This window comes from Elgaria multicarinata, chromosome 9, assembly GCF_023053635.1.
Source record: "Elgaria multicarinata webbii isolate HBS135686 ecotype San Diego chromosome 9, rElgMul1.1.pri, whole genome shotgun sequence".
NCBI classification, from domain to species: domain Eukaryota; kingdom Metazoa; phylum Chordata; class Lepidosauria; order Squamata; family Anguidae; genus Elgaria; species Elgaria multicarinata.
This window is the reverse complement of record NC_086179.1, coordinates 55,030,405-55,102,493: the sequence shown is the minus strand read 5'-3', so window position 1 is coordinate 55,102,493 and position 72,089 is coordinate 55,030,405. Positions and strand designations below refer to the sequence as shown.

At 42.3% G+C, this 72,089-nt stretch overlaps 2 protein-coding genes across 2 annotated transcripts; both read right to left on the bottom strand.

Annotated features, from left to right (window-relative positions):
* Positions 1-4,248: 4,248 nt before the first annotated feature.
* IL22 (interleukin 22) lies at positions 4,249-8,365 on the bottom strand. Its single transcript, XM_063134996.1, has 5 exons — positions 8,171-8,365; positions 7,459-7,524; positions 7,207-7,347; positions 6,858-6,923; positions 4,249-4,374 (listed from the first exon to the last, which is right to left on the bottom strand). Exons 1-5 carry the CDS (start codon positions 8,363-8,365, stop codon positions 4,249-4,251), a joined length of 594 nt encoding a protein of 197 aa, XP_062991066.1.
* A 9,803-nt stretch (positions 8,366-18,168) lies between these two features.
* MDM1 (Mdm1 nuclear protein) lies at positions 18,169-45,422 on the bottom strand. Its single transcript, XM_063133909.1, has 15 exons — positions 45,347-45,422; positions 38,322-38,436; positions 36,785-37,140; positions 35,935-36,069; positions 34,905-35,081; positions 33,396-33,517; positions 32,145-32,244; positions 30,077-30,115; positions 29,546-29,721; positions 26,788-27,069; positions 25,777-25,904; positions 25,534-25,667; positions 24,497-24,749; positions 23,184-23,252; positions 18,169-19,660 (listed from the first exon to the last, which is right to left on the bottom strand). Exons 1-15 carry the CDS (start codon positions 45,362-45,364, stop codon positions 19,545-19,547), a joined length of 2,220 nt encoding a protein of 739 aa, XP_062989979.1. The 5' UTR covers positions 45,365-45,422; the 3' UTR covers positions 18,169-19,544.
* Between the last annotated feature and the right edge of the window lie 26,667 nt (positions 45,423-72,089).

The window sequence follows — 72,089 nt, the reverse complement described above, 5'->3', positions numbered from 1 at the left end:
TATGTTCTTATAGATAAATTCATGGAAAATAAAGCTGGCTATTAGTAGAACGGCAGTACGTTACATCTTGTGAATAGCCCAGAGAGCTTTGTCTATTGGGCGGTATAAAAATGCAATAAATAAATAAATAAATAAAATCAGTGGTAATATGACTCTTTATACCAGTTGCTAAGGAATGTGAGTGGGAGAGTGCCCTACTTATTTATTTATTTATTTAGAATATTTATATACCACTCCCCATTGAAAATTTAGTTCAGATAGCTGGTTGGCCACTGTGTGAACAGAATGCTGGACAAGGTAGGCCTTTGGTCTGATCCAGTACAATTCTTCCTATGTTCTTTAAAAATTGTCAGGCTAATTGGCACCCATGGGGTGCCAGTTTGTTTGTTTTTCTAAATCTCATAACCACATAAGATGGAGCAATTTTTGGGGGGATCACGGCTGGGGAGGGAAGGGATGATTTAAACCACCTCCACGCATGACTGGCATTTAACTTTTTAAATTAAAGTATATGTTTGGCCTTGAACTACTTGCTACAACTCTAACATGGAGGAAAACAAAAGCAATAAATTCCATCTATAAAATCAGGAAGGGGTTCACTTTGCGCACTGGTTTTTTCTACACTAGTTTGTGTTCTGGAGAAGCGGATGGACATAGGACACAACATCATGTCTTACATTTTCACTGGTGCTAATTAAAGCCCCAAGCAAGCACCCAGGGCATAGAATCGTACCTTAAATCTTCTAAATACATAAATCAACCCTAAATATTCTCAAAACATCTAGCAGCTGAAGCAGAATTAGAACTGTCAGAGCTTGGAGGGATTCTGGGTCCCTTGATAGCCTCACAAATGTCACAATGAAGAAATCCTGTTTCCATCATGTCTAAACATATGCTGCCACCTACTCAGCAGGATGTGGGATTCCTGTTCTACACATTGGTCTTTACTGCCTGTGCAACATGAAGTTCAGTCATTTCAAAATTATCCACCATAGATGCCTTTTAGAAAGAAGAGTGATGTTTCCTCTCCTTGTTGAGTACGAAGGGGAGGTGAAGGCTCAGTAGGAAGGAAGACCTGCTGAAAACATGTCATTCCCATCATAGAGCATATTCTGCCCCCACCCCCACCCCACCAAAGAATTAGAATTGAAGTTGCTTGTTTGTTAAACTGTGGGTTAGCCTATTTTTCTTGAAGAAGCCACCTTGTGAACCCATGGTCTGTTGTTCGATTGTTCAGGATGGTTAACAAGCCACCCTATGGAAGATGTCCTGGATTCAGACAACACACTAAGCCATGGTTCAATAAACAAACTATGGTTCAACAACAACCCATACCCAGACAGTTAGCATGTTGTGTGAACAGCCCCAAATGCTCATCTGTTAGCCTCAGTGTTCCTCAACTGTAAAATATGTGTATTAATTGGTTCCTTTTCGTTATGCTTTTATGCAGCCCACCTGGCCACTTTGATTTTTGTTGTTGTTTTGTTAGAAACCCTACAGTAATTCAGATATAGTTTTGCATTTGAGTATACAATATACAGTTCATGGGATGCAGTAAGTGATTGAGTCAATTGCTCCCCTCAGTATTTTGCATGTGCCTCTGATTAGTGGACCATTCAGTGACCCTACTGAACAACAAAATAGCTCCCACAAGCCTGAAGACTGCCTAGCCCTAGTCTAAAGTGATCCCACAGCCCATTCAGGCGGGAAATCGTGTTATGAGAATCAACACACCTTGGGAAAGACCCATGTGAATGGACCCTGGATCAGATAGGATCGGAACTCAATAAACCCACAATATTCTCAGCATGTCATTAGTTTTCTACATTTTACCAGGGAGTCTTGGGGAGCTTCCTTTCCTTCTACAGAACAGATTTTGTCACTGTCAGATGTGTTCACAAGCTTCTAGCTAGGATATTGACATGGGCAATGGAGTAACAGTATAAGGAAGTAGGAAAGATGGCATGCATCCTATTACACCATTACATACAAGTCTTGTGTTGAAGCTGACTAAACAAATAGCTTTGAGCATATGTATTTTCTTAAGCAACTGTTGGGATACCAACACCTACATATCTCCAAAGCTGTCGATGAAACTATCTATACCCCACCACATACCTCTCTATTCCCCACTCTATTCCGCTATACGAACACTTTTTTCAGAATAAGCAGAATAACAACCTGAAACATTTTCAAAGTCCCATATTAAGTGTTGCAATAGTGCAGGGGTTGACTCCCAAGCCCTCCCGTGAATCAAAATGTGCATTGTTTGGTAATAAACTGATTTTGTCAACAGCAAAAAGCTCACTTTCGCATGTCTAGTAGGCATATGGAAGCATTGTGAGATAAGGCAGGATAGCAGGCAGGCGATTCCATTAGCTGTGGGATTTTATAGACTACGGCAACATTTGATCAGCACATCATACTAACATATCATATTATCCCATAATGAATTTACATGTCATGAAATCAGGATAAGAAAAATCTCCATAGTAAAAGTATTGGTGTCTTGTCTATGCAATTATCAGAGGCTAAACGAATCTATTGTTGAGCAGGGCTTTATTTATTTATTTATTTATTTAATGAATATCTAGTTGTGTGAAACATTTTTTTAAAAAAATGATACATATTTCTTATAATAAATAGAACAGAGACACAGTTTCAACTAAGACAATGCATAATTACTGGAGAAAAACAACCACTAAAGTTAAATCATACACACATCCTAGAACGCTGTTATAAATAAACATTTGCTAATATAAATTATGTTCTTTTGTAAAAATATAACTTTAAATAAATTATCATTAAATAGTATCTGCTAAAAAAAAAATTAAAATAACATGATGTAGCTGTTCTCTGGAGAGAAGTAAACAGAAGAGGCAAAGCTTCCTCTGAAGATTTTACAAAATGCTTGGAGACTACAAATGGCTATGTTGGTTGAGAATGATGGGATTTGTAATTCAACATATCTGAAAGGTGCCAGATTGGGGAAGGCTGCTCTGTTCTTTTAAAAAAATAACATGTTAACTTTTGGTGACAGAATCCATGCTCGGCACCTATTCCCTAAACTCATTTACTTGGAATTGAGTTCCACTGAAACCTTAGGGCTAGCTCAGCAGTAGCCCCTCACAGATATGGAGGCCCAGGATGAACAGAGGCCTCCGTATGGATTGGGGAGCCTGTGATGCTCTAGATGTCCTTGGACAACAACTTCCATCCCCCCCAATCATTGCCTGTGCTATCTGGGGTTGATGGAAGTTGGGGTCCAACAACATCTGCAGGCTTGTACATCCCTATCCTGGTCTGTATATTAACTCCTAATTCCCATGATGGTGATCACGACTCAGTAAGTGCTTCTGCTATGGACCCAGGAATTAGGGTGTAGCAATGAGACCAGTTGCATGGAGTCACCCATCCACATAAAATGGTATCTCTGTGCAAGCCCAACAGAGCCCCATTTTAAAGACCTCCTTAATCCCCCCCACCTCACATTTCTCCCAATCTTAATCAATACTAAATCCCTCCTTTGCATAGCATAGCTCGTCCCTTTGATGTGTGGCATATTTGCCACATCTCTGTACTGGCTGTTATTTTCTGTACTGAAGGGTTGCCACATCTTTGTACTGGCCTTTACATTCAAGTAAATTTGTTTTGCATCAGTGTGGTCAGCCAGTCTTCAACTCACTTTCTTCAAAGAGGATCCGTGAAGATAAACCTTCATTCATATAAATTATGTCCATCATGTAAAAAAGAACACTTTAGTGGTACAATCCTATGCATGTTTAGACAGACGAAAGTCGTATAACTCCCAGCATTCCCCAGCCTGCATGCATAAGATTGTGACCTAAATAAATTATCATGAAAAAAGTAACATCTCCTAAAATGTTTACTGAAAAATCTAATTCAGTTGGTCTCTGAAGAGAAGTAAACCATTTCAGAGATGCAGCCTAAAACCTTTACAAATGTGTAGCATCAAAGCAAATTGATAAACTTTTTGTATTTGTGCTTTTAACCTGTTGGTTGTTTTATTATGGTTTTAATTTTTGTGAACCGCCCAGAGAGCTTCGGCTATTGGGCGGTATAAAAATGTAATAAATAAATAAATAAAAATAATAAACTCTTTGTTGAGTTCCTTCGAGTCAAGAAAGGCATGTGCATACTGCCTTTCAAGCTGACCCATTATGTTTGTCATTGTCCCACAGCAGCCACATTCAAACCACGCTCCAGCAATCCTTGCAGTCCCCCCATTCAGAGCTTCTTGTTGCCCCTCTGGCTGCCACGCATTTTCTTGGGTGCTTTGGTGCATGCATTTTCCAGGTAGTCAAAGAGCAAATCCAGCTCACCCACCGCTTTGTTCTTTCCATTCTCCCCCAGCTGTAGAATCAAAGCAAAAACAAGTTCTTGAGTTCAATGAAAAAGTCAGATTACAAGGGAGAAGTCAAGTTTGCTTTTTGAGGCCAAAAATAAAATGATGGTCAGGCAAGAACATGGTTCCTTTAAAATTAGATCACAAAGCCTGGAGATGGTTGTTGTTGTTTTCTATATAAGTCCCATTGAACTGACTGGGAACAAGTGTGAGCACAGTCCAATGTGGGCTGCACAAGAGGCAGAGGCTCTCATTCATTTTAATGGCGCTTGAACAGAAGAAATTCCCCAGGCGGTTGTGCCCATAATTTACTGTGGGGAAAGGCTACTGGTTAACTTTTAACATGCTATAGGTCTTTTTGTCTTTCGTGCAGCCAGATCTGCCCTGTGGTCCAGTGAATAGAAGGCAAGGTATGGCTACCATAACTGTCCTGATCAAGCTGGTAAAAATTGGAATAACTCGGACATCTCACACATGTGTCCTGAGATAAAAGAAGACCAAGAAGTCCAATGCAAGAATGCTAACTTATATTAAACGACCTGAATACATCAGCTCCACAGTAGCGTGGAGCTCATTTTGCTTTTCCAGATGGCTCTGTTAGTTTCTAATAAGGATGCATCTACATTTTGCACAATTACTAATTAAAAGGATCAGGCAGTTGATGGGAATGAACCCTTACTGCCAAGAACCTGAAGAGCCACTACCAGTCAGAGAGTAGATAAATGCCAAGCCAGATGAACAAATAACCTAGTTTAAGGCAGCTTCTTAGGTTTCCATTTCCAGATTCCAGCAAGCCTGGAGAAGCATAAAATCAATTCCAGCTAAGCAATGACATTGCTATAATGTTACACATTGACTTACCCATGTTTAATGTAGTTGAAAACATAACACATTGTTCAACCAGTGAATTAGAATGATCATTTATTTTAAAATAACTGTAATAATAAAGATTGAACTGGCTTTTTCTGGGTGACATGGATTTTGTGGACTTGTGGACCAGCTATTTACTTTGCGGTGGGTGGGTGTGGGTATTTACACAAATTCCTATTTGCACTAATGTGCATTACCACAAGTGTGTGTTAACACAAGTGTGCACTTGTGCTAATATGCATTAATGCTAATTTGCCTATGTGCTGAACAAGTGGAACGAAATTCATGTACTTCCCTAAAAGCATCCAATTCCATCAGTGAGTGGATGACAGGACAAAAAATACCAGAAAATGCACAAAGCGCATATAGAACAGACTTAACAAAATCTGCAATCCCTAACTGGTAAATCCTGATTTACTTTCTGTTCTCCCGCTGGGGTACATTGAGCTTTGCAAAAATCGCATAAACAACAGAGAGGAGTCAAAGGGTGGTGATGGTGGTTGGGAAAGTGGGAGAAGGTGGAGTCCAGGGAAGGTAACAACATCTTTTTATTTTTTTTTATTGCTTTTTTTTTTAATCTACTGGTTTTAATTTGAAAACAATTTAATACATTTTTAGCTGTGTATATTATTTATGTTTACATTGTTCTGATTTTACCTGAGATCCCAGTGATATAGGGTGGGATACAAATGTTTTAATAAATAAATAAATAGGAATAAATGCAAATAAAGCAAATGTAGCTACACATGGACATATGCTATGCTTCTAGGGTGGCCATTTACACATTGACCAAAAAAAAAAGAGGAATGGCATCACCAAAAAAGAGGGCAAAGGCTTGCATAAAATTTGTACATGCTAACTTATTTGTATAGATGTACCTTTAGCAATAATTGCTATAATTTAAAGAAAAAGGGGAACCATAGTGGGACTGTGACCAGGTGATCTGTGTGCTTGCTCAGTCTGCTGTCCAAATACTAAGAATAGATGGGCAACTTCAAGGCTCCTGTGCTGTTCTGTCTCTCATATATATATATATATATATATATATATATATATATATATATCCCTTCAAATAAAGAACTCCTTCAAACAGAGGATTGTCTGCTGTCAAGTATGACATCTAGGTACCCTATATGCTTCTCCCTGTAGCACCACATTTGTTGAATGTGAATTGTATTCACACATTATTCCCCTGCATATATCTGAGGACATACAGCCCATGATGGCTCTACAAACATGTCTTTTCTAAACAATGAACTGGTTTGCATGACATGACAGCCTACCATGACTTAATTTAGCTGCAGGGCCTATTGTTTCATGCCGAGTGCTGAAGGGCACCATTTTTGCATGGAGTCTGTGGGCGTCTGGCTTGCCTTGGCTTGTAATTTCATGGCACCCCAGGTGGCAGGGGGCTATGTGAGGGTTAGACAACCCTCAAATAACCCATAGCAATGGTACCTGCAAGGCCTCACCACAATGTTACAATCCCCATGAGTAAATTAAGGCATGATGAGCTGACAGGCTGGTCACTGAATCCAAACTCAGTTGTGAGGAAAGAAAGTTGGGTTACTTTACAGTTCTCATCAATGTAGTTTTTTTTAAAAAAAAAAAATCAGCTTACCTGGTCCAATTTGTCTTTCATTTGTTTCAGGTTGTTTTCAATGTGTTCTTTATCTCCCAATGGTTTCTGAAAAGGACAGAAGAATATGTGACACAAGTGGCTTTCATTTCTCGCCTTTCTCTTGACTTGCACTTCATTTCAGAAAGCTTCAATGCTTTGATTTGAGGTTTCCTCCTTTTGTATCAGCACCAGTGATTTGACATTTGGCTTTTCCTAGATATATATCGCCAAGTGCCAACCCATCTTTACAAATTGGAAGCCCTCCCGGAGGAAAAACAAACAAAATAAGAGGTAAGAGTTAAAGAAAGCTGGGGACGAAAGACGGGAAACAGCTATATATAATGCTTACGCAGTGACTGAGTTCCACATTCAAATGGGCCAAGAAATCTGCTACTTCCTGGAGAGTGGAAGATTGATTCTTTAGCTCAGAGAGGGCATTTGTCATCACGATATCTGTTACTCTCTTCATTAAGTAGCAGTGATTGTTCTCCTGCAAAACAAGATAAATGAAACTGTTTCACCTGAACAACAAGAGAACAGGACCTTACACAGAGAGAATTTAAAAATGTAAGTATGATGATATGGAAAGTGGGAATCTTACCTTAATGTTTATGTACAGCTGCTGCCCGACAAATCTGTTGTCTGTGTCTTTATCAAAAAGCCTTGCCTAAAAAGAGAGTCAGGATGAGCGTGGGGCAGAAAGATGAGTCTCTATTTTTTAAACAAGTTCTACATTGTGGCAGATCAACTCCCTGTGACTCTACAGCTCTCCAACTCCACAACAGAGTTGAGAGAAACTACTGAAGAATTGTGTGGGGATATAGAAAAAGGGGGACAGGGAAAGGTATAAATTAAGTGTTGAGATGGTAAGCTCAGAGGTCACCAAGGTGTAAAAAAGTCCAAGTAGTTTCCTAGTGGATTTGATGTGAAAAACTCAACTAATAGTGAACATCAAACAAAATGTCAAATTTGAAATTCCACACTTGCAAGATCTATAGGAAGAAGATAACACTGAGTGGCTTATGTGGTCGATAAGGTGTTAAATGTGGGGTTATGTGATTGAAGCACTACAGGCTTACCCTACATAGATCACTGGATACATTCTAGCGGGTTGTGGTTTCCTAAAACTTCATATATACTTGAAGTACAAATAAACATACTGCCCCTATACTATAGAGTCTATAGTAAAAAATAATAATAGCACAGGTTAGTCTCATTACAGAAAGAAAGAATGGTAAGGAAAAGGCAGAATATGGAGATAAAACTGTCATGCAGATAAAACTGTAGGGTAGTGCACAGGCAAATGGGTTTACCTGTTTGGCCAAGGTGTATGTACGGTTCTTGATGTAGGTTCTCTGGAAGTAGTTTTTGCTGAGTGTGCAGGAATGATTAGTCGGAGTATGTGCTCCCTTCAGAGGCACAGGGCTTGCAAAGCAGAGGAGAGACAGGCAACAAGAGCAGAACATCCAAACTAGAAATCCCCTCATCCAATTTTGCAGTGGATTCATTGCTCCAAAACAAAAGGCAAAAAGTCCAACCAAGTTGCAGCCGCTGCCTTTGAACCTTCAAGGAAAAGAGAAGAGAATTACCCAATGAAGATACACAAAAATATAATACAGTTAGGGCGCAATCCTATGCATTTTTAGACAGAAAGTCCTACAATGCTGGCTGGGGGGTGCTCGGAGTTGTAAGACTTTTTTTGTTGTTGTCTTAGCATGCATAGGATTGCACCCCTATAATATAAAACAGATTTTATATATCTAGCATATAATTACTTACTTCTGATTTTTGGCTGTGTCACAAAGGAAGGATCTCTTTTATATATGCCCATTGCCCCATTGTTCAGGAGATAGTTAGTGATGTTAAAATGACATCATTAAGTCTCTTACTTTCCACCATCACTTCTGAGAATTTACTAACCACTGCAATTTAAAAAAAAAAAAAACAGCCACAAGAGATAGCCTTGCAGGCGTTCCACTGGTTAATTTCTTACCGGTCCCGTTGATAATGCTGGGGGCGTGGGAGGGGCAATGTTTGTAATTTTTTTTCTTTCCTTTAACAGTTTCATCTTAGGGTCAAACTAAGAGTGACATTATTCATGCACTAGCAATTGCATTTAGTGGGGTTTTAAGATTAAAGAGCAGGTGGGGGTAATCTGGAAAAGGAACACAGCAGAGGGCAAAGGACTAAAGCCACCTCCCTAGCCCACCATGGTTCGGTCCCAGGCTTCAGTCCCCCAAGGTATTTTAGTTATTTATTCATTTACTTGATTTCTACCCTGCCATTCTACCAAAAATGGCACTCAAGGCAGTTAGAGACACAATTAAAATGGATTAAAACAATAAAACAATTCATTAAAATACAATAAATCACAACAAATACAGATTATTATTATTATTTAAAAAAAAAAAAAAAACACGACCAGCATCCAACCCAACAATCCCACTTACAAGCCAAAGGCCTTCTCGAATGGCAGAAGGACAGCAAAGAAGGAGACAACCTAGGCTCCCTTCAGAGGAAGTTCCACCTGGGAGCAGCCACCAAAAAGGCCCTTGGTGGGCTCGCCACCAAACGCACGTCTGAAGGTGGCAATCTTGAAAGAAGGGCCTTCCTAGAAGATCTGAAGAACCTGGCAGCCTCTTATGAGAGAAGGCAGTCTTTCAGGTAGCCTGGTCTGAAGCCATTCTGGGCTTTATAGGTAGTACCCAGCCCTTTGAATTCTGCCTTGGTAGCCAGTGAAGCTGCTATAACAAGGGAGTCACATACTCCCTGTAACCAGCCCGGGTCAACAGTCTCCCCACAGTATTCTGGACCACCTGACATTTCTAAACAATTCTTAAAGGCAGCCCCACATAGAGCACATTACAGTAGTCCAAACAGGATGTAACTAAGGCAAGTATGACCATGGCCAGATCAGAGATCTTTAGGAACAGACACAGTTGGTGTACTCAGAAGTACATGTTATCTTAAATTACGTACCGGGTTCTTGGAAAATAACACACGGTCAACATAAATGGATTTTTCACACGCTTCTGACCACCAAAAGACTGATTCTACAACACTGGAAAGATAAAAGCACACTACCTATAATGCAATGGATTGAAGACTTAACAAAATTAGCAACATTTGAAAGAATTTGTACAGGCATCATTTATGAATGGACTTATACTCAGACATTTGGTCTGCCTTCATGGACGTTTATGTGTAATTTATGAAACTTTCCTTTTTTTTCATTTAGAATGTTGTGATATTTGAAACTGAGGCTTCTGAAGTATGTAGCATGTGTTCATTTATTATTATTATTATTATTATTATTATTATTATTATTAATCTATTTTTAATTTTATTTTATGGTTATTTTGATTTTAAAAATCACAATAAAAACTGATTAAAACAAAACAATTGGCATACTAGCATCAGCTGTACAAATACACTTTTGGTCACCACCAAAACCTGGGTATCTAAGTTCAGGGCCAAGTCCAAAAGAACACCCAAAGTGTGAGCCTGAGTCTTCAGGGGGAGTGTCATCCCATCTAGCACAGGTTGAATCCCTCTTCCCTGATCAGACTTTCAACTGACCAGAAGCACCTCTATCTTGTCTGGATTAAGCTTCAATTTGTTTGCCCTCATCCAGTCTATTACTGACATCAGGCATCGATTTAGAACCAGAACAGCTTCCTTGAGTTTAGATAAAAAGGAAAGATAGAATTGAGTGTCAGAGGGTGTGTATGGGTATAGAGGGAGGGAGGGGGAGGATCTCCCAATATGCTGATCGCGAGATCCTCTCCCTGGATTCACACACAGTATGCGATGTCTGGGGAGGAAGCAGATGTTGCAGCTGCCATTTTGTGGTGGGTGGGAAGCAGCAGGGCCGGTCACACAAGTGCTATGCCCCGCTCCAACCAAAAAGTAAGAAAAAAATCTCCCCCCCCCCAAATTGCCCCCAACTCCCTCCTTGCCATCCCAGGGATGGCAAAATTGCTGCCACCCCCTCCCCTGAAGGGCACGGAGCTGTGCCACACGGCTCCGTGACCGTTTCTGGTGCCATGCTTAATTGTGAATAAGTGGACACCAGACGGGATGGGCGCCCACACCTCCCGTGGTCTCAGGATGGTCCCGGGACTGCAGGCAAAATCAGGATAACTGGGCAACCAGTTATCCCGCAAAAATGAAGATGTCATCCCTGGTTGCCCCCAGGATCCCCATTTGGGGATAATTCAACTGGGACAATTCAGGGACGATTAAGGGAAAAGGGGAAAAGGCATGGTGTAAACATGCCCATAGCAATCAAATTTATTTTTTCATTGTGATGGGATGCCCCGGGAGGCACATCCCAGGTTATGATCCAGTCCTTAGCACTTTTTCTATACAGACATATCCATTTTATTTCAATGAATTTACATATATGTCTGTGTGTTTATGATTAAGGTCTATTTCTAAGTGTGATAACCAAATAAGGGCTTTTCTGTTCAATCTAATTTAGTATCTCTGCACATCTTAAGCTGAATCTATAATAATGTACGTTTATTGATGGAGAATTATAAAAATAACATTGAGTTCCACTTGCTTCAATCTGTTGAAAGAAAGAAAGAAAGAAAGAAAGAAAGAAAGAAAGAAAGAAAGAAAATAGCCGAATAAAAAAATTGCTCAAGAGGCAACCTCCCCTCAACCCCATTTAGGGCTTTGTCTTCTTTCTTTCCAGTAATGTCTCAGAAATTAGTTTTTCCCCACTCGTAGATGCTGGGGCAACATCGCACGCCACAATTACATTTTGAGTTTCCTTCTCTGACTAGTAAGTCTTAGTGGTTTGATATTTTCAACAATTGACCCATATAAAATAGAGAGGATTCAAATTAGAGGAATAGCAGGCTCATCAGAAGCCACAAAACACTTCCTCCTTGATTTCAACGTTGCAGACTAACCATATAGTTTTCAGTTTATTTCTCCAAGAACCTGCATAGACTTATTTGTACTTAAAGGTTAACATTGATTTGTGTTATTATTTGGTAAATTGCTTTAGTAGCATGGATCTGACATATTTCAGATTCTTTGAAGAGATTTTCCAAATACGGATATAAAAATATAGGCATCATGGTAGTATTTCCAGGGGCATTGACTATTTTTTGAGCACACCTGTTCAATGTGCTGCAGGTGGCACACTCTCCTGCTGTGATAGCTATTGTTACTAACTAGAACTGCAATCTTGAGTCAATTCCAGTTCTATTCATTGAGTCAAATCATGAATTCCAGAAGCAAAATTGTTTTGGTTTCTTTCTTTTTTATTTCAAAGATGTTTTAAAATGTAAAAATATGCTTTGTTTTTTTAATCAGCTCTATATGCTAAGTAGACTAGCCACTAACATTTTCAAACTTTGAGATTTGGTTGAATTATATTCTGTAATGCAAAAAATGAGTATCTTTGGAAAGTTCTGCTACATTTACATCCTGGATGAGCAGTATGTACTATTGTATTACCTACCTTCCTGTAATATTAACCATTTTTTCAAAGATAAATAAACTATTCTAGAACATAGAACATCCTGTAAAGCCATGTAAAGCTGTCAATATTACGATAAGGGTGATGATGTCAGGAAATATCTAATACCCAACCTTTTCAGGTCAGTGGACAAATTTAGAATGTTAATGGTGTGTTCTGAGCACTCTCACAAAATGGCTGCCATGGAGGCTTGCCCATTTACAAAATGGATGCAATAGTGGGCATGGCCGATCACAAATCACGCATTTTCCAGAAGGCAAATGTGAGTCAAAAGGGAAAAAATAGCTTGTCCAAGAACCTAAGTACAAGGCAGAGATGGAGTCTGAGCTACAAAATACAAATCCGCTCTTTTGTACCTAGATAATGGGGTGCTTGAGAGCAACCCTTTACTTTGCAGTATGCCAATCTTCCAGTTAAAAAAAAAAACTTTAAAAAATAAGCTAACAATCAGGAGAGGCAGGAAGCCTTCAGGAACCAAGAGAGGTGTTCACAGGCACATTGGTGCTCAGGAGCACCATGTTGGAGATCCCCAGCAATATGACATTCTTAACGGGGGCCTCCTTGAGGCAAAGTTATATGAAACATTTGTGATGGAAAGTATCACAACTTTTGTAAACCGCCCAGAGAGCTTCAGCTACGGGGCAGTATATCAATGTAACAAATAAATAAATAAAACAAATATCAGGACAACTGGTCCCCAATGGGGGGGAAAACCACTCCATGCAGCTTTTAAAAATATTTCACCAAATAGAAGACAATACTTGGGCAAAATTATTGAGCTTTGAGACGAGAGAAATCTTTTATTTAGATTCAGCATTGTAATGAGACCAGCCGCATATTGACCTCAAAGAGGCACTTGTGAAGTATGACAAATTAAATGTCAGCCACTGGGATTAACAGATATTTTTTTCTGGCAGCAAGAGAGGGTATATTTCCTCACGTTCTCAAGCCCAGCTACATTGTGCTGTGTTCTCACGCTTGTGCTCTTTTCCTACTTACTCTCACAGCCCTCCCTAATCAACACAACAGCTCACTCAATCATTCTTGGTAGACACATCAAAAGCTACCAAATACAGCCTACCATGATGGAAAGCTATTCTATACCTGACATCTGCAGTCAGTTCCTTATGGCCTATCAGAAGCAGAAAGAGACAAGTGAAATCAGCAGTGAACACTGGCTGCATGTTTAAGGTACTACTATTTTCTTCTCTTTGTAGTAGCAAGACATGGATTTTGCTAAACCTATTCTGGGTTTTGTAGGTTATCTGGCGTCTTTCGTTCCATTGTCCATGCATTGACAGAATTGTGCGTGTGTGTTTTAAAAGTACATTGTTTTAAAGTTACATTGAGCTCCATTAGACGAGTGTTTTATTGCACGCTCGTTACTGGGAACTCATGGATTTTCACGGGTCCCTCTCATGACATCATAGAATCATAGAATAGCAGAGTTGGAAGGGACCTACAAGGCCATCAAGTCCAACTCCCTGCTCAATGCAGGAATCCACCCTAAAGCATCCCTGACAGATGGTTGTCCAGCTGCCTCTTGAATGCCTCTAGTGTGGGAGAGCCCACAACCTCCCTAGGTAATGTCATCTGCCTCCTGCCCCTTCTAGCCTTCTCCGTGTGACAAAAAAACACCCCAGTAAGTCTGACTTATTTTTAAAGATGGAGGTTGCTGCTATTTCCTTCTATATGCAGGAGAGGCAGCGGGGTCAAAACGACCCACTGATTGGACCATGTGCACGTTGTTTACTTCCTTTTTCAAAAGGGGAAGTAATGAGGGATAAATGCACAGGTGGAGAAGCGATGGTAAGCGATTTTCCCCTGTGTGATGATGCTCATTGTTTTAAAGGTGCATTAATGTAAGTGTGAATTTATGTAAACCCCCACCCCACCCCTACACTCCCAGGTAAAAAAAAATGGTCCACAAGTCCACAGAATTCACACAACTTGGAAGAATCCAACTTGCTGTGGAATCTACAGTTGGATTCATAGAAATCCAAACTCATTTGAATCTGTTGCAGATTTCTCTGACATTTCTATTATTATTTTATTATTAATATTTATTTTTAAAGTGCCATCAATTTTCATGGCGCTGTACAGAATAAAACAAAACAAGACAATCTGCCATATGGCTTACAATCTAAATTCACAGTAACAGACATTAAAACTAAAAGCTTTCGAGAAAAGAAACGTTTTCAAGCAAGATTTAAAAACAGAAATTTTTACCTTATGGTATTGAATACATGGTGGAAAGATTACTATGACATCCTAGTTGTTCCAGGATTTGATATAGTCTGTATACTAAAAAGGACATGAGCTAAGTCCTGCTGTACCATTTGTTGTTTATCTGTCCCCACCCTGTTTAGTTTTTCTTATCCCTCTCACTCTAAATAAAGTTCATGGAGTTCATGATGCCCCTACTACTATGACACTTAAATTTAACACTATTCTGCATTGGTGCTGTCAAATTCCCAGTTCTGAGGATTTTCTCCAATTCTATGTAAGTTTCTAGATGTCATGGAATTTGCCTCTAAGTGACAAAGCATGTGCAGGCACATAAGGAAAATGTATAAAAGTGTTGCAGTAGTGCATACTACACATGTGAATTAAAATCATATACCATTGTGTGATTACAGGTTTTCCTTTTTAAAAACCCCGCACGGAAATTACAGATAGGATTGACTGTAAAATAGGGAGTAGAATGGGACTTTTGTACATTTAACATTTTAGATTATAGTTTTGATAGGTACAGTTTATCATTAGTGCTATATCAGGATGCACATGCCAAATGGATCAGTTGTGCCCAAGAATTTGAGATACAACCCAGAAGTCCAGATCACAGACATTCAACCTTTATTTCAATACGACATGGATCATCACCTAAGTACAACAGGAATGCACTAGATTGCATGAAGGGCAAAATCAGGGAGGGGACATAGGTGCACACATATGTCCCATCACCAATGTCCCTGTATGCCTGGCTTCTGGTTAGACCTTCTTGTGTTGACTGCCACGAACTGAAAAGGGCTCTATGAATTCACTTGAATGCACTTATAGAGCTCCTGTGATTAGAAACCTTTCCATAGCACAAAGCCAAATGAAACGTTCCTTCAATATACATAGTGTGCATATACCATTATACTTTGCAGAGAAGGCTCTTACTAGGAATGCACTGGCACCAGTGGGGAGTTTTTATCTAAGCATTCTAGTCCTGGTTGCAGGGGGCGAGGGTAGATGTGATTATGTTGGGGTGAGAAGAGATATTTTTTGTGAACCACCCAGAGAGCTTCAGCTATTGGGCAGTATAAAAATGTAATAAATAAATAAATAAATAAATAAATAAATAAATAAAATATTTCCCTCCATGTGTGTTGCATTCCTAATAAAATTCGCTGCCATGCCTGTAATTAATTAGTGGAAAACAAAATACATAGATGCATGCTACCACCTGCCAGTCAGTGTAGTCAAGCCTTCCCTGTGCAATCGGGTGCCCTCCAGATGTCTTCTGCTACAACTCCCACTATCCTTGACCGTTGGCCATGCTGGTTGAGGCTGCTACAAGTTGTAGGCCAAAATATCTGGAAGGCATCAGTTTGGGAAAGGCTGCTGTAGACAATACTGACCTAGAAGGACCAATGTTCTGACTCAGGGTAACGCAGCTGTAAAATCCGGTATGTTCAGAAATCAGTTTTGATTTATGCAAACCAAACACATAAGGGGAAAAGAAGGTAAATGCTAGTACTTAAAGTAGTCTCATTTTTACCTGCCTCAAAGTGATTCACTAACCACATTACTTCTGTAGTCATACGTGTAGGAATACTATATTTTATCCAGTGCCATTCAATTTTGTTATGATGCAGCAGAGTTCATGCCATATAGCAATATTCCATTGAACGACCTACTTATTCAGCTATTGAGAAGTTAGTTCAGTGTAGTGATCCTTCTCTACTTCCTGTTTTAGGGTGTTTTCAGCTTGAGTGTTGTATGTGAAGGAAATCCCTGCCCTTATATAGTGACATCCTGTATGCCCAATGTGCAGGCCAACCCATCCCAGTGGGATGAGGTGACCAGCTTGCCTACTCTCATGGCTCTGAAAAAGGCCATGGTGATGGACACCCTCAATAGTTTGGCCTCAATGAGGGACCAGAAAACTGATGAACTGTGCAGTGCAGTCCAGAAAGCAAGTCAAATGCTGTAAACTTTCTTAGATCAGGGATAACCAGAGTAGTTTGTCATCAACCCACCCACCCCAAGCACCTTATTGGCCTCAAAGGAGTTACAGGGGGTCCAGAAAGCCATGGCCCTTACTGATGGAATAGTTGGCCCCATGGTTACTGTAAAGGAAAAAATGCATTAGCTGCTGTGTAATAGGAGCAGAATCTGGGCTGGGAAATGGAATTGAATATTCACTGGAACATTGAGGATTTCCAAGTGTCCAGAACTCCTCTATGAATAGATCTGGATCAAGCCACAGATTGGAATCTCTGCTCCTGAAAACAAGATAGGATATCCACAATGGTGTTGTCTACTCCTGGGATATAATGTGTTGAAAAGGAAATATGTACTGGCTTGCTTGTTGGCTAACATTTTCTAACCATCTGTATGACTCTGTCCATGCAGGTGGTCTGCTGTTGATGACCCTGACCACAGCTTGGTTGTCACACCAAAAACGCACTTCCTTGTTCCTGGATTCTTCCTGCCATATGCAAACTGCCACCAAGATGGGGAAGAAATCCAGGAATGTGAGGTACCTAGTGAAGCCCGGGCTCACCCAATGGTTGGGCTACCTTCTAATAAACCTGTGGCCATGAAAATAAAAATCCCACACTCAAGGCTGTCTGAAGCATCAGACTGGACCTGGAGGTCCGTTTCCTCAGCAAAGTCCTCTTGCCAAAAGAGATCCTATTTAGTTTGGCTTTGAAGGAAAGCCAGACCCTCAGGTTGTTCTTCATGTCGTGTGTTATCATGAGCTGATGGCAGGGGAAGGGAACTCTTGCCATGGCACAGAAAGCCCTCCCCAGGAAGACTACTTTGCAGGGGAAACTGAGATGGCCCAATAAGACCTGCAATTCCATCAGGGTACATTTGCTGCAGTGGAAGGAACTTTTTATTTGGGTCCACAGTGCCAACAATTTGTCCAGGCAATTGAAGAAACTTTGCTATCCATCCAGATTTGGCACTTCTATGAATTCTATGATGTAATTCTCAGCAATTTAAATACACCAAAATACACATGTAAATATGCATATTGAAAGGTCACACATTTGAATATTACATGGCCAAGTAGTGGGATTTTATATTTCCAAAATGGAAAGATCCAACATTTTAACTATTTGGTTCCCAGCAAACCTAAGGACTGCTCCAGGTCCAACCTTGTAACCTTTGCATGACCTGTGAGCCTAATTTGAATGTCTGCAGTCCCCTCATTTTGGAACTCTGAACGTACAGACACTGTGACTTCGCCATCAAGTCAGGTTCTTTTTCCCTTACTCTCCTCCCCCCACCCCCCGACCCAACATGGGCTAAAACGGCTTTCTGTAATATCTTGCTTGATGAAGAGATCTGGAGATGTCAAAAGCTTGCACATTTTTGTGATCTTTTAGTCAGCCTAATAAAGGTATTACACTAATATGGGTTTTGGAACATTTAAATATGTACTTTGAGAGAAAACACAGATTTAAATGGAATGAAATTATAGGTAAAAATCATGTGAAAGTGGCAAGGACCAGAAATAGATTCACCCATCCCCTAATTAAAATGGGGCTATTTCTAATTAAGGATTCTTATACACAAAAACATAACTTGGTTTTTATTTTAAAACACATACAAACCTCATTTTTTCATCATACAAATCTAACAATTTAAAAATAATAATAAAACTTCCATCACTTCTTTACAAACCACATCTGCTTAATGTTAAAATGCTGAGGGTGATCAGTGGGTGGAAAGAACCATCTCCTGGGTGTTCATCATAAACTACAATCTATTCTAGCTTTAAAAAACTTTTTACAGTAATGTCAGTAGTTCAGAAATCCTAAAAAAAGAGAATTAAAATAGCACATCAGGACAACACCGTATTTTTAGACTTCAGTCCTTTCAAATTCCCTGAGTCTTAAGATGAGACAAGTGTGTTGATGGTAGTAGTATCTAAAGGTAAGATTTAAAACTGATTCTGGATATTTCTAACAAGGGTAATTGTGATCACATACACAAAACATGCTTTCTTACATCAAACTCCTGTAAGATACTCAAATCTACAGTACAATGGACTGAAATTTAAGATAGTGATAAGGGGTAAAGGGGAGTGGAGATTACTCTGGAATGTACATTGAGGAAAGGACCAGTGCCACACTGTATCACAGAACAGCCAAACAGGTTGACAGTAACGTTTGTGAATATATTTTACTTGGGCAACTTCATAATGGAAACTGAGACAATTTAGCATCACCAAGACAGAGCCACAAGAGCCACATCAATGTCATTATTGCTAGGACTTGAGCAATCCAAGCCAGGTCAAAAGCATGTTAAGTCCATGAGCCTGGTAGACCGGAGGAAGTGCCAAGACTCTATTGGAGCAAAAGGATTAACAATAATGAGTCCAGTGTAAGGAAAGTGGAAAGCTTTATGTAAATATCTTGGGTGGTATTAAGAGATCTTTGAGCTTGGTGAGTGCTAAAGTAATAGCTGAAATAATCCTGGTTGAGAGAATAATGAAGGTTGCAGGCAGCCTGTATCTATTTCAGTCTTACTTTACTTTTGGAGTTTTTAAAGCACCTTTAGACTTACATTACCTTTTAGCTTACTCCATGGCTGCACTGAATGTAGTGCTTGTGGTAAAGAATAAGATGATCACATTGCTGTCTGGTGCGATTTCTCCGTATATTGCCATCTTAAAACGTTTAAAATCTCATAAATTGTATATGAAATGGAAACATCATTTTGGCTATAGCGTGAAAACATTTTTAAATACTTTTGCAACAGTGTGAGCTCAATTCCAAGATCGGCTGTGCATTCCCACATTCTATCCAATACGCAAAGGGAATAGCGAATATCCAGCATTTCCAATAATCAGACCCTTTTACCAAGCTGACAGATGCAAACAATCAGAGGTAATCCCAAAATAATTTTCATAAATGGCTACTAAAATACCCAAGTACAAAATAGTTTGCAAATATAACAGAACACAGTCACATTTTGCCCCAGAAGTTCTCTTTCCTCCTCTGAGCTCGTTCTAGAACCTGAGATGCAAGGGAACTAGAAGCAGCAGATCGAGCAGATAGCTGAGACAATCGGTCATCATCATCTGTAAATATAACATGGAAGAACAATCCTATGAGTTGCACTGTTAATATGAAATATAACCAAAACATGCTTAGAGGCTTCTTCAATATAAAAGGATAACACCAACTTACCAACAAAAAGTATAATTACTTTCTATCCTTGGAAGTTAGGCAGACAAGCAGGGTTTAAAAAACATTTTCTGGGGACTGACTGTATTTACAAGGCACACCTTTTAAGTGCTTTCCTGATCCTAATCTTGGCTTTTTAAAAACAATCAGCATAGAAACTAGAGGCATTTTATTTTATTTTAGAAAGTCCAATGCATAAGCCAAAGACAATGACCATTTCTGCTTGCAATGAGTTTTAGATCAGGATTGCAAAACTCAGACCACCGCAAGAACCATTTTATTATCATTGTTAGTTAACCTGAGCCACACTTTGGCCATACTGTAGGCTGAACACAGCTTGCATGTGGTACACTTAAATTTAAAAGATGAAACATAAGAGCAGCATAAACAGAAGGGGTGAAGCTACTGGAGATTTTGGAGTGCAACACTCTGTATACTCATTCCAGCAAACCATGGCATGGGCCCAGAGGTATGCCTTAGCATCTCCAGGAACATGGCAAAGGATTGTGGGGTATATTCTTGATTCATGCACCATTTACAATGAGCACTCCTGCTCAACAGGCTGCACCCACTGGCTACCATATAATTGATAGGCTGCACATAGTAGGAGTAAAGTAATCCTACTGCAGGTTGCAAAAACCGACAGATGGGCATACGTTTACCCATGAACCATATGCCCATATGTTATATGCTGATCAAGTCTACTTTAGTTCAATTTGATCAAAACCCATTGTTTCCACTGAGGTACTGTTTTGTAATGAGACATTACCAGAGCTTGCTGTGTCTTACTATAGCTGCAAACAATAGCTCTCTAGCAAAATAGCACAGAATCATAGAATCATAGAATAGCAGAGTTGGAAGGGGCCTACAAGGCCATCGAGTCCAACCCCCTGCTCAATGCAGGAATCCACCCAAAACAAAACAAGAAGACCATTGAAAGGAGAGCTACCTTGATTAATTTATTTGCCTATTTTGTAGTTTGTCTTAATATTTGCCTTACATTTTTAAAGATCTTGTCTCAACATGCTAAAAAGAATTTATGGTACATATGTAATTAAAAAAAAATACAAACTACCAGCAACAGATGTGCATTGAGGTGTCGAGGCTCACTACTGAAGTCTTGCACAGTAAATGTGAGCATTTAAAAAAGACGTCATTGGATGCAACTCAGATACTTGCTCTCCTGCTACTAATGATTTATGTTTTAGTAACAGAGCAGCAGTTTGACAACTGACCTGTCATCTCAAAAAGTGTGGTCAGACTGCAGTGCACTGATGAAGACCTGGTGATTTGAAATACTTTCTGTAAACATTTATGGTTGCTTTGCTGAGCAACTTGCTCAGCCCACACACTTTTCGGTCTTGATAGTTATTGCATGCTGCTAAAATGGTTAACTGTTAGGTGGCCTTTCGTAGAAGGTGCATGAAGTTTGAAAGGCAGAGCAACCGTTTCTATGTGCTTTGTACAAGCATTGATTAAGTCTGGGCAAGTGTCACATTTCCCCCTTCTCAGTTAGTGCCAAGGGATACTGTAAGCCTAACTATTCATCTTGAATAATAATTCACAGTTAGCTCTGAGATGCTAAAACCCGCAAACACTGACTTCACCACCTCATTTTCATGCAAGAAGCCAAAACTCTCCACAAACCATGCCAAGCTGCACAGTCGGAAAGACAGCTACTTTTAAAGTATTTCCTCTTATGAGGTTAACAGGAGGGCTGCGTCTCACCAACAGCTTCCCATTTGAAAATGATACAGTACAGTCAGCAGATACAAGTTTTATTACCTCTGAAATGTGATTCTGACTTCAGTCCATTTTTCCACTTTTTGTTGTCATGAAATTTTATAACCCATGAGCCTTAAGAAATTCTGTGCAGACTTAAATGGCTCTATTCTCTTCCCCTTCTGGGCCATGGATGACAGATAGCATAATCATTCAAATTGTCTGCCTGTTTGGTCTTATTTTCACTTTTAATCTTAAAGGTGAATTTAGGGAAGCTCACACAGGTTGAAATACGTTGATCAAAATGTTGATCAAGGGAACATTGCAATAATGGAGTACCCAAACCCACTTCCAAAATGCAATCTGCAGAGAAGAGATGGCAAGGAAGTAGCTGTTTAATCAGTTTCTGGTTATGGGACTACTACAGGTAGCAAAGATGGTGTTAACATTTGTAGTCTTTTAAGTCACTATGGAATTAGTAAAATATGCTTTCCCCATGCACTTATGGTCTTGAAATAGTAGAGCTCAATATTCTCATTTTAAGATAATGTTAAAACATGGTTTAGCCTGATGAGAAATATCCACAGCAAGCCTTGGTCTCATGCGTTCCCCCTCCTCCAATGTGGCTGCAAGGAGGAATTCAGAAGTTTTAGCTTCTGTTTTAGCTTAAGCTTGTCAACCCTACAGTTTAGGGTTCCAGCCAGCTATAGTGAGTTGTCATGTTATCTGAACCCAACACGTTTTCTGCAGGGTGGCTTATTTTTCTCGAACAAGCCACCTGAGAACCCATGGCTTGTTGTAGGGTTGTTCATACCCATGATGGGTTGCCATGGTATTTGAACCCAGGAGTGATTTTATCATGGGTTGCTGGGATCAGCTACAGAGCCACTTGACAAGAGCAGCAAAAAAGCCCGTGCCATTCTTTGCCACCTTGTAAGTGCCACATCCGCCCTCCCTCACCAATGCCCAAGCAGCACTTTGGAAGGATTGCCACTTCTTCGCCACCTTTTAAAAAAAAAACCACCAAAGTTTGGGAGTATGCAAATGTGGCCACATTTTTTTAAAAAAATCATTAATTCCCTTTCCTGTTTTTTCGCAAGTGCGCAGATTCGCCTGTCCGTATGTGTAGCCTTGCCTTGTCAATTTCTTTGTATATTTCAGCTGTCAAAGAGAGCCCTGAAGTGAAAGAAGTAGGTCCACCAAAATGGGGGTGGGGAGGACAATATCTCTCACTTGGCAATGAAAATCTCTCACTATTAAATGTTGAACTAACACCTCCCATTCAACACTTCCCCAAGTCTCCAGCAAGTCCAGAAAGGGGAGATATTGTCTCCTCCCACCCCCTGAAGTACAGTAATTGCAGCAGTAACTGCTCCAGGAAGGAACCACAAAAAGCAGGGAGGGGGAATCTTGACAGTAACCACACAAGTTTATATTTTTCTAAAACTTTGGTAGGTTTTGTAAATGCAAAACCTACCATTTTAACTATACCAAAAGCACATAGAAAGGATATACAAAATCACTGTGTAAGATGTTTCTATTAGCACAAGTAGGTATCACAAACGTATTTTTACAACAGCTTTTGTATCTAAAATACTCAAATAAAAAACAGTAATATTATTTATCACTTATAAAGTGTAAGAAAATCACCAACTGATTTAGTTATATTTAACACTGATAAAGAGAAAAAAATACCTTCATCATTATAGTTCCTTTCCTGAAGTGGTAATTGCAACCAGCTCCTTTGTGGACTTGCAACATTGCCTAAAAGAAACAGCATACACTCATTGCATTTCACTGAGTCTACAAAAAAATTATCTCCTAGCAGGAAAGCAATTTGAAATTTTCCTATTAAATACAGAATGGCAGACATAATTTTTTAATCTTATTTTGATCTCTAAAGAGCATTCCCCCAAAACCTTAATTCCTCATATTAGTGTTGAGATGAAGAAGAATAAGCATATTGCATATTCAGAATGGTTTGAAGAGAATGCTGCCATAATTATCCAGAATAGTTCGCTTACAGGAAAGGTGTTGAACCTCTTTTAGCTTGAGGGTTGAATTCAATTTTGGGGGTGTCTTCACAACGACGCATTACCGCTCCCTCCTGGTGAAAACCCACAGAATTGCAGCTGCGGGGTGGGGGCAAAAAATTCCTACGGCAGGAGGGAGCACAGGTTTTCCAGTGGTCATCCGGCTCACCAAGCCCGAGTCCTGCCCCCTTGCCCAGCCTCCCTGCGCTTCTGCCAACCATTCAGTGGCGGCAAGCCACATCTTGGTGTGAACTTGAAGCAAGCTCACCACTGACACACAGAAGGACGACAGTGGTGCCCTAACAACAAATTAAAAAGTCGCGGTAAGTCTGCGACTTTTTTAGCGCACAGCTTCAGGGAAATGCCCAATAATGGCTGCGAGTTGGCAGCTGCATCTTATAACCGACATGGCAATACTGTGCAGCCACCATGGGGTAGGAAGGGCGTATAGTCAAGCCCTTGGAGAAACTCTAAAGGCTCGCATACCAGTGGTGGACAGGGCTGAAGGCAAAAGAGACAGGGCCAAAAATACCAGCACGTTATCTTAAACCTCTCACTGCCAGTAACTAAGCATTGGGAGAAGGAAGGAACTGCACTAGAGCTGGGAAACCACCAAATGATTGGTGGTTGTGGAGAAAGGGCGTGGCCATCTGAGGAACCCTGGAGGGCTGGATTGGCCCCCAGACCTGAGGTTCAAAACCCCTGACCCACAAGTTCACGATTTGTCACTGCCTTCATTCCACTCCCAAATCGAACAGCAAATTTCTGCACGTCTAGGCAAACAACTTTCTGTAACTGCTTGTTGTTTTTCAATGTGGAGCCAAATTGTGGAGTATTAAGAGATACTAAGGTATTTTTTCAAAGTATTGATCCAGTGTAATTAAAGTATCCGTTGTTGCTGTCTTTGAAAAAGAGAAGTGGCTATTGAAATGTATGCCCATCTGAATATAGCGTGAAGGTGGAAAGGAAACCAACCATTATGTTGAAACTCTGGATTTCTGAGAGTTCCTTGAATGCGGCATAATGGGCTCCAATAGGGGAGAGCCCGGTCCTTAGCAGACTTTAAGCCAGGAACTATTGATGTCTTGTCCAAATGCACTGAAGTTGGAGGGACTTTTACACCTGCGGTATCTTGACTGGGCCACTGATCTTTCCGTAAAGGGAAAGGGTCCAAGGTTTTCAGTCCAGCAGCTGAGGAATGCCCCAGTGATATAGTTTCTCCTTCATCCTGAAAGGCCAATGGTTATGTTGTAAAGAATGCTCTGTTTGCAGTGTTACTATGAACACTACTGTGCCAACGATGCTCACATGACGTTCAATACCTTCTTGTTTCCAAAAACTTTCCGTAGTCCATTTCTGAGCTCGTTAGCTATGTCTAACTACAGACATATAAAATAGTCATTTTAAATAAGTCATGTTACAATGACAACTTCCACATACGAACCACCTCAAAATAGTACATGCATAAAAGTAAAAGTGAGTAGCCATGTTCTTGTTTTTGTCTGATTCACACAACCCGTTTGGATGGCTACCCTAACCTCACTAACCTATTTACTTTGAAGCAGCTCATGGCAAATGATCTCTTACAGAAAGGCTCCAGAAATCCTCCAAGCACTTCTGGAGCATAAGTGACATGCCGCCTTATGGCTGCTTCTGAGCATGAATAGGTGGTGAGCAGATCGTTGTGATCCTGCCCCCACAACTGCCAAAAAAGAATGCAAAAATCAGTTCTATAAGAATAATGTCATTAGGACATAATAAGTGGAGTCTGCAACAAACTGTTGTAGTGTGGAATGCTCCAGGTTCCAGCCATGCCTTCTTCCAGGATACTTTTTTCAGCAGATTTTCCAGGGTTTGCCCCGGATGGCTTTGCAATGGCAGCTGTGTCATGTAGATAGCTCTAGTTAATTATCCATTTTTACTCCATGGATGTAAAATTTTAGAAGCTTAATACAAACTGTAATTTTTAAAAAAATATCTGGAGGTGTTTTCCTAGACCTCCAGTGTCTTACCCTGTTAGATTTCCTTTTTAACTCTTCTCTTGAGACTTGATTACTGGTCAAGGCATGCTTTTCTGAAGTCTCTTCCCTAATGTGCAGTGATGATGAAGACTTCACTTTAGGCGGAGATACTAAAACAGCACCTCCTAAAATAACAAAGAGTGCAACACATCTTTGCTAATGCTAAATTTTTAAAAAAATCATGTGTATGTTTTTTTGAGATTATTATTTTTAATGAACTATTATTTTTTTTACCAGCAGTTGGTGTTGTAAGGTCATGATGTGTTCTTTGGGCTCTTAATAGTGGAGTAGGAAGCCTTCCACCTCCTCTTGAGGATACAGAAGAAGAATCTGTCATATCACCTGGAGCATTCATATTTTCTCTGAAAAGTGACACAGCATACAAAAACATACATGGTAAAAAAGTAAACACCCTCTCATTACTGGTGGCCATAACTACCAATTATTAAAATCCACAGCCTATTTTGGCTGCTCCCACAATAAAAGGAATTTTTAAGCAAAATTCAAGCAGAAACTCAAGCAAAGCAGAATAAAAATCACAAGAGATCTTTCAAAATATTATTCACCTGCACCATGAATTTTGTGTGGTTCTAGTTTCCACAACTGTTTGAAAAAGACTAATTTGGGATTTCACACCTCTAATACAACAGAATGATTTCTGTACTTATTAATGGTTCACCCAGAACCATTATAGTTCTATAGATTTCTAAATTGTTTCCTCCTATTCACCATTATCTAATCTACCTCACAGGGTTGTTTTGAGGATAAGATGGAGAGGATGCAGGGTTATTCATTTTTTGTATGTTTAAGTTTACTAAATAGCACAACTAACATCTGCTTAATAATGTTGTGTTAGTGCAAATGTAACATCAAACCATGTTATAGTGCTACCCGCACATCTGGCGCAACTTGCTTGTTTAGTAACTTCCTAGTTTTCAGCAAATCATTGTTCGTCACTGCATCCAATTTGGAAAACTATGGCTTACGCAAGCTATGCAAATCCGGATTGGAAACTAGAGCCAACTGGCAGTTTCTGAATGAGTAGCTCTGTTTGAAATTTAGTAATACACAAATTCCAGCACAAGCCACCTGTCATAGTAAATTCTAACCTTACTCATGTCAATTGATTACATTTCCCCATTGCATACTGGAACTAGCACTGCCCTACTTAAAAACATTGCATGGAATTGTCATTATTGAATGGCAGTGTGGATTTGAAAAGGAAAAAGGCTTTTAAGTATTTACTCTTGCTGATTGTCTGTATTGGCATCTTTATAATTTTTTTCCAGTTCTTTAATCTCTTCCAATTCCTGGTTCTTTTCTTTTTCCTCTCCTTGCCCTAATGCTGGTGACTGATTTTCTGGTTGTTGATCATTGCCTGGTTCACCCCAAACCAGACGCCGCTTGACTGGAACAGTGGCAGCATCTGACAAGCCGAATTTCCCAGTGTTGTTCTGTTGGAACTGCTCTGACAATTCAGATTGTGGCAAGATCTTAGGACCTGGAGAGAGCTTTTTCTCAGGAATCCTGTATAAGGAGAAAGAAAGCACTACATTAAACTCAAGATTTCCTCTTATCTATTTGAGCTTTATCACACCAATGTTATACTGTGCAATCACTGCGAATTGCATGCAAAGGCCTCAGAAGTTTTCCACCTTATAATCTGCTTTGATTGTGAAGTACTCCCATGCATCCTGCCTTAATTGTGCTATAAAGCCAAAATTTACCCTATTTAGCCCCTACTTTTTGAGCATATCTTCCAAGCCGCCACTGGGGTGCAGGAGCAGGATTTTAAAGAAATGCTTACATCTGCGTAAGCTTTAAAGATAAAGACACCAATATTGGCACAGTAATAGATACTAAGGAGAGCTTTAAGCATACCAAATTTGAATTAGATTGGGTCATCCATTGATTTTTTATGATTTTTTTACATTTCCCTCCTTAAACTCACTTCCTGGTATGCAAAGGATCGCTGTCGCCCGGTAGCAAAAACAACAACAACGGAGAAAGCTTAGCGCTACGGGGATAATCTGAGGGAAGCAGGTACGTGGGATGAAGCTTACTATGTATCTAAATTCTAGAAGCTTACTAATTCAGCTCAAACATATGGTTAATAGTATATCAAAATAGATAGTTTTATATTTCAAACATATTCATAATTCAGCTTGTAGTCAATCTGCTATATTTAGTAAACTATGGTGTATATGGCCAATATCCAAAGAACAGTACAATTAATTCTATGTGGCCAAAGGGGCTTTGGGCTGGAAAATCACAAACAGCAGGCAAGATGCTTATAAAACTGAGGACACTTTCAAAGGAAGTTTGCAAAATGATACAGGGGTCTTTCACTTAATGTGGTGTTGGACTGAGAGTCCAGAGATCTGGGTTCTAGGCCCCACTTGGCCATGAAGCTCACTGGGTGACACTGGATCAGTCACTGACTCTCAACCTAACTTACCTCACAGGGCTACTGTGAGATTACAATGGTAGAGGAGGAGGAAGGACTATGTAAGTTGCCTTGGGTTCCTTGGAGGAAAAAAGGCAGGATACAAACATAACAATAAAATAAATGAATACAAATTAAAGAAAAAAGTCAAAAAGTCCATGGGGCATGCCCAAATCTTTTAATGAAACTTTTAAAGTAACTCTTTGTATCCCAGCCTCTGTACATGTATGTATGTACCAAGGTCTGTGATTATACTGTAGGTGTAGACCTTAAGAGCAACAGTAGCCTGCTACATATTACCTAACTCCACAGATAAAAACAGTGCCTAACATGGAAGTTTAGGCATTTGAGGTTCCCTATAGGTATAGTCTAAATACTCTAATAATATTCTACTGCTGGATCTATTTTCCTTTCTTATGTCATGCAGTATGTTTCTTTGTAGCAAATACAGCACAACTGCCTTCAGAAAACTCATACCCAGAGTTTGAGTGCAATAAAAAGATGTTAAGCACTTAAATCCTATTCAAATCAATAGTAGTTAGGCTGCAATCCTATACACATTTACATGGAAGTAGGTTTCATTGAAACCAAAGGACTTTACTTCTGAGAAAACATAACTATTCACATAACCTCCATAGGGAAATATATGGCTCCTTCATTGTTCATTTTTAGGAGAACCTTAAATACATTTTTATTTTGATATTTTTATGGAGCCTTGTTTTAGCATATATCTGCTGATGTTATTTTTAATGCTGATGTGCTATGTTACTATTGTAATAGTTTAGATTTTTTGTCATTGTATTTTGCTATTGCATATATAATCCACCTAATGGGGGTAGATACCCTGAAAGGTGGGATAGAAAACTGTAAAAACAACAAATATACAATAAATCCTTGGATTTGATTTTCTCCTTTGAAAATCAAAATTAAACACTATTCAGCATGATTTTAATACCCAGAAGTAATAGAACAATCTGCAGAAACAGATTTTCGTGCTATGCTGATCCTTATTTTACCACTAATGTAATGGAGGAGAAAAAAAGAAGAGAATTTCATACCCTAGCTAAGCCTTTTAACACCCCTTTTGTGCAGCAGTTTGTGTGGGCATTTATAAATCGCCCCAAAAGTCAAAGTGCAACACCAAAAAAGAGGACACAAACTTGCATAAAATTTGCAAATAATAATTTATATGTAAATCTAGAAAAAAGTCTTATAATTTAAAAAGAAATACAATAAATTACACCATAGTGCAGAAGACAGTGAGTAGGTGGTGTGGGCCTGCCTGTTCAACCTGCTGCCCAGGTGTCAACTGTTGATGGGCAACAGTTCTCATGGTTCTTTGTCAAACTGGAATGGGACAGGTCGGCCCTTCAAATAGAGGACTGCTCTCTGTAAAATAAAAAAGGACCCATGACCACCATAGGAGCAGTCCCATCTGAAATCAAAGCTATGCGATTGGAAGATTAGAGGCTTTAACCACAAATCATACTGAACATGTAACATTTAGAAAGGAAAATGTTTGGTGCAAGTTTTCATTTTCCACACAGAATCCCTTACCCTGCTAGATCTAGCGCTCTAACATTGTTGCTCATGGTTTCTTCTGCACTGGAATCCGAGGACAAATCCCAAAGCCTGTTGTTATCTGACAGAAGCTGATTTAAATGATCTCTGGAGAAGTGCGTTCCCCGTATTCTTTGCCTGTAAGCCTCTGCTTTCTCTCGAAGTTCTTTCACCTGGGTATGAAGATTTGATAGGATTGTTGGGTTTGTTTTTTGTGTCAGCTATTAGTCAGTGAATAGAAACAATTAACAGCCGAGCAGCACGTGTCACAAGCAAATGCATGACTAGTCACAGCACCAGTACTGTAAAGAGCCATATGCGTACTTATGGGGAAAGAGTGCACAGGCATTTTTTAAAAGAAAGCATGTTTTTCAAGCAGTCAAGCCAAAGCACGTTTGTCAATAAATTATTCAGCAAGCATGAAAAGCGCACCAGCTATGCATCTGCTTAGTACTGCATTGCATTTCCTTTTGAAGGTTCATAAATTCTGTAATTGCTCCAAGCGGGAAGAACTTAGATGCAACAAACCTCCATATACCACATGGTATTTAGGGTGTTTTGAGAACCCTAAGGAGAAGAATACAGAATATTTTTTTATTGAGAAATAATGTTACATAAATGTGTTTCAATCAAAGCATATAACGATCCATTTCCTTCTATTGGGTTTATAGTGTTATTCTGCCTCCTAGAGTTCAGATTACAAAAATGTAACTTAATTTCCTTTAGGCTTGTTTTGAAATATGGCATCCCTAATCAAAAACCCTACATGGATCCATCAGTTTGAATACTGATTCTGACCTTTGCAGTATTCAAGTATTGCAGATACATTTGTATATTGTTAGTCACTGCAAACCACAGATCCCCTATTTTTACAGGAGCATCATCATTTCTGCAGTACCAGCTTCCGTAGTATCAAAGCATTCAAACTGCTAAGTATTGTGTTAATAATCAGAATTAGAAAGGCATGATGACAGTTTTCACTTATAGGCAATATTCTATCATCTTTTATTATTCGAATGTATTTCACTGAGTCGTAACAAAATGGAATCTTAGTACATAAACATATTCTTCAGACAAAATAAGGTTTAAAGTAGGATGCTGAAAAATATGATTCATATATTTCAGTGAACATAATTACCTGTATCTGCAGCACAATCTGCTGCTTGTGATTTGACACAAATGATTAATGAGAAAGGCACAGTTTACTTAACATTTACAAATAGCAAGAACGCCAGTTATCGGAACACTTGATGGCATTGTGACATTTCTCTATAACAGACTAGGACATCAATACCCCCACCTCCAGTGTGCCTGCTAGGCACACAGAATTGTGTACAAGTAGGAGCTGCTGCCTCATTCTCTACAATGTTTATGCATGCATGTTGTTGAAGAGAAAAAGACGTCTCTGTTTTTGCTGAACTTGTGCACCTCACGTGCATGCTGTATATGCCACTCAAACAGTTTCCTGAATCTCATGTGGTTGACAGTGAGCAAAGAGATCCCTTCCAACAAGAGAAGTCCAAATAAATGAGCTTTTCCCCCTTGTATCAAAAAAGCTGCAGGGGACATTCCTATTCAGTTTTGTAAATCCCTAAATTAGGCTTCATGACAAAATCCTACTGTGATAGAATGTATGTGGCCCTATACAATACAATGGCATAACTAAAGCATACAACCAACTGTATATTAATGCAATAGAGCAAAACATAGAGTACACAATGTTCTATGTTTTAAAACAAAGATTTGGAAATGTGCAACTTTAAGAAACATGCTATTATAAAGCAAATTTTGTGTGTGGAAATTAATGATGAAAAGAAATAAACACTAAAAGAAGAGAGATATGGTTGCAGCAACTATACACCTTAGGAGGAGGCAATGGATTCTGAGAATGCCTGCAGTGAATTATGAAAAGCACAAAGAACCCCCAAGTTTCTTCAATGAAGCAGGAAGCAGCATTTATCCCAGCAGGACATAGACTTGAGAAGCTCCTACTGTGATTATGAACTATCCCACATTAATTTTTCAGAAGCCTAATTTAAAGTGAATTTATACTAGAAAGAAAGGGGGAAAGACCCTTACAATATGCTTTATAGTTTCTGACACGACTGCTTTCAGACAGCTGCTGTATTGGGACTGCATCATAACCATACATTCTCACATCATCAGCCTTTGGAGAAAAGTCTGTTTGGGGCTGAAGCTCAGTCACCCTTGTGTCAAGTGTGAGGATAGGGAGAACCCCACTGAGAAGCCATCCAGCAGTTGTTTTTTAGTTTCTGGTTTATTCAAAATGTAATGATAGCAAAATGAAAGTGTTTATGAGCAGATACATGGAGAGAATATCAGCAGAGACTGGAAACCTCAGCTAGCAGTAGCTGTAATAACAGCTGTATCATATTTAGCAAATTTTGTTTGTTCTATACTTCAATACCCTGAAGCATCGTTTTATAATATTTTAATATTGACTTATGCAGTAGCTAATATTAAAGCAATTACACACTGAACTATCTTCGATAGATCTGAAAGTCTCAATTCCATCAAAAAGTAACATTAGAACATTCAAATAATTTCTATTAATGCTATTTAAATGTCTGCTCACTTGATCAGGTATATTTCTCCTGATACGCAACCAAGCTCCGTCTTTGTAGATATACTGAGCTGGAGACAAGAAATTCGATCTGTATTCCGTGTTCATTTTCCTAGGGAAAAAAAGTTGGCAGGGTAGGGAGAGACAAAAATTATTGTGTTATTATCTAGGGAAAATGCCGCTTCCTTCCTGGGAAACAAACATTAGATGAAAGAAGAGAATCCAAACCACTGACAGGGATTGATTTTTAAAGAGAGAAATACTGGACCTCAAACCCACGAGGAAGTGAAATCATCTCCCCTGGAAGACCCTTCAACCCGTCTTCATCAAGGCTGGCCCTTCCCTTAGGCATAGTGAGGCAGCCATGTCAGGCAGCAGATTTTGAGATGTCTTAAAAGGGCAGCAAATTGTTAGTTATTTAATTTATATTATTACTATTATTAATAATATTTTTAATGGTAGGGAGGGGAGAAGCACCTGTGAGATTTTCTTGCTCAGGCACCAAAAAAACTTGTCTGACCTTGAATACTATGTACCTTGACTTGAGGGGGGGGTGAGGTGGTCCATCTCAGGCAGAAAAATATCATTGGATAGCTCTGTTTATCATACTGCTTAATATATTCCAACACTGAGCTCTGGAAATAAATTTAGGTTCCATGGAACAAGCTCCTATGAGCCAAATCGACCAGCAATCTCTCATGTGTGTTTGCGAATTTCCCAGTTATTTCACATAGGTTTATGCATGAACATCTCAGAAAGCCCCACTCTACAGAATATATGAAATCTCTTGCATTCACAGTTTTGGAATAAATCCAATTTCCCCCTGCAGGATGCTGGATTAAATGAACTCCTTGAATTTCTGTTTTAAAACTCTATGATCAATTGCCAATTTAACATAAGGAGCTGATGTAATGTAGTTGCTAAGAGACTGAGATATGAGCCAAATAGCCTCTGGTTCAAATCTAACCTCTGCTGTAAACTCATGAAGTGACTTAAGCAAGCCATATTCTCAAGAGTACTGGGAGGCCAGGAGCAGTGAGAAGTTTGGAGGGAGGAGAAGCATTCAGGCTGGGCAAGCAACTTAGGGCATGGGCAAACATTCCCTGAACACATTTCCAAAGCTGATTTTACCCAAAATAAACACAGCAATAATGGTGGTATCAGCGCCCTTTAAGAACAGGTGAGTATTTTATATGTACAATTTCAAAACACAAAGAGAACTGGGTGCAAGACATATTGCAGTCTAAGATGTATTTTACTTACCTAGAACTTCTATGTAAACAAAGTGGCTTATGTTTTTGTTTGCAATGTTTCTTTTTTGTTTCTGATTTGCTTTGCTTTGATAGATTTTCTGTTGTCTTCAAAAATGTTTCCGTCCTCTCATTCTGAGGCAAAAATAATGATAGAAATACCTTATTAACTAAAAAAAGAGATGCTACAAAATCTAGTTCGATAAGATATTGATCTTCAGTCTGAACATTTCTAAATATATTGGCAACCAGTGATGAGGCTTCCTTAGTGCAATTATAATTGTAGATGATGATGATGATGATGATTATAGTTTTTCCTAAAGAAAGCTTAAATCTGGCTGGGACAAATTATTGCCTGTGATTCCCTCCTTTCCATTATCACCGTCGCAGCATAATGTATTTTTTTAAAATTGGGATCCCCTGTTTGTTACACCTACTGATTAAGTTTGTACATAATCATGGCCTCCCAAATTTTATCATTCAACAGCTGCTTAGAAAATTACTAAGGAAATTAGTCTGAACATTCCAGACTCAGTTCTGTTCCTAGCCAACCAAACCCAAATGGCTCAATTCCCACATCACACCAACCCATGAATTAAGCGTCTAAATGTAAAACAGACAAACCATAATTGAGAACTGCTACATTCGGACAATAAGCAATAATTCACCAAGAAGGGAAAATCCCAAGTGCCCCCCAAGTGGCTAGAAATTGGGGGGTTGCAGGATCAGGACCAAATTCCACACACAGCCTCTCCTAGTTGGAAGGCAACGAATCCACTAGAAAACTCTCAGAGGAGCAAAAATCCCAAGTACCCCCAAAAGGGGAGAGTGGCTGAAAATCCTTCAGGGTTTGCAGCATCAGGACCAAACCTCATAACCAGTCTTCTCTACTAAGGAGGCACCCAATGCACTATGAAAACCCAGCACTAACTGTGAAAGCAGCGAAAAACCAAGCTATACCAAAAAGCAGGAGATGCCTATAACACCTTGGGGTTTTGCAGGATTGGGCCCAGCTATACTAGAGTGACCAGATACAATAGAGGGCAGGACTCTTGCAGCTTTAACTGTTGTGATGAAGATGGAATTTCACCAGGTGCTGCATGCATACAAATGACACCTGCTGAAATTCTCTTTTCTATACTACTGTTAAAGATTCAAGAGTCCTGTCCTTCTTTTCATATGATCACCCTATGTTTTCTTAAATATGGTTTGGAGTGCTGTTTGAATTGAACCACTGCAACAGCAGTAATGCCCCAAACACATTTGTTTTTTAAAGAGAGAGCATATAAACAAGACAATGTCTCAAAACACTAGGGATCAATAAAAAGATGAATAAAATCTATGCTGCGTTATATAAAAACTCTGGTTCTTTTTAAAAAAATATTACAGCCTCCCAGTACATCCCAATATAACCAGTCAGCAGGCTGAGAATCTGAGGTGACTGTATGAGGTTTAGCGTTTCATGTATCAAAACTATTAAGTTTAAAAAAATTAAAATTAGTTAACTAAAAATCTGTAATACCTTTTCTCCAGAGATTTGTACAGGCTCAGATCCAGGACATTCTCTTTCTTCCAAACAGCATCTCTGTTTCAATTCTTTCATAGGGGGTGAAGGTTTGAAACTCCTTTCATACTCAGTTTCCGGAATAATGACAGGAGACTTAAAGGGGGGGATGGACTGACTTGCACTGTGAATAAACTTTGGTTCAGAAAAGATGTTAGCTTGGTGGTTTTTAAAGCTAAATTAAAATTCCTGCTGAAAACAATGAGACTTAACTGTGCTTAGCATTGCTAAATTATAATAGTGCCTTTCTATGAATTAAGAAGGCTCCACTTTTCAGAAATATCATAGGGTAGTACCTAAGGATGTTCCAGTGCTTGCACTAATGATGTTGTGTTAGCATGACTCATGCTTGCATAACATAACTTGTACAACTGAGAAAAGTGGCGCTACTGAACTAGATGGACCCTTGGTCTGATCCAGCATGGCTCTTTTTATGTTCTTATGCTGGATGTCAGCAGGAAATTACTGTTCTTCCCTATTGCACTAGTTACATTGCACTGGCATGTGTATATGCTAGCACAATGTTAATAGTACTAGTAGGAGTGCACCACTGGATACTTCCCTTAATCTGGTGTTGTGGGACTGATGTAGCTGAATAAGCACAAGCCATGTTCCTTAAAAGGTAACTGTATAGCTGTGAGATTCCACCTAGTAAAATATTTTATACTTGAACGGAACAATAACACATGCTTTTTCATATCGTATACTACTAGCATTACATTCTGTGCACCACTGTTTAATGTATCGAGTCTGCAAACCTATGCAGACTTATCTGGAAGTAAGCTTCACTAATATTCCAAGTAAACCTGCATAGGATTGCACTTGTACATATAGCAAAATTATTTTATGAAGACTTAATCTCTATACAAATCTACTCTGAAGAAAGCCCCATTGAACTCAGCTGGGTTTATTTTTTTAAGTAAACATATACAGGACCACCTTTACACACACAAAAATGCAATAACTTTTTAAATCCCTTGACAGTTACCTGGTCTGCTGCAAGTACTGGAGAGATTTTTTGAGGGGTTTTCCAAACAAACTGCCTTTGATACTCAGAACTTCTGGGGAAGCTACTTGATCGTGGAATATTCATGCCTGCTTTCCTCTGCAGAACTTTATTAAGCTGCCAATAGATATTGACAATAAACGTAGGAAAATGTCACTTTTTTCATCTAGAAATGTTTGAACCTTAAACAACCATTATAAAATTAGCATGGATATTTACATGGGTGAAGACAAGGTATACCATCACATTCTATAAGCATCTCTGAAATCTATAGTGTTTTTAGCTAAATATTGCTGTTAGTATCAATATAAAATTGCTACTGATTTAACAGGAGTTTGACTTAAAAGTATAGTTTGCTTGGCAGGATCATGAAACTATTAGCCTGCAAATACCAGAGGGTTTATTTCTAATCAATATGTGAAACTTTAGCCTTCTTTACACATGCTGAGTATACCTCTTTGTATACTGTACTGCAATCCTCCTTCTATAGATATCTCTACCTGCTCTTTTCCTACCCCCTGCTTCTTTCACCTCATCTGTCCCGGGGCTGTTTTGCTTGCTTTGCCCCTTATTAAAATCCAAGCACCTCGGCCAATGGCAAGGGAAGGTCTTTCTGTCACTCCTAATCATCTGTAACATTAGGCCAAATCTGTGCCATGGTCTTCAACACCACTACAACCAAATCCCTTACTGCATTCTATTGTTAAGAGTTTTAACGAAAAGCCATTTTAAACGTTATTACACACAGGAATTCAGTTCAACTACTATTCTTATTTGAGTCGTGGCTTTTACTTGCGTCATCAAAACAAAACAAATTGTAGCAGTTCCCTACCCCGTTGTCTCTTTTTCCTACATCCTTTTTGGTAGATGCTGACATTCTATTTTCATCCACTGAAGTTTTGGGTGGTGATTTCTTCCTTTCTACAAGAGCTACAGTTGATTCAGTTCTGGAACCTGCAGAGTTGGAATGCATTTTCTCAAGAAGCCTGGGCGCATCAGGCGTCTTAATTGTTTCCTGATTTATATCATCTTTGCTGTCATTTACGTGCAACTGCAGTGGCTGGTGAAGTTCTGATGATGTAGCTTTTTCCGAATCGTTGTCCCCATTCCACTCAAAGGACTTCGAAACCTGTGTGTTGTAATAAGGCACTCTTCTCTTGGAAATAAAATTTGGTTCTTTGGAGATTCCTGTAATACATGGAACATAACATCTATTCATTCTGCCACCCTCCCACTCCTTCCGCCATTCTTTTCATAGTAAAATAATCCTCAAAAAATGTGACTCTTCTAAGCTATTGCGACATTTGTCACTATTTCCTGCCGTGTGCAGGAGAAGTTTCACAATAAAACACCCACCAGAGGGCACTGTCCCACTACACTGAAGGGGCCACGTGGTCACTGCTGTCTTCCCCTTTCTCCCCTGTGTGATTCATCTCATCCCTATCATGGAAGAGAAGCAGGAAGCAAGAGCGACGGTAAGGAAATGTGATTCCCCCCTCCCCCCGCAAGAGTTGAGTTGTTGAACAGAATTAACCACCTCTTTACAATCAATACAATATGTAACTTAAGAGTTATCAAGCTTAGCACTAAGAGATCATACTTCATTCATAAATATCATTGGATCCATATTGAAAGTTAGTATCTGAAAATCAATTAAAAGCACAATTGCCACCTCAGAACTCCCTGCCCATCCAACGACCTGTCAGCAAGAGCCAGGCAGGGTTGGTGGAATGATGGAGGCCTTTACAATGCAATTTAAGCTAGGTGGGCCTCTAAGTCCATCTAGCTTCTTTACCTCTCAGTGGGTGACAAATGAGAGGCAAGTGGATCGAGTGGATTCACATCTCTCATTTCTACTCCCGTCCGCCCAGCACTGTCCCGCTTGCTTTTCTCCTTCTCTGACCCTCTTCGAAGTCAAGGAGCCAACACGGAGCTTTCCTTGGAGGCTGCAAGAAATAGGGAAAATCCGCTTTTGGATTTCCCCCTCCTGAGGTCGTAGCAGGGACCATAGTATCGCTCTCCCTCTCAGGTTCTCTCTCACACACTTCTGATCCTTCCATTTCCATCACAATATCCTCTTTCATGCCCATATACATTTTCCTTTAATCACAGAACTTTATCATGTGACTCTGCACTTTCCTTCATAACTTCTGAAAGTTTTTGTTTATTATTGAGGTAAGTAGTAACTAAGTATCGATCATAAATTTATTGCTGTGTAAAACATGCATCAAGACTATGAAAAAATGAATTGTGTTTACCACTTATTACTAAACTCTGTATAATTAATACATGCAAATCAATAACTATAATAACTATTTTTCTAAAGCACTGCAGAGTCAGAGAATGACAGAAGATGTAGTTTGGCTTACCAAGTTCATCTGATCGAAGTCCAGCCCACTGGCATGTTTGCTCACGTGTAGGGCTACAAAGCTTAGATTGATCTGATTTTCTCCATTTGAAGTTCCTCTTGTACTCGCTCAATCCCTACAGTAAGACAAAATTTGCAACAGTGATTGATGTCACATTTCAGCACAGCCCCCATGGGACCTACCTTCACAACAACTCTGAGACAGTAAAACCCTTCTTTCTTATTTCAAAGCAGTTCATTAACTCACTCTTAAGAAAAAGGGGCCGAAAGTAAAACCACTATTATTATATACTGTCCTGATTTTTTTTAAATGAAGAAAAGATAAACTGTTTTAAAGATAAATTCTTTGATGGATACTACTACTGGTCGCAATAAATTGTATACCAGAAGATCCATGACTGATCGCTGGATTAAAAGAAACAGGGGGGGGAACCTAAATGCAACAGCAGGAGGGTGGGGCTGCAGAGGATGGACACATGTAAACCTTCTTTACACACAGTATTTTCCCAGAGTAAATTTCCTTCCCTGCAGCTGTTTTTTGCTTTGAAGGGGAATATATCCACATGCATATCTGTAGTCTTCCTGGTATGGCAGCATTAATTTTATTATATATACTACCTAACAGCATTTCATTTTGGTAGGCAAGGTATGTGTTGAAAATTGTTTATTGCAAGGACACCTCTGAATATTGTGACTGTGTGCACGCACACATACATACACACTCCCCAACAATATTCTCTAATGGAATCTCCTTATTGAGAACTGGGTTACCCTGTGTTAGAGGGGTAGACTCAAAGAGCAATGCTTTATGTTACTCCCATGCATGAAAATTTAATATTAGTAGAAAATGGAATGAGGGCAAAAGAGGGAATTCGGCTAGTATTCAGATCCTATACAATATATCTAATTGGCAACTTTTGACTTACATGGGAGAGAGCAAAGGAGTGGAATCAGTGAACACCAATGGAGCAGGGGCTACCATTGTGAAGTTAGGCTAGAAAGTTGGAAACTGGCTTTATATCTAATAAAGGGGTTTCAAAACAAAAAGTTGTCTATTCCCAGCCCCTAACAGGAGTGCGCCTCCCTCCAGAATATTGTAAGCTGTTTGGGATCTGAATACTAGCCCAATTCCCTCCTTTATAATATTTAATTTTCATGAATGGGAATGTGGAGTAGTGTCTTCTTGCATCTTTCTCCAAATCAGTGCCCTCATTCCACCCAAAGGACTTTGAAATCTGTGTGTTGTAATGAGGCATTCTTCTCTTGGAACTAACATAGGATTCTCTTGAGATGCCTGTAAAAATCATTCCTAAGTCCTTTTTGGATATTAGCATCTACCCAAAAAAGTCACTCTTCAGCTGACACTCCATTGCTCTCTACCCTACCGATTGACTCCCTAAGACACGTAACCTTCCACACATGCTCAAATGTCTTTCTTGGAACATAGCAGGCTGGAAGGGGAAGATTAGGGACAGATCATTTACTAATTACATCCAATCCTTTGATATTGTTCTGCTCCAGGAGACTTGAGCTTGTGAACAGATAACTTTCAATGGGTATATTGCTACATCACTGGCAGCAACTAAATCCTCAAACAAAGGCAGGCCCAAAGCAGGATTGCTTTGTCTGGTTTCTGCATCCCTTAATGTGGAGGTGGTTGCACTCCCTAATTGTGGAATTGTTGCTACGGCAACCCTAATTAAGAGTAGCTGCCTTCAAGTCTTATTGTTCAACATCTATGTCCCTCCAATTACATGCAATTCTGGCAAGAAAGCCCAATGGGAAGAACTAGAACAGTATATTACTCATACTGAGGCAAAGTTTCCATCAGCACAGGTCTTTATGGCCGGTGACTTCAATGCCCGGATTGGCCCCGATGATAATATATTAGCAGAATCTCGACATCTTGAAGGAATTGATCACACATTAGAGAAATCTCCATATACCAGACATTCTAAAGATGCTACAATAAATTTTGCTGGCACATGTCTAGCTCTTCTTGCATGCCAACATAATAAAATTATCTTGAATGGAAGCACCCCAGGCGATACAATGGGTGAGTTTACCTTCATTTCTTTGTTAGGGAGTAATGTGGTTGACTATGTCCTTGTTACCCAGTCATTTACCGTATTTCTTCGATTCTAAGACGCACTTTTTTCCCTAAATAAACAGCTCTAAAAATGGAGTGCATCTTAGAATCGATGGCGTCTTAGAATCGAAGCAATACGGTAAGAGGAAAAGAGGAAGCTCCTGCAGCAGCCTCGAGCCATGCGAGTGAGGAGGAGCTGGTTGGGTAAGCGCCTGGTTTTTTGTTAGTCAAATTTATTCGTAAGTCCCATTGATTTCCATGGGACTTACTCGCGTGTCGTCGTCCCCTGGTGCACAGACAAGTAAAGAGCGGGACTGGAGAGTTAAGTTTACTCTTTGTTTCAACGCCCCCCCTTCTTCCCGTACAAACGGCGGTTTCTTCTCTCACAGAGGGAAAAAAGAAAAGGACACAATCATTAGAAGAAAGTGCGGAGGGGGGGAGGAGGTTGGCTGCGCGGTGAGGGAAGTATTTCTTCGATTCTAAGATGCCCTTTTTCCCCAAATAAACATCTCTAAAAATGGGGTGCGTCTTAGAATCGATGGCGTCTTAGAATCGAAGAAATACGGTAGAAGGGCAGTTCAAGCTTTTCATGTTGATGATTATACAGAGAGTGATCACTATCCTTTAGTGACATTAATTAACCCTCCCTCAAAGATTCACTTGCCTATTGGACCTCCATTATTGGACTCCTCTCTGTCTTGTGTGAGAAGGATTAAATGGACCAATAGGACAGAGGGTAAGTTCATCTCTTTTAAAAAATCCTCTGCCTGTCTTCAATTATATGAAAATATTCTAGTCTCTACTTGTGAAGGAAAGCTGTACCATTATGAGGTGCTTATTTCTGATATCCAAATGAATCTAGGGACAGATAGTTCTCTGGCTAGTGCTAAATATTATAGGAATAAGACCTGGTTCGACCATGATTGTATGTTGCTCAAGAAACAGATTAGCCAGGTTTATTCTATATACCGTAATAGGGGTGATAAATGTCTTCCTGAAGTGTATTATGAACTGAAACGAGAATACAAAGCACTTATTATTCGAAAGAAAAGAGCTAAAGAGAGAGAGAAATGGAATGAACTACTATATGCTACACAAAAGAAGGATAGCAAAATATTCTGGCAAATTGTCACAGGGACTCTGTCAGAGCAACAAGAACATCCTGCTTGTTGTATCTCCAACTGTGAGTGGGAAAGATACTTTTCTGCAATTCTCCAGGATCCAAATAATTTCTTAGAGTTCAGTTTCCAACTGTCCCCTGATGTCCCAGAGTGGCAATCTGTCACTCATTGTTGAATTGTCAATTTGATCACTGAACTTAAATCTGGTAAAGCTCCAGGCCCAGATTCTATACCCCCTGATCTTTTAAAATTTAATCCAGAATGGTGAGCTCCCCTATTAGCAGCTCTATTCACTTTTATTAATAATTCTGGAAAGATCCCAGATATCTGGAGTAAAGCGATTATAGTCCCTATTTTTAAAAGAGGTGACAGGACCAATCCAGCAAATTATCGTCCTATCAGCCTTCTCTCAGTCATTGGGAAACTTTATGCCAGGTATTTAAAATGTAAGCTTCTAAATTGGATGGAGGATAATAATATAATAGGTGAGGAACAGATTGGGTTTAAAGCTGGCTGCTCAACCTTAGACCATTGTTGTGTATTAGCTCACCTGGAAGAGAAATATACCTCATTTCCTGATGGTAAGCTTTTTACTGCCTTCATCGATCTTAAGTCTGCCTTCGACTTAGTTTCAAGGGAACTGCTATGGTCTAAATTATACAAAAGTTCTATGGACAAGTGCCTACTGCTTCTCATTAGATGTCTGTATAATCAGACCTCTTGTCAAGTCAGACGTGGGCAGTAGGGACAACTTTCCAATTCAATACTGGTTACAAGAGGTGTATTTTGGCCCCTCTTCTTTTTAATCTATTTTTAAATTATTTGGCTTCTTATCTTTATAGTGTTGATTCCCATGCTCCCAAATTGTCCAACACCAAGGTGCCTTTACTTCTGTATGCTGATGATGCTGTACTGTTATCACTTTCTAGAATTGGGTTAAAACGATTACTCTCTGCATTTGGGACCTATTGCTCTGAGAATAGTTTGACTATCAATTATAGCAAGTCGAAAGTTTTGGTGTTCTCTAAAACTCGGAAGCAATACAGATGGACTTTAAATGGTAATATCATTGAGCAAGTTGCCCATATAAAATATCTAGGGATACAAATGCAGAGCACTGGAGCTTGGTCTGAACAAAGAAGGCAGACAATTAATTCAGCAAATTCTAGTCAGCAGCTGATCCTAAGATTCTTTTTCATGCAAGGTGGTCAATTCATCCCTTCTGCAATTCAAATTTACAAAGCTAAGACTCTTGCCCAACTTACTTACAGTATTCCTATTTGGATACTGGGATTTAATGCCCAAATTGAAAAAGTCCAATCTGTATTTCTTAGAAAACTACTGGGCCTCCCTTCCTGTGTGGGGAACGCAGCTATTTATCTGGAAGTGGGTATTAGATCAGTTGAATGCAAGGCATGGATCGAGGCCTTTAAATGGCGGCTACGGCTACACTTCCTTGCAGCTCCTGGTAGCTATCTCTTTTTACTGCTCTCAGATTCCTATGTCATTGGATGAGAGAGATGGAGAAGAAGCTACTTAGACTGGGCTTCTCTGTGGAAGCTGTAGGCAACTATGGGCTCCAGAAGGCCCAATCTCTTGTTGTTCAAAGACTAATAGATCTAGATCTACAGCATTTAAGAACTGCTGCTAACAAATCTTGCTCTCCGCTGCTCTACAATAATTTTAATAACTATGGGCTCACTGCAGCTTTATAAGGGGTATAAGTATGATAAATAAATAAATAAAAATAAAATAAATATCTGCATGCTTTAACCATACCCAAGTATAGGAGAGCATTTACCCTTGCTTGTTTTAATGTGTTGCCATCAGCATTACTAGAAGGATGATTTAGTAAGATCCCGGTTAATGAACGGATATGTCCCTGTGGTTCTGGAGCAATAGAATCTGTTGAACATGTCATTTTGCACTGTAACATGTATGAGGAATGCAGAAAAAAGTTAATCTTTCCTTTATTAACAGCCTTTTCTGGATATAGCCCCACAACATTGGTATTAATCTGTTTAAGGGATGTGTCCTCCCATATTACTGAAAGGGTCTCTAAGTTTCTCATGACCTCAATGCAAATTAGAAAAATAACATTGCAATCCTTTTGAGAGAAGCAACTCACCAAGCTGTATTTTGTTTTTATGTCACTTTTTATCTATCCTTTGTATGTTTTGGTGTTGATTTTGCTGGTCTGTGACCGTAATAAATAACAATGAATGAATTGCTCTCAACATGCCGTTGTTCCTGGAGGCCAATCAGCATGCTCAGTTCTCCTCCACTATTTTGTCATCTCCTTAATTTTTGAGAGGATAAGGATTACTTTACATATTCTGACATTCATACAAGGAAGATACTTCCAGGTAGGAACTATGAAACCTGCATGTAGGTGGTCATTTCTGATTATCTTACACACCTAAGGCACATGTACTGAGAAGCTTCAATTGATCATTACCAGCAGGAATAAAAACCTCATGCAAAATCAAACATGATAATCTATATGCAGGCTTCCCGCTAATTCTTTTATAGAATGGCAAATGTCTCCTATGTAGGATTTTAACAGCGTTTTTCAAAGAGAAAATACAATAGCAATACAGATATACTTCATTTGTCTGAGCATTTTTTTCCTACTCCTTCCTAAAAGATATCCCATTTCCACATTATTTCACACCTTCTTGATCTAGTAAATCATGTCATCACTTGTCTGAACCACTACAGTCTGGAGTATATATCCTAATATTTCTTTACTGTGTACCTCTCATAACTGTTGCATCCTGAACTGCCACCTTCATTCCAGCAAACTTCACCCATGAAGAAGAGCTCAACATCAGCAATCCTACCACCTCTCCCAACCCAAGACATTTTGATGTCTAAGAGAACGAAAGAAAAAATCCAAATGGCAACCCCCACAATCCACCCACCTCACCCCACTCCACAAGCACACACAAACTTCCACAAGGAAGTTCTCTAACTTGCTCTTAAACAGCTTGTTTTAGTGAGCCTTGCTTCAAGGGGATTGCAACCCAGGAAGCAGAAATGTCATCTTCTACTCAGAATGGTTCCTAAAATCTACTGCTACTTGTGGCTTTCCAGATTTTTGGCCTACATCTCCCACCGTCCCTCACCATTGCCTACAAAGGCTAGTGCTAATGGAAGTTGAAGGTTAAAATATATGGAGTGCCACAAGTTGCCTACCCGTGATTCTACTGCCTGGGATCGTTCTTAGCTAGCATGGCTCATCCCCCCTCCCCTGGCCAGTTCGGTTACTTTTAAATGCTGCATTGCAGACACATGTTCAACGGATGGAGCTTTCACTATTAGTTCATCCACCTCCGTTCCAAATAGGGCACTGCCTGATGAAATTCTGCCTGGCACGTTGCTATGAAAGACACTGGAGCCCTGGCTGTGAAAAAAGCGCCAGTCCCAACACTTACCACATGTCCCAATTTCCCGTGCCAGCTCATCCCCACTGGTGCCCACATACTAACTCAGAGCCCCAAATGAACATATTGGGACTGGCTCACTGCCACCCCACTGTTTATGGGGCCGACCTAGCGCCGCTCATCCTCTAACCCCAGCCTTGGCTTGGGCGCAGGGTTTGAGTGACAGCCAGCAGCAGAACCCGATTGGCTGGCCACGGTGGAATGGGACCCTGAGGCGACTTATAATGGGCTTTCCCCAAGAAACTGCTGGAGCCACAACAGACTGTACCAAGTACCCGGCAGGGGGGAGAAAGAACGAAAACCGAGCACCAGGCTCTGAGGGGAGAAATCTCTGGCTGAGTAGAAAACGGCGGAGGCGGCTGCATCTCACCTTCCAGCGCACGGGCATGACTCCCCGCCTGGCAGTAACGGGATCCGGGCAGCAAGGTTCTCCTGGACGGTTGCGGGGCCGGATAGGGGTAGTAGGGAGGACGCGGTAGTTGTAAACACTCCCCGTTTCCTTGACGAAAATACCCCTTCCCCCCTCCCAACGCCGGGCCTGGGCGCCTCAAACGCCTGCGCGAGGAGCCACCCAATCAGAGCCTGCGGGCTGGCTTGCCTTCATCTCCGAGGCTTTTCCCCTCAAGCTATGCTGCGGGGAGACGGCGTGAGGCGGGGGAGCTCTTCGCCTCGTCCCCCCACCCCCAACCTCCCTTCTCGGCTGCTAGAGCTACTTGGGAGCAAGCAGGCGCTCCTCTGCCTCCAGTTGGCCGCCTGCGATTAGAGTCTGCCTCCAGTCGTGTATCTCGGCCTGCGGCAGGGAGAAATAGAGAGGAAAGACGAAGGAGTCTTCTCTCTTTCTTTCCTCCGTGCAGGGATTATTTTAATCCTCGGCTGTTAGTGCAGGGTGGTGGTGGTGAGGGAGTTGTAACAGAGATTTAGCTAGAGTTTGGGGGGGGGGGGTGGACTACATGAGTACCCAGGTTCAAATCGAATTCCTACTCAGATGCGAAGCTCACAGGGTGACCTTGGGCTAGTCAAGTGGCCTAATCTACACCAAGCAAGATATTGCACTACAGGGGTGGGGGTGGGGTGGGGGGTTAGTTTGCAGTTGGACACAAAATGTGCAGTTAAGTCTGATAATGTGTAGTTGAAAAAAGTAGTGGAAAATACATATAAGACACGTGTTATGTGTATGCATTTATTAAGAACTTAACAATAGACAAAGTCACAGATGGCATGTACCACAAACTATATAAGGATGCAGGTGAAAGAGCCCTTGATGGTGTGACTGATGTTGTTGGGTCCTGTGACAGCGTTGCCTGAATAGATGTGGGGGCAGATTTGGCACTTGGGTCTACTGCATGGTCTGGTCCCTCTGTGGCCCCGTCTTAACGGCCTCAGGTCTGCACCCTGAGGCCCCAGGCTCCCAAATTGGTGCTCCTTCCCAGTATTTGCATGGGAAGGAGCACCAATTCGGAGTTGCTGCTGGCAGAAACGAGAAGGGAGGAATGGGGCAGCCGGCTCTCCTCCCTCTGAGCTTGCTCTGGCTGATCCGTTCCTCTCCCCCCCCCCCATTTTTTATTTTTAATCTGTAGATGTGAAGGATTGCATCTACAGATTTAAAAAAACGGGGGACAGGAACAGGGCAGCTAGAGCAAGCTCAGAGGGAGGATAGTTGGCCGTCCCATTCCTCTTCCCCTCCTGTCCTGGCTACCCCATTCTTCTCCTCCCACCCTGTTTCTTTAAAATGTGTGGAGGCTGGAGTTCCGTGTCCACCCCCTTCCAACTCCCCCCTTTAATTATTATTTTTTCTTTAAAAAGCTCCGCAGAGGCACGGAGCCTGGCTCCAAGCTAAAAAAAAAGTTGGGATAAGTACCTGACTTTTTTAGCACGGAGATTTGGGCTTTGCCCCTGGATCCCTTAGGAGTGGCAGCTGTATCATGTAGGTCACCTGCTGCCACTCCGAAGCCTTCCTGGGGTAAATTGCCCATGTAGACAAGCCCTCTGTCTCTGTCCTGTGTACTATTGCTGGTTAGCATCTGCTTCAGGTTGGGAGGTTGTCTGTAGGCCAGGACTGGCCTGCCTCCCAAGGCTTGTGAGAGACAAGTGTCTGTGCTGATGATGGGTTGGAGTTCACCGATGATCAATTGCAGTGGTTTCAATTGGGGGCTGTAGGTGACAACCAGTGGTTTACTTCTCTTGGTTTGCCGTCCTTCCTGGGTATCCGTATGGCCCTGTCAATCTGTCTTTCAGTTTAAGGTGCTACTAGTGTTGGTGATAATCTGTCCAGTCATGAAAGAGAAATAATGTGTTTGGGTGGGGATGGGGGTGACAGGGCATTTGTGCAATTGGAAAATTTGCTTTTTTAAAAAAAAAACCTGTTGCACTATGAAAGCAGTATATAAAAGGTAGGAGCCACACCAAGCAGGATATAGCACTATGAAAGCAGTATATGGTATATGTTCTGAATGTTACTTCCCTGTGCATAACATTCAGTGCATCTAACCAGCAATCCTTCTCTCTGGTATTTCCAGGGCCACAACAGCAGCAGCTGAAACATCCCCTTGAATGGCTCCCAGGGAACCGGGAACTTTATCAAAGGTTCCTCAACCTACAGCAGTCAGTCTCAGTTACCTGTAAGTGGGACTTATGTCCCCCTCCATAGAGCACCCACCCCCGCTACATTTGACCCACCGTGTTCCACCTGTAGCATCCTTCCTATGTTGATACCAGAGGAAAACTGAACTGAGCACTGCTTTCTGTTCTCCCCCTTCCCCCCTCTTAGTGTTTGCTATGGATGAGAGGATCAGGCGATTGGAAGAAGCCATGGTGGAACTGGAGGCAACACCCCGCCACCTGCCAAAAAGGGGTAGGGTCAGGGGCCGGGGCCATTGTTGTTGCCAGCCACCCCCATCTGAGTAGTGTTTTTCTTGTTGTATTGCAATTGTAATTATTCACTCATTTGAATTTTTGAAGCATTTAAAAGTAAAGTTTATGTTCAAATTTCTCTGCTGTCTGTGATGTATTTTCTGTTGGAGAATTTATGGCGTTTTGCCAGAAGTTTGGAAATCAACACACACACACACACACACACACACAGAGTAGCCTGTGTCTTCTATAATTTCCCTTTGTCCCACAATCTTCTTCTCCCATGACCAGTGTTATATGCCCAAACTCCGGGACTAGCAAATTTGATCTAGTCTAAGGAAAGGAGCTATCCTGATTTTTAGGGCTGCAACATTTAGTAGCTAAATTGATTAAAACCCTTTTGATCAATTGAAAAGATTACTCCAGGCAGATTTAAACAAAAAAAAATTTTTTTTAAAATTATTTTAATTGGAATAATTTACCAAAAACACAGTACCAGACTCTTAGAAACATTCTCCTTTCTCTCACTTGAAGGAATTGCTTTTTTAAAAAATGATGCCTGTTTTGACACGTGCATCTAAAAACCAAAGCAAGTGCGCATTTTCCCCTACAATGGTTGTCTTACACATATTCAGACTTATTCAACTTTACCTGATGATTCAATCAATGACTAAAGCAAGACTCTCAGTCAATTAATCGTAATGAACTGGGTGTTCTTTAATTCAGTGACAGCTCTGAAAAAGCCAAAAAACAAATGGGCTTGGATCTTGCTTTTCGTTTGGTTCCCATGGCTGGATGCAACAGCCATTATCACGTAATGGCTAGAGTGTTGAACTAGGCCTGGAGTCTCTTGGGTTCAGTTCAGAGCTCCACACTGAAGCTCAGTGGGTGTCCTTGAGCCCAATGTTTACTTCTGTGACATGTCTCCCTGTCCTTGTCATGAAGCAATTATGGATTCTCCCAGACAACACATCAGCTGTAAATAAAGCCCTAGAATGTATCCATGTCTGGGAGTGATTTAGTGGCCCCTCCCCATAGACTGTGCTCCTACATGTCCTCCTAGCTTCTTCCAGGCTAGGGCTGGCAATAAATAACACACACCCCAAGAATCCCCCTTGTCATAATACTGAATGGTTCTCTCCCCTTCCCCCCAACGCTGTTGTGCCTCAAACTGAAGGGGGAAGGAAGGTGAAAAGGACAGGGAAGCCTACCCCATTGCACTAGTGCAAGCTAAACGCAGCAGGGTGGGTACGCGGGTACTTCTCACTAAAATATTAACCACTCTGGAACAGTGTGCAAAAGCGGAAGCAAGCAATTGCCGTACAGCAGGCAAAAGCAGCTGTCACCTGAAAAATTCTGGCAATGGCGCCACCTACCATCAGCTGACTCATGCTGATAGTGAAGTCCATAGACACGCACTACCTGGAAGAGGGGCAGGGGGTGTGAGCAGGCTCAACAACCACCTCAAGCGATATCGGTCAGTACGATTCTAGGGGAAAGGCACAGTCATGTTTTCCCATACTTGTGCACTTACATGGTTATGCTAGGATGCCCAAAGCTCTTTCCTTTGCACTAAACTCGGAAGTAGAACTGGGCACGGGTGCAGAACCACCACCCCTGCGCAAAAGTGGCTGAAACTGTCCTAATTCGTCTGTGTGGTCTGCATTGATGTTCCCAAAAATTATGCAACATAGAATATCGATCCTAGGGTGGAGAGGTGTGTTGTTTTTCTGTAAGTATGCACTTCCAGCTGTTCAACAACAACAGAAAAAGTTCTGTCCTTGGAAAGATGCCACACGAAGGGGGGCATATCCATCACCCTCCCTGCCACAACAACCAATGAACTGTCAGGGCCTATGCAATAGTGGGAGAAAAACCAGTAAGAGTACATTTCAATGGAACAACGGTGGTGCGCAGATGCACAAGACAGAGGTGTAAGGATGCATCAGCTGTAAAAGCGCAGACGTGAAAGTGACTAGGTTCCACTCACTATGGAAACGAAGGGGGATAATGCAGGGGCAAACCAAGGCAAAAGTGTAGGTGTGATGGAGCCCCCAACAGTTGTCAGTATATATAAAGCAGTAGTGGGGCTCCTGCCTTTTAAATACTGCTTTCATAGTGCAATACAACATCCTGCTTGGTGGTGGTTGTAAGGATGGGGCAGCGAGGCTATGTATGCCAGTCTGTGCTCTTAAGAGGAGGACGGAGTGGATAGAAATGTAATATCTTACCTTTCCTCACTTCCTACAGTATTCGCAGCTGTATCACTATCTCTTGTGGGACACAGGAAAATAATATACAGTATAAAGGTTCTAAGCAACACTTGCAGTACAATCCTATGCATGTTTACGTGAAAGTAAGTCCCACTGAATTCAATGTTTATTATTTTTATCCCACCCTGCCTCAAAAGCGCATTTTATCCTTAGAACAACCTTGTGAGGTAGGTTAGATTGAGAGTTGTTGGTGATGGACCCAAAATTTCCCAGTAAGATTCATGGTTGACCATGGATTAAACCCAGGAAAAGGATCCAATGATGCGCTACTGTGAGCACTATTGATGTTGCACAAGCATTGGTTTCCACTAGCGCAACGTCAAAAGTGGTAGTACCAATTAGATGCTTCCCTGTATCTCCCCAGGTCTAGTCAAGCAGATCCACCAAGCATTTTGAGCTAAACATTATGGCTTAGCATGTCGTGTGAACCATGACATAGCATGATGTGTGAACCATTCCTTACCATGGTGGCTACATAACCACAGTTTAAACACGCTTAGTAATGCTTTGCTGCGAAAGGATTAGTGGCCTAACCATGTCTTAGCATGTTGTCTGAACAGGCCCAATGGGGCCTACTCCCAGGTAGGTCTGCATAGGATTGTAACCTTCAGCTGCAATTCTAAGAATACTTGCAGACTAACTTCTGCATGTTTACTCTGAAGCTTTTGTTGTTTATTCGTTCAGTCGCTTCCGACTCTTCGTGACTTCATGGACCAGTCCACGCCAGAGCTTTCTGTCAGCTGTCGCCACCCCTAGCTCCCCCAAGGTCAAGTCTGTCACCTCCAGAATATCATCCATCCATCTTGCCCTTGGTCGGCCCCTCTTCCTTTTGCCTTCCACTTTCCCTAGCATCAGCCTCTTCTCCAGGGTATCCTGTCTTCTCATTATGTGGCCAAAGTACTTCAGTTTTGCCTTTAATACCATTCCCTCAAGTGAGCAGTCTGGCTTTATTTCCTGGAGTATGGACTGGTTTGATCTTCTTGGGTTAATTCCACTGAATAGGATTTGCCCCAAAGTAAGTGAGCATATGGCTGTAACCCTACTAAGAAGCAGATTGTTGGTCAAAAGGAATGCATTGCATACTTCACCTTTGTGGATTCTCTCACCTTTGTCATCTATTCTTCTGTCTCAATCATGCAACTTCTACCACTTCCTAGAAACTGCAGGCCTTAGTGCATCTCTTTTCTATGGAACTTTTTTCTATTGGTAATCTCTGTTCAGTCAACTGAATCAAAAAGAACACAAATATAAAACATGGAACTACTGAAGAAATATGAACGATTACCATGTATTTCCTTGTTTACCTTCAATACTTTCTTTTAGAAATTGTGATCGTTTTCTGTTATTCAATAATGTATCAGTCAAATTTAGAGCACAGCATTTCTCAATAGAAAGAAGCTGCTGGCTGGCTGCATTTCAAATTACTCAAGAGGAGAAGCAGAATAAAAACGATGTACCATTTATTGTGCTAATGTTTGCTTCTGGGCTGTGCAAAACAGCCGCTACTTGCAAGTCATTAAATAACTATATACCCAACTTGTAGCTGTAAATATGCAATCACTGCACCGGTCAGGGGTCTCGGTTATTAAATTGTACTATTCACACTGGCCTGCATGCTCTCCCATTACCTACTCACAGGATGCCTCATAATGTAATTGTAATCTTTTAAATAAAAAATAAGTCAAATTTAAACACAACAATAGTAAAATTACTGAGGGTTGCCACAAATAACAGGTTATGACAAGTTCTTAGACTGTTAAGTTGGCAGTGTGCATAGTCTTTTGCTCCATCAAATGAAAGAATTATTAAAAAAGGAAAAGCAGGAGGTATGTCACAGTTAAACCCTGTGCAATTGTGGGAGATGGAATGCACAGGCATTTTATACACACACAAGATAACATGAACATTTGGCCCATTATCAGCAAGGTTGTAATTTGTGTTTGGGCTCCATTATATCAGTCTGTAGGTGGAGATACAAATTATTATTTTCATTATTGTTGGTTTGGATGCAGATTTAGTAATAAGTTAGTCATGATTTATTTCAGTGGGTCTACTCATCTACCAATAAACACCAAGAGTGGTTTGCAGAAAAGCGGGAAATAATAATACATAATAATTTATTATTATTCCTCCATATAAATAGATTTTCTATACATAACTACATGTCTATTTAGAAGTAAGTCACATTGAATTCAGTGGGACTTACTCCCAGGTAACTGTGTGATTGCAGCCAAAGAAGGGACGTTTCTTAAGATCCAGGCAGGCTCATATTGGAGAAGACGGTCTTTCAAGTACCTAGTTCCAAATTGTATAGGACTTTATAGGCCGTAACCACTTTGAATTGTGCCGGGAAACAGACTGGTAGCTAATAAAGCTGCTGTAACAACGAAGTCACATGCTCCCTGTAACAGGCCCTGGTCAACAGTCTGTTTGCAGCATTCTGTACCTGCTGAAGTTTCCAAAAGCATCCCCATGCAGAGCACATTATAGTAGTCTGAACAGGATTTAAATAAGGCATATGTGACCATGGCCACATTAGACAGGATGTGTAATTTTGTCAGGGCGCATATGCTATACTGAAGGGAACATTCAATTAGAGTCTGCGGTGCCATCAATTTGTGGCCAGTGTGTGTGACAGAACTACGATAAGGAGATTGCAGAGAAGCTGAATGAGTTCTCATTTGTCTTCACTGCAAGTGAAATTACAGGCTGGTTAGATTAACATCTGTTCTGGGTAAATTGGTTAAAAGCTTCATGAAACATAAAATTAGTAAGCATATGGAAGGACAAGCTCTGCTCAAAAAGAATCAACATGGCTTCCACAAAGGTAAGTCTTTCTCACTAACCTTTCAGACATTGGCGTGCAGACAACAGGTTCAAGGGGTTCAGTTGAACCCCCTAATCCGCCACCGCCATGTTTGCCCCGCCCACGCCATGAGCAACTTGAAGGCGGCCGTGATTTCGCGCCAAAACCAGTCCAGCCTGGTGTTCAGAGGCAGCAGCATGAGCATGCATTGGCCGCAGCATCACAACAAGGCCAGCAGCGGCAACAAGAACGACTGGCATTGTTGTGAAGGTACACAGCCCCCTTGTGCCAGCTTTGCCTTGGCCCAGCTTACTCCCTCCCTCCCAAGCTTCGCCTTGCACGGGGTTGCTTGCTTGCTTGCTTGCTCGCTCGCTTCTTCCTAGCTGGGCCTACAACTTTGCCTTGCCTCAGCTTGCTCCCTCCCTCCTTCCCTTCCTCCTGGGCCTGCAATTGTGGCGGCACCAGCAGCGGCGGCTCTCCCTCCTTCTCTCCCGCTTACAGTTGCAGCGGCGGCAGCTTGGCCTTGCCCAGGTTGCTTGCTCACTCACTCCTTCCTGGCTGGGCCTACAGCTTTGCTCCTTCCCGGCTGGACCTACCATGCAGCCCCACGTGCCTGGGCTTGTTTGTTCCCTCCCGCCCTGGCTGTTGGGAAGTCAAGGACATACTGATGAGATCCTGTGTCTTCCAGGTAGCAGGTGAGTGTATGTGTTTTGAGGGAGAGTTTGTAAGCTGAAGTCTTTCCTTTTCATCCCATACAGTGTTCTTTAGTGGAGAGAAACAAGGATAGAAGAGAGGTGATAAAGAATTTCCTGTTCCCCTCTTTTTATAAATTGGAGTGGGAAAATCCACATAGTCCTGTACTTTTTATTTATCTAATGCCTGAAGGAAAGTTATTTCTTCTGTCACAGTGTGTCTTGCTTCCCCTTCCTCTCTCACTCACTGCCTGGCTGGTTGCTGTGAGAAATGGATAGATGTGTTACTTTTTCATATTGCAATGTTTAACATAAGGAGAAATATAATGGCAAATGCATTATTAAAACATTATTATTATTAGGGCTTCAGAAAGGGGTCAGCTAAAAGCAATGTTAGAACTACTAGAACTTACAGATAAACAGGAAGGCATGGCTTAGCAGGTGGAGGGTCTTTTTCAGCTGAGATAATGAGAATAACAGAATTTTGTGGTCAGGCTTGTGGTCAGAAGAGTTAGATAAACTGGGCACAGCCTGAAACACATTTTGTTAACTGTCAGAATTTATGACGTTGTGGTTAAACACCTTTGTTAACTGTCAGAATTTATAGCCTTGTGGTTGGGAAAGGAAAGAGAAGTGGAACGCATCTGTTGTGGTTTAGCTAACAGGGAGGGGGGAGTAATTAGAGTAATCAAGAGGTGAGCTTATGAGAAATTAAGTCTTAATATAGTAGTGAGTAAATAAGAGTGGGTGGAATATCAAATGAGAGAGGCAGAGAGGTAAACCGAGGTGGAGTTACAAGGTGTACCGGGATAGGCTGTAACCCCTTGAGTCTCTGACCAATGGAGTGACAGGGGAAGGACCGCTTCGGCCGGGCTAAGGGATAAAATGGTTTTGCTCTAGCTGGTAGGTGTGCCTACCTGGCTTAGGCACCCAGACTTGCAATTCTGTTCAATAAAAACAGAGTGTAAAACTTTCACCACTTTGTCCAAGCATTTTCATTTCAAATTGTGTTTCTAACAGTTGCTGTGCCTTTGCATTCTAGTAGTTGAAAATAGGTTCTTTTCTCTATGCTGCAACTAGTCACAAAAAGCTCAAGGAACAAGCAGTATGCAAAGAACTAGTTATTTGAATCCAGAGGAGCTTTAAATGGCCCATGGTTCATGGCAAATTGTTATGAAACCAACAAGGTCTACTATGGGCAAATTAAATTAACACCAGGCCCATGCCAAAGCTGGCCCCTGATCTTGAGACTGTTGGAAGGCCAAAATATTTTATGGCTAATTTAATAGGATTTTACTTTGAATATTTGGTATTTTAGTATTATGGTGGTATATGGAGAAGAATTATTGAGAGATTGCCCCTTTCTGCTTACAGGAAGATAGCAGTTAAATTGATTCTTCTGTCTGATTTTCTTTTTGCTCTAATAGTGCTAAAGTATTAACAATGATGCCTATAATAGGAAAGATTTGAAAAGTTTTAACATCGGTTTGGCACATGGATGAAATATTTTAAAGGAGAAACATCGAGCAAGTGGTGCAATAGTTCTGTATGTATATTGGAGGTTGTGTGGGATTTTAGATTAGTTATGGTGTGACTAGTGTTAATGTGAGATGAATGGAGAATTTGTAGGAAATACTGGGCACTGGACATGGAGAAAATTCACAAATGAACATGATGAACTGCAAAGCATGATAAATAGTGGACAGTGTGTTTATTACCCAGTCACTATGCATAGGATATGTTCTTATGGTGGCAATCCAAAGGGGTACTGTTTGTGTCTTCCAGTCTTCTGCAACCTGGTGACCACCATATATGTTGGATTTCAACTCCCAGCATTCTTCACCATTGGAGCTGATAGGAGTTGAAGTCCAAAACATCCAGAGTGCACTAGGTTGGGGACAGCTGTTGTTGGCACCCGCTCAAAAATACTCTGGCCTTAGATCCATTTTTACAAATAAAAGTTTATTCTCATTAATGACCTTAATCCCACTTAAAAACAAAACAAAAACCCAGCAACAACTTGATCCCCTTCCTAAAGATGGGCTCCTGCACCTGTACTCAACCTGAGGTGCAAGAATGTTTTGAAAACTAAAGTTGGCAGCCTGGGTGATGGAGCTCAAAGTAAGCCCAATTCAGGGGCAGCGCCCAGTATTGGTTTTTTTTGGGGGGAGGGGCAGATCTTGGGCCCAAATAAAATGGCTTTTGGGTGATTTGGGCAGTGGACTTCACCACCAAAAATGTGTCCATTTAATGTATACAGTTAAACAAAAGCTGGCAGGGAGAAACCACCCTAGCCTTCTGACAACTGGCCCAAGGAATAAAACAAAACAATAATAAAAGCGGGACGGTGTAAAAGCCGGAATGGAACAGGTCAGAACGACCCGATTATATTAAAAAACCATACCAAAAACTGTGGCATGTGTTAGCAACACTTGGGAACAATAATTTAGGACTAAAACCATTGCAATATTATATCACTATTAACCCCAGAACTCCCAAAACAACATCCGGAACAGAATGGGATGGCCGGAACGGCCAGTTCTGAATGAGCGATATCAACCAAACTCACCAGTTATGCATAACGCCATGGCAGGGATGCAAGAAGCCACAAAAAGTGCAAAGAAACTGCGTTCCGACACCCGTTCCGCACATAGTGCATATTGCGCAAAACGAGCCGGGACAGCAGCTTCCAAGTGAGGTATGTTAACCAAACTCACCAGACACACATTACTAGGTGAGCCCGATATAATAAGCTCCAAAAGTTGCCCCGAAACCACGTTCAGATACCCGTTCCGGGCAAAAGAGCATATTGCGCAAAACGGGCTGTAACGGCAGCTTCCCGATGAGATAAGTCAACCAAACTCACCAGACGCATATGACAAGGTGGAATATAGAAAGCTCCAAAAGTTGCCCCGAAACCACGTTCCGATGCTCGTTCTGGGCAAAAGCCCATATTGCGCAAAACGGGCCATAACGGCAGCTTCCCAATGAGGTAAGTCAACCAAACTCACCAGACGCACATGACAAGGTGGGACAAATATAGAAAGCTCTGAAAGTTGCCCCAAAACCACGTTCCAATACCTTTTGGTGAGTGTTATATGTGTTTGGTGAGTTTGGTTGACTTACCCCACTTGGAAGCTGCCGTTACGGCCCGATTTGCACAATAAGGACTTTTGCCCGGAACGGGTACCGGAACGTGGTTTCAGGGCAACTTTTGGAGCTTTTTACATCTGTCCCACCTAGTTATGTGCGTCTGGTGAGTTTGGTTGATTTAACCCATTGGGTAGCTGTCATTACGGCCCATTTTGCGCAATACAGACTTTTGCCCGGAACGGGGATCTGAACGTGGTTTCGGGGCAACTTTTGGACCTTTCTTTTTTCTTTTCTTTTTTAATACTATTTTTATTGATTTTCAAGTAAGGACAAATACAATAAACACACAGAGAGTAAAAGAAAACACTCAACAACAATATAAATGTTCCCACAGCACCACTATAAAAAAGCATGGGTGTTCATTCCTTCAATAAGCACTTAGTACAGAAAAAGATGCAGGTTAGGTTAGAACCTCTGACCAAAAGGATTCCTGAGTCATTGGGGGTCTAGGTTCGCTAGGATTCACATTGATAAATGTGAAAAAGTCCAACCAGTTTCCCAAAAATGTGTCTGATGTTGTTTCCCCTTTTGCTAACCTGCTATGTTGTGTCAATTTATCATTTAAAGCTAGTTTCCAAATCTTATCAAACCAGCGTTGATGGTCAAAAGCTCTGTCGCTTTTCCAGAATTGGGCAATTTCCCACCTGGCTGCAACCAGCAAATGGGTGACCAAGGCTTTGGGAATAATGTTTCTATTGGCATTCCTTAAAATAGAAAGTAGAGCCAGTGCTGGGTCAGTTTCTACTTCAGCATGAATAATGTTTGTAATGATTTGGAAAACCCTTGACCAAAAAGTTTTGACCTGTTGACATTCCCACCAAAGATGAATATAAGTGCCAGGAACGGAGCAACCACGCCAACAGTGCGGGGATATATTAGCACTAATATGGTGCAGTCTAACAGGGGTGATATACCACCTGTGAGTGATTTTCAGAGTGAGCTCTTTAACTTTTGCTGATATTGTTTTATAGGGTGCTGATTGCCACAAGCTTTTCCATTCACCTTCAGTGAAACTGGTGCACAGATCATGTTCCCAAATCATTTTTAACCCTCCCTTATCTGGGAATTGACAATCCAACATCATGTGATATATATCAGAAGCTCCCCCTTTAACCTTTCTAGAATAAGTCAGGCAAGCTTTCTCAAATATAGTAAGCGAGCGTGGAATGTTATGGAATTGATATAGAGCATTTGCAAAAGAGACTATTTGCATTTTTTGGAGCCAGGTACAAGGGAGTGGGCTCAGTTTTGCCTCTAATTGTTGCATTGATATGATTTTTCCTTGTATAAAGAGATCACGAATATGGAAAAAACCTTTTTCTTCCCAACCTGCAAATTGTCTATACTTAAATTGATCTCTGAATCGGGGGTGGTCTAAAATCGGGGTTAGGGGGGAAGGGGATGGTGCAAACCATTTTGCCCACTTTGCCCATACCTTTAAATTTGCTTTCAAACACGGGTTATTGTTTGAATATGTTTTTTCAGTGTTGGAAGGAATGGGATCGCCCTGATCGTAGGGATGCAGGGGGCGCTTTCAATTGACACCCACGGGATTGCTGTCTCATTTCTAATTATTTTGAGTAGTTGCCTCAATTGAAAAGCATCATGGTACAGCCTAAGATTTGGGACACCAAACCCCCCTAGTTTAGTTGGTCGGAATAGTGTCGCCTGATTGACCCGGATGCGTTTGCCCCCTCCACTGAATGTGGATAGAGCTTGTTGCCAACGTTTGAACTTGTCCCACCTTGTCATATGCGTCTGGTGAGTTTGGTTGACTTACCTCACTTGGAAGCTGCTGTTACGGCCCGTTTTGCATAATACAGACTTTAGCCCGAAACGGGTATCTGAACGTGGTTCCGGGGCAACTTTTGGAGCTTTCTGTATTTGTCCCACCTTGTCATGTGCATCTGGTGAGTTTGGTTGAGTTACCACATTGGGAAGCTGTTGTTACGGCCCATTTTGCGCAATACAGACTTTTGCCCGGAACGGGTATCTGAACGTGGTTCCGGGGCAACTTTTGGAGCTTTCTATATTTGTCCCACCTTGTCATAGGCGTCTGGTGAGTTTGGTTGACTTACCTCACTTGGAAGCTGCTGTTACGGCCCGTTTTGCATAATACAGACTTTTGCCCGGAACGGGTATCTGAACGTGGTTCCAGGTCAACTTTTGGAGCTTTCTATATTTGTCCCACCTTGTCATGTGCATCTGGTGAGTTTGGTTAAGTTACCACATTGGGAAGCTGCTGTTATGGTCCATTTTGCGCAATAGGGACTTTTGCCCGAAACGTGTATCAGAACGTGATTTCGGGGCAACTTTTGGAGGTTTCTACATCTGTCCCACCTTGTCATATGCGTCTGGTGAGTTTGGTTGACTTACCTCACTTGGAAGCTGCTGTCCCGGCCCATTTTGTGCAATATGCACTATGCGCAGAATGGGTATCAGAACGCAGATTCTTTGCACTTTTTGTGACTTCTTGTATCCCTGCCATGGAGTTATGCATAACTGGTGAGTTTGGTTGATATCGCTCATTCAGAAGTGGCCGTTCCGGCCATCCCATTCTGTTCCGGATGTTGTTTTTGGAGTTCTGGGGTTAATAGTGATATAATATTGCAATGGTTTCAGTCCTATAATATTGTTCCCAAGTGTTGCTAACACATGTCCTGTTTTTGGTATGGTTTTTTAATATAATGGGGTCGTTCCGGCCTGTTCCGTTCCGTTCCTGTTCACTCCAACCTGCTTTGAGCCAAACTAGACCTGAGGCTGAATATGTCACTAGGTGTAGAATCTTTACTTTTAAATGAGCACTTAGTAGAGGCCGTAGTGGGGGAGTTTCCACTGGGAACTCAGCCTGCAGGAAAGAGGAGATCACATATGTACATTGCTGCTATTACTCCACGCAGTGACGTTTGTTCGTGGCCTCTTGTCACTTATCCCTCTGCCATCTCAGGGCCACTCTTGACACCACAACAGCAGGGTGGGTCTGTAGGTGTGAGAGTGAGTTTGAGGGGGGTGGACTGATCCCAAGGCTTCCTTAGGCTCAAACTACAGGGCACATGGAGTTCCATTGTTCTTTCCTCCCCAGATTTTTGAAAGACCTGAAGAAAACTAGGGCTGGCTACATCCGTGGGCAACGGGAGAGATTCTGCCTGAACAAGCTGACAGACTAGACAATCCAACCACTTCTGTTTTTGTCCCTCAGACTGAGTTAGCGAGCTTGTTCTGTTTTGATACCATGACATGTAGGGGACTCTTTTTTTCTTTCTCTTTTTTTCTGTTTTAGCAAACAAGCACATTTCAAGGACTCGCCTTAGATATTGCACAACCCTGGGGGTTGTTGGTTTTGCACCTTCCCTCTCTTCTTGCCTCATTTGCAAGCATAGGTGTGTGCAGAACATTTCATTATGCTCAGGTACAGATAATAAAAAGAAATGGAGTGGGTGGGGAGGAACGGGCAGCCAGAAAAAAGACACATAGTTCACCCAGTCCCTCTCCTCACACCCTCCTCTGGCTGCCACTTTCCTCCCCCCCCCTTTTTTTAAATTATTATCTGTATCTGCACAGCTGTGCAGATACAGACAATAAAATTGAAAAATGGGGGAGGAATGGTCCCGTTCTTCTCCTCCCCCCCACCTGTTTTAATTTTTTTACTGAGGCAACTCCGTTATTCTTTCTCACTTCTCTCAGCAGCTTCTGATACCATTGATCATGGTATCCTCCTGGATCGATTCTGGACTGGGGATTGATGGAACTGGAAATTTTTAACTCCTTTACAGCCTTACATGGTTTGGGTCCAGATTACCAGCGGGATCACCTTCTCCTGTACAATCCGCCCTGCACACTCAGGTCTTCTAGGAAGAATTTACTTCAGTCCGTGAAAACTAGGCTGACAACTATTACCCAGAGGACCTTCTCTTCTGCCGCTCCCAGACTGTGGAATGGCCAGCTGGGAGAGATCCGCCAACTCAACAGTCTTCCTGAATTTAAAAAGCTATAAAGACTGATCTCTTCCGGCAGGCCTACCCAGTCAAATTTTTAAAAAACTGGCTGTTATTTTAATAATGTAGTAGTTTTATATGTTTTTAATCAGTTTTATATATTTTATAGTATTTTTATATTTGCTGTTGTTCCCCACCTCGATCCAGAGGCAGAGGCGGGTAAGAAATAAATTTATTATTATTATTATTATTATTAATAATCTGCTTGCGAGGAGTGGATAAATGGATTCTCGGGTGGTTCTAATCTACTGCAAGAAAATCTTGTTCAGCCTGACCCATCAGGATACTAACTAGCAAATGTCTGCCACTAGCTACACAAATGTCCTGTTTCACAAACCATTCACAGCCAAAAGCAGGGAGCAATTTTAATTCTTGATGGCAGAATGGGTGCTGCCTCTTTTCTTTCAGTTCTCTGATTTGGCTGGTTTTTATTCATAACGTCCAGGGAAACAATCATATGTCCAGTGTTGTGCTCTGCTCAATCAGTCCAATGTACAATTCAGCTCCACTAAAAGATCACACTGTGCACTAGTCAGGGTAGAAGAGCTACTAGCCTTTAAGCCAGGAGTGTCCAACCCCTTTGCCCAAGGGAGAAATGCAAATTTAGGGAAGCTCTCAGGGGCCACATGCCAATAGAGGGCCAACAACACTTACAAAACACAAGTGCTCTACCATTCAAGTCGTGGCTCCATCAGTCCCCTCCGCACGATGCCATGTGAATCACGTTGCTTCACCCTCCTTCAGCTCCCACTTGAGGAATTGCTCAGTAAACGTCCCCCACCGTTGTTCTGCAGAGCTTTAGGCACAGGCTGATGTTTACCATTCATTTGGATTTTTGCTCTGAGCTCCCCACACACAAAGTCGAAAGATTTCTCTGATTTCTCTGGCCCGCCATATTGTACCCCAAGCGGGTACACTATTCCATTTAGGGGCGCAATCCTATGCATGTTTAGACAGACAAGAGTCCTACAATTCCCAGCATGCCCCAGACAACTGTACTGCCTGGGACATGCCGGGAGTTGAAAAACGTTCTCTCGCTCTAAACATGCATCGGGTTGCGTCTTAAGTGTTTTAAATCCCACGGCGCCACCCCACTCCCAGGAGTATCGCTCTGTTGACTTAGAGGTTCCATCAGCGTTGGGACAATTTTATTCTCTCTCTCTACCTCCTAACTCTCCAGTGAGGACACACTTTGGGGTAAGGTAGAGTAGATGGCTCTACTCACTTCTCCTGCTGGCTTACACATTTGGTAAGGTGAGGACCGGGGTCTGCCCACCTCACCATCACTCCAGGCCTCCTACCTTAGGGTGGGTGAATGGTGAAGATCTAAAGCTGTGCTCCTGTGTCTGTTTCTCAAGCGTTCAGGTCCTGACAGCTGGGTCTCAGGCAGCACCTGCTCCTCACCCTCTCCTGATGCCTCAGGATGCTTGCCAAACCTCCTTCCTGTTCTCTTGGGCTGTGCCCAGGCACGTAAAGGTGCCCACAGGCACTCAGGAAAGCTCGGCACAAAGCCAACCAGAGGTTCATTGAACTCCTCTCCCCTCCAGCTCTCCCCATCCCTCCTGGCTACCCACAGACACTGCAGGACTTTCTGAAGCCTCCACATGCACAAGGAGCCACCTGTCCTCTTAAAGAGCCACTCTACCCTGCCGTAGATCTACTGTGGTAATCTAAAACAGCTGGAAATGTCCATTTCTGGCCACTTAGTTTACAACAGTAGATCTAAGTCAGGACAGAACGGATCACTAGGATGATGGGCGTGCACAGAGGCATCAGGTAAGTCCCATGGGCAGGTGGGGAGAAGCAGCTGGCCATTGGATCAAAATGGCCATCAGGCTGAATTGGCTGAGTCAGGCCAAGACAGCCCAATTGTGTCCCATCCCAAATTCGGGGTGAGGTGGACATGAATAGGCCCCCTTTGACTTGGATTTTGGGTTCAGACCCAAGGCGAAGCACACCCCTGCTATTCTTCACCCCTCTAACTGACACTACACCTGTTTATGCACCTCTTGATCCAATGGGGCAACTTTTATTACTGGCTGCCTGCCCATGAAGGGCTACACAACCCCAGGTCAGTGTGGAGTAGGCAAAAAAAACCCTATGGGCCCCCAGCCAATCTGGGCCCACAAAGGGGGAAAAATCCTACTCAGCCCCAAACAAGTGGCAACCAGCCAGGCTCACACTGATATCTGCAGGCAGTGGGCAGGTGCCAGACACGGGAGAACTAGCACAAGGATGAGGGATACCTGGCTGGTCCCTCTTTCCTCTCAGTTGGCAGCATAAAGCTTCTGCAACCAGCCTGCCATCTCCCCACTTTTCTGGCTGACTGGGGGCAGAGCTGCACCCCTGCCCCATGTGTAGCAGAGGGGGGCGAGGTGCAATTGCACTGAGGCCCCATCGTGAAGACATGGGACCCCCAACGCTTGGGTTTGATAAAGGCAACACCTGTGTAAACCATTAGACCTGTCTTCTCCAACCTGCTTCTCTCCAGATGGGTTGAACAACAACTCCCATCATCCCCTGGGTGGGGTATTTTAGGAATTATAGTCCAACACAACTGAAGGGCACCAGGTTGGGGGAGGCTGCTTCAGAGGATCCTCAACAGGACAGTTTTCTTCTATGCATCTACCTCCCATCCCTCTAGTCCAGGGAAGCTGTAGTCTGAGTCGTGGAGGCCTTCTCGTATTGCCTCAGCCACACAGGCCCATGTGGCCAGTGAGGAGCAGAGGCAGGCCTGCCCACGTCACCACTACCCTGGCCTTGAAGCTCTGGGTGAGTGAATGGTGCAGACCTAATGCAGTGTTCCTGCTCCAATTCCTCAAGCCTTCTGGTCCTGATAGCTGGGTCTCAGACAGCCCCCGCCTTTCATCCTGTCGTAATGGGCTACGGTGTTTCCAAACCTCTTTCCCATTGTCTGAGGCTCTGCTCACCCACCCCAATTCACCTCGGAGACTGATTTGGACTCATGGCAAATTTGACGCATAGCAACTTGGCCCACTTCGGATTCGGTTCCGAATTTGAAGCAGCCCAAGCACAAGGCCAACCCAGAGTTCATTGGACTGCCCCCTCCTCCTGCATGCCCCCTCCCCTCCCACTCATCCCTTCCCCTCCTGCTTGCCCCTGAAGCCTCCACAGGCACAGAGGAGCCGCCAATCCTTATCGAGAGCCGCTCTGCTCTGAGGTAAACTACAGCAGCTGGTAATGGCCATTTTTGGCCACCGTAGTTTACAGCAGTAGATCTACAGCAGGTCAGACTCCCCAGGAGGATGGGCGGCTCATTGGTGTGCCCAAAGGCTTCAGGTAAATCCCGTGGGCAGGCGAGGCTCAGCGGCTGGTCATGGGGCCAAATGGTCTCAAAGTGCTTCAGCTGAGTCAGACCGAGACAGCTCATTTTGGCCCCGAACCAGATTCGGAGCATGGCGGGCTGAATCGGCCCACTTTCACTCAGATATGGGGTTCAGACCCCAGGTAAAGCACACCTCTACGCTTCACCCATCTTACCCATGCCGTACCTATATATGCACCTCCTGATCCAATGGGGCAAGTTTTATTATTGGCTGCCTGCCCATGAAGGCTGCACAACCCCAGGTCAGTGTAGAGTAGGCAGGAAAAAAAACCCATGGGCTCCTGGCCAATCAGGACTCACTCAGGGGAAAAATTCCTACTGGCCACCAGCCAGGCTCACACTGTTCTCTGCAGGCAGCAGGCAGGTGCCAGTTATGTGAGAACTAGCACAAGGATGAGGGACTGCCTGGCTGGGCTCTTCTTTTCTCTCAGCGGGCTGCATGAAGTTTCCGCAACCAACCTGTCATCTCATGGCAACTCGGCCCACTTTGGATCTGGTTCTGAATTTGAAGTGGGCCAGCTATTTGCGGTTTCCCAGGCACCCATGGGCACCCACAGGCACTCAAAAAAGCTGGGCGCAAGGCCAACCAGGAGTGCAATGGGCTCCCCTCCCCACCTGCTCGCCATCTCCCTCGTCCTTGCCCACTGACACCGCGGGACTTACTTGAAGCCTCCACATGCACAGCCAAGCCACCTGTCCTCTTAGAGAGCCACTCTGACCTGCTGTAGATCTACTGTGGTAATCGACAGCAGCTGGAAATGTCCATTTTTGGCCACTTAGTTTACAACAGTAGATCTATGGCAGGACAGAGCGGCTCACTAGGATGATGGGCATGCACAGAGGCTTCAGGTAAGTCCCGTGGGCAGCCGAGCAGGCGGGGAACAGCAGCTGCCCATTAGGCTGAATTGGCCGCTTCAAATTCAGAACCAGATCCAAAGTGTAGTGTCAGTTACAGGGGTGAAGAACAAGGATGTGCTTCGCCTTGGGTCTGAACCCAAAATCCAAGTCAAAGAGGACCGATTCACGTCCACCTCACCCTGAATTCAGTATGAGACCCGATTGGGATGCCTTGGCCTGACTCAGCTAATTCAGCCAGATGGCAAATTCGGCCTGATGGCCAGCTGCTGGCCCCTCCCCACCTGCTCGCCACCTCCCTCATCCTTGTCCACTGACACCGCAGGACTTCCCTGAAGCTGCCACATGCACAGGCCAGCCACCTCTCCTCTTGGAGAGCCACTCTGGCCTGCCGTAGATCTACTGTGCTAATCGACAGCAGCTGGAAATGTCCATTTTGGCCACTTAGTTTACAACAATAGATCTACGGCAGGACAGAGCGGCTCACTAGGATGATGGGCGTGCACAGAGGCTTCAGGTAAGTCCTGTGGGCGGGCAAGCAGGTGGGGAGCAGCAGCTGGCCAGATGGCCCAATCGGGTCCCGTACCGAATTTGGGGTAAGATGGACGTGAATCGGCCCACTTTGACTTGGATTTTGAGTTCAGACCCAAGGCAAAGCACATCCCTGTTCTTCACCCCACTAAGTGACACGACACCTGTTTATGCACCTCTTGATCAAATGGAGCAAGTTTTATTATTGGTTGCCTGCCCATGAAGGGCTGCACAATCCCAGGTCAGTGTGGAGTAGGCAAAAAAAACCCATGGGCTCCTGGCCAATCAGGACCCACACAGGGGGGAAAATTCCTACTCGGCCCCAAACTGGCGACCAGCCAGGCCCACACTGATCTCTGCAGGAAGCGGGCAGGTGCCAGACACAGGACAACTAGCACAAGGGTGAGAGACTTTCTGGCTGGGTCCCTCTTTCCTCTCAGCTGGCCACATGAAGTTCCTGTGACCAACCTGCCATCTCTCCTTTTCTCTAGCTGGCTGGGGGCAGAGCTGCACCCCTGCCCCATGTGTAGCAGAGAGGGGTGAGGTGCACTTGCACCCAGACCCCATCATGAAGAGATGGAACCCCCAACGCTTGAGTTTAATAAAGGCAAGACCTGTATAAACCTTTAGAGCTGTCTTCCACAACCTGCTGCTCTCCAGATGGGTTGGACAACAAGTCCCATCATCCCCTGGGTGGGGTATTATAGGACTTATAGTCCAACACATCTGAAGGGCACCAGGTTGGGGGAGGCTGCTTCAGAGGATCTGCAACAGGACAGTTTTCTTCTATTCATCTACCTCCCATCCCTCTAGTCCAGGGACGCTTTAGCCTGAGTTGCGGAGGCCTTCTCTTCCTGCCTCAGCCACACAGGTCCACGTGGCCAGTGAGGAGCTGAGGCAGGCCTGCCCATGTCACCATCACCCCAGGCCTCATAGCTTTGGATCGGTGAATGGTGCAGGCCTCCAGAGAAGTTCTCGGCCCTGTTCCCTCGAGCCTCGTAGCCTTGAAAGGCAGGTCTGAGGAACCCTGAGAGTGACCTCAGGATCCTTACCAAACCCCTTTCTTCTTTCCTTCTTTTACTAGCACTACATCTGCCATAAAAGAGGAGGCTGGCTTCTGCTTTGTTTCCCACCTCCTCCACAGCCCTGTTTGCAAATCCTTCAGGGGATGCTGTACCCCTTTTCAGAAGGATGGATTCCATCCTCCTGATGCAGGGGTGGGAAGTGGGGCTGGAGACCCCAGGGCAGGAGGAAGAACCTGCTCCAAGGGGACCTTTTCCCCTTTCCCCTAGCCTCGGCCATCTGCTTCAGTCCTCCACTGGCAGGGGTCCAAGCTCCTCCTGGACCTGAATGTCAGTGGGCTTGTCTGTTCTTTCATGCTAGCTCACGTTCTCCCAGGTGAATCAGGAGATCCAGAGGCTGCGAGCTGAAGTGCAGCCTACGCAAGAGAACCGGGAGACGCTTGCTCCCACGCAGACCGCACCTCCGTGCCACTTCTGCCCATCCAGGAAAGGCAATCTGCATTTCGCTGCTGGAGACAGGGGCCCTCCATAACACACCAAACATGAGACGGTGACCCCAGAGAGATCCACATGGGATCTCCCCTCCTGCTCTCACCTGAAGAAGAAACTTGTAAGTGCAACATCCGTATCGTTAATAATACCATCTTCCTTGCCAAGCCCGTTCCGTTTCACATCCTATGATATTGGACTTCCAGGAATGCCCCAGCACCACACCTGGGTGCCCAGCAATCGCTATCCCCAGAGGTTGCAGATGGGGTGAGGGAGTGAGAGACAGAGTGAAAGAAAGCAAAAGAGAGATCGTGTTAGGGATGTGTGGTGGCAGGGTGGCTCACAGGAGAACTTCTGACGTAGAGCAGAGCACTTGAGCCATCTCTTGGGTGGGCAGCTGGGATTATTGAGATATCTGGACCTGGGAAGAAATCAGGAACCATAACCTTAAGGATATTTTAGGGAAGATCTGCAAAAGGAGTTTCTTGGGATCAGTACAAGAAATGGAGGCAGAACCAGAGAGGGCACAAATGAAGAGCAGCTGAAGAAGGTGGCATCTCAGACAACCAGGCATGGCACACCATGTAAAATGAAGTGTGGTCTGCAATAAAGCTGCCAATGGGACAGTGAAACCTGAGAAGAAACAGAATGGATCCAGGGTGGATCTGCTAGAGCATGAAATCTCAAGGTTTCAAGGCATGAACTGATGTCCCATATCTGGGACTATTTCCGAGACGAACGTTCCATGGCGATTCTTCCAAGAGCTCCAAGGAATAGTTAGAGCATGATAGCAGAGGCCCAAAGATAGCCACAAACCAAAGGAAATTGGCGCGTGACCTCATGACAGAGATAGACTTGTGAGAATCTCTGCAATGTTGCAAAAGTCCTACAGATTCAACAGAATGTAGAGACAAAAAGACTTCTCAGGTGGAAAGCAGAACTCAGGGATGCAGACATCCATGTAACAAGGAGGGTGCAATGCTGCAAGATGCGTTCTGGGCAGAGGCGTGAGGTCCAGCCCTTCTAGAAACAGCCTCAGGAGCCGCATGTGACGGACAGGAACAATGCAAGGCCCCTGGGAGTCAGTTAGGAGAGTCAGGGAAGAGGCAGGAGCACAGGCTAAGAGAGAAGAGGGTGAAGACAGCCAGGATTTTCTTCCCCAATGGTCTTGAGGCAACACTGGATTGGCAAAGTTGAATAGGAAGGCGGCGCTTGAATACTAGGCACAAATCCCATTAACCCAAAATACATTTACTGACTTTTCAAGCTGAAAATCTAAAATCAAAACATAACTATTTTTTATTTCTTACCTGATGGGTAGCTTGGCCTGCATGAAGGAAGTCAATCAATGGTTAAACAGTGCAAGGAGAACAGCTTGGACATGAGAGAGCTTCAAGGAATTTGCTTTCTCCGGTTCCCTTCTCAGATGGCCTGGGAGGGGCGAAGGGCATGTTAGCTGGGCGGGGGGCACGGAGGGGCGCTCTCTAAAAGGGGGTTAATCTGCCCCAGACGGCATGCGTTGCCTTGCAATACGAGAGGAAAAAAATGGTCTCTTACCTGGTTGATGCTTTTGCCTGCTTGAAGGAACATGGTTAAGTGTAACATACCTGACTACCTAACCTGGCCACTAACAAAACTATTCATATATATCTATAGAAATATATATATATAAATATATATAGAAATGTATATATAGATCTGGTTATAGATATAGATCCATAGATATTGATACATAGATATAAATATAGATGTATATGAATTTATAAATGAAATAAAAAGCAAGTCATATGCGCAGATATAATTTGCAGCTAAACTGTAACAGTGCAATCCTATACATGTCTGCTCAGAAGAAAGGCTCCTTCAATGCAGCAGACCTTACTCCTAGGTAGCGTGTGTAGAATGGAGCCTCAGACATTTAACTTCAACCAGTTAAATAAATATCAGCATAGATATATTCCGTATACATTGATATATAGCTATAGAAATATATATATAGAAATATATATATAGATATATAAATATATAGCTATTACTATATGTAGATATAAATACATAGGTATCGATGCATAGATATAAATATAGCTATATATGAACATAAGGAATAAAACAAGTCATATCTGCAAATATAAGTTGTAGCTAAACTATACCTAACAGTGCAGTCCTATACATGTCTAGTCAGAACTAACTCCAATTAATTTAAATAGGACTTACTCCTGGGTAGCATGTATTGGATTGCAGCCTAAGACATTTAACATTGATTAATTAAATAAATAAAAATAAAAATTCATATATCTCTATATAAATATATATATAGCTGTATATATATAAATATATATATAGATATAAATATAGATATAGATGTATAGATATAGATGCATAGATATAAATATAAAGATATATGATTCTATACATGAAATAGAAAGCAAGTCATATCAGCAAATATAATGGGTCGCTAATCTCTAAGCCTAACTAACTAACAAACGGAAAGCTGTAAATAGCAGCTTCAGAGTTTCAGTAGAAAACTCTTTACAGCCGGCTGGCCACTGCACCGGGGACGACCTCCAACGCCACAGCAAGGAAGGTTAGGGGGCTGGGTAGATTTGTAGGGGGCGACTTCGTCAGCAAGACAATGTCGGAGTGGTACTAGGAACTGGCAAAGGCTTGGAGTTTGTGCTTCTTGGTGCAACCCCACATGGGGACTCCATAGGGATCAAAATGTGGGGGCCACCCATTAGTTGTCCATGCCTGGAGCCCGCAAGGGACGAGAATTTCAGACACATCTTCTGTTCAGTTTAGGTTTGGCTCTGAAATTCTGCACCCAGAGAGGGGCGTTTTGCACCATCTCTCTCTCCCAATGTATGGGACCTGGTGTGGGTGCTCTAGACTACTGATTAAGGGAACAGCATTTTCCTCTTTGCTGGTGTCGGTAATTCTGTGGGGCAGGTGAGAGTCTCTAAAGGCCACAAAGAAGACTGTAGCATTCTTTGTTCTTTTTCCTTCTCTTAGGGAGTCACAAAGAGGTAAGTAGGCTGAGCTGGGGCAGAGCACCGTGGGGCGGGGTGGGGTGGAGCGGGATGGGGCGGGGCGGGGCGGGAAGGAGGTGGGCCGAGAGTGCAACTTCACATTTTTCAGAACACCTGTAATAAAGTCATGATTAGTTTTTGTCTCTTACCTGGTCAATGTCTTGGCCTGCATAATGAAGGGTTAGGGTTAAATGCAACATATGAACCCGCCCCCTAAGCCTGCCATCAAACTGCACAGATGGACCCTTGAAGGGGACCCTCTCAAAAGCAAATTCCTTTCCGCCAGGCAGACTTTAGGCCTGCGGGATCTACGTCACATTTCGCTCGGAGCCCAAGGCCCTCTCCTCAGAGCAAAGTGAAAGACAGTGGCTCAAGAAGACAGACACAGAATTGCAGGACAGCGTGCCTCTGAGCAGATGCTCAGGCCAGGAATTGGTTTTCAGGTACAGAACTGGAGCTCACACCCAAATCGTTTCACATCCAAATCTCCTCCTGTTTTCCCCCAAGCATTGAGCTTTCGGAAGCCTGCTTTCAGAGGGGAAAAGATCTGTTCGTGTCAGTAGTGTTAAAGCATGAGCCGCAAATCACCTGGCGATCTCCCAGCAAGTCTCCAACTCTCACCTGTCCGCCTGGGTTCAATCTCTCTCATGTCCAGAGAGAGAAATTCTTGGGACTGGGAGGCCTGTAGCTGGCCCAGGGGGCATCCAGAAAAGGCTTCTATTGTGTAATGACCCTGCTTGCTACATGGAATTAGAAAATTTATAAAAGTGAAATATAGAGTAAGTCCTATCTGCAAATAGAATTTATAGCCGAATTATAACCAGCAGTGCAACCTACACTTGCTTACTCAAAAGTAAGTCCCATGAAATTCTCTCCCACTTGGGGAGAGGTGTAAAATCCAACCCTTCTAGACTGCTGGCCAGGTGCAGCATGTGTCCACAAGAAGCAATTCAAGGCTTTTTGTGGCAGTTTGGAGCATCAGGGAAGAGAAGTTAAACTTTAGAATAGAATGGGCGAGTAAAGAATGGTAGTGAAATAGAGAGTTTTCTTCTCTGATGACCTGAGGGCAACTGTAATTTGCCATAGCTGAACAGGTTTGCCCAAATTCCATTTGCATGGTTTAAAAAAAATTATGTGTTGTCTGTAACAAAACTGCCATGGCGAAATGAAACCCGAAAAGAAAAAGAATGGAGCTATGGTTCCTTGAGGATGAAGTCTTAAGGCTTCAAGGCGATGCACGTGTTCTTCAAGACAGGAAGGCACCCAGAGCCCGCTCTGGTCCAGAGCCCTCTCTGGTCCAGGGCCCCCTCCTCTATGAATGTTGCATTGCACTTCTTCCAAGACCTCAAAGGGAGGAGATACTGCATAACAGATGTGCCACGGAGAGCTCAGAAGCAAAGGAAGTGGGCGCAGGACCTCATGACAAATCTCTGCACTGTCACAAAGGTCCAGGAAATTAAATTGAACGCATAGACCAAGACGACTTCTCAAGCGGGAAGAGGAACTCAGGAAGGCAGACACACTCCTTACTGAAACCAAAAATGAAGGGATGGAGGCAAACCAAACTTGTGGTTCAGAAGTCCATCAGCAACGGAGAAAGAAGGCAAGGAGCAAGAACCACCAATTGCAAGCCCAGATGTGGAGCCCAAGAAAAACAGGGCCAGTGGAAAGGGCTGGTAATGCCAGGGTCTCAGGGGCGGCTGGGGCGGTGGTGGAAGAGACATTGCTACGCAGATCAAATAAGCCTTCCCTGACGAACGTCAAAGGAAATGAACAGTCCACGTGAGCTGGGATGTGCGGTCTGAGGATCCAAGCCTCCCAAAAGCTTTTAGGCCTCGTCTTGACAGAAAAGCTACAATACAAGCATCATTACAAGTAGGCCTCCTACTTGGCAAATGGTTTTGCCTGCATGAAGGAACACCGTCAAATGTACAATATTAACCTACCTAACCTTTCTACCCAAATTTCTAATACTTACATAGCATTATCAATATCTCAATGAAACATAAAGCAAATCCTATATGTCAATGTAACGCTTAACTAAACTATGAACCTCAGCAGCTAACGTATTCAAATAT

Coding starts and splice junctions, on each gene's coding strand:
- IL22 (XM_063134996.1), bottom strand. CDS start 8,365: ATGAATCCACTGCAAAATTGGATGAGGGGATTTCTAGTTTGGATGTTC. Junction 7,525..8,170: donor CATACACCTTGGCCAAACAG/GTAAACCCATTT, acceptor CTCTCTTTTTAG/GCAAGGCTTTTTGATAAAGA. Junction 4,375..6,857: donor TGAAAGACAAATTGGACCAG/GTAAGCTGATTT, acceptor TTGATTCTACAG/CTGGGGGAGAATGGAAAGAA.
- MDM1 (XM_063133909.1), bottom strand. Junction 32,245..33,395: donor TGTTTACATAGAAGTTCTAG/GTAAGTAAAATA, acceptor TTTTTTCCCTAG/GAAAATGAACACGGAATACA. Junction 29,722..30,076: donor ATACCATGTGGTATATGGAG/GTTTGTTGCATC, acceptor CTTCATACCCAG/GTGAAAGAACTTCGAGAGAA.